Source organism: Leguminivora glycinivorella, chromosome 26 (genome assembly GCF_023078275.1).
Source record: "Leguminivora glycinivorella isolate SPB_JAAS2020 chromosome 26, LegGlyc_1.1, whole genome shotgun sequence".
NCBI lineage: Eukaryota > Metazoa > Arthropoda > Insecta > Lepidoptera > Tortricidae > Leguminivora > Leguminivora glycinivorella.
In genome coordinates, this window is record NC_062996.1 from 33,302 (window position 1) to 105,390 (window position 72,089).

Genomic DNA, 72,089 nt, shown 5'->3' on the forward strand with positions numbered 1-72,089 from the left:
AATACGTTTAGCCTCCGACTTTGAAAATTGACTGGTATCCCCAATTTATGACAGTGATGACGTCACTGAATAATGTTGACATTGTCAGCAAGTGCGAGAGGGACACCAGCCCAAACAATTACCTCTCATGTGGACACACTTTTTGACCTAACCAAACAATCTACGTCTGTTGCCGGCCTTAGAATTATTAAACTAGATTGTGGAATCACATTTTCTGCCATACTAAATTGAACCTTGTCACTGAGATAGAAAGGTGATCGTATCAGACTAGCGAAAACGGTCCACATGAGAGGGCATTGTTTGGGCTGGTGTCCCTCTCGCACGTGTGGCCAGTGTTAGTGAGGTTACCATAGTAGTAGTATTTTTATCTGTATATTATCTGACTTTATAACTTCTTATATTATTTTAGTGTTATATTCAAACTAGAAATATGTTCAAATGGGTATTAGTAGATTTGGTAGTAACTTTGAAAATTGACTCGTATCCCCAATGTATGACAGTGATGACGTCACTGAAAAATGTTGACATTGTCAGTAAGTGCGAGAGGGACACCAGCCCAAACAATGACCTCTCATGTGGACACACTTTTTGACCTAATTACTCATTCTGGTTTAACTGTAATTCTGTGGCGTAAGTTGTTAACAAATATTAACTCACTGTCAGAACAGAACTGTGACGATAGTTAAACATGAAATTTCAGCAAAATATTGCTTTTGTGTTAGTTACATAAACTTTAAGCGATAACCTACATTCAGAATGTGAAAAATGTAAATTAGTAACAGAGATCGGACGGATTTGCGACATTCTTAGTGACTTACGTCATTTTAATGACTTTTAGTGTTTTTAATGAGATGACCATTGAGGTATATGTACTACGTAGTACATATACCTCAATGGAGATGACGCACAAAAATCCGATCTTTATTAGACAGATTTTATGCTTAATTGTCGCCACAAAACTGACAGCCAGTTAATGTTTAACAACGTACGCAAATTGGGGGGACCCAAATTCTGAAAATGCCCTAAAATAAGTTTAAATATTAAATAAAACATTTAATTATTTTTAAAATCGGGACTTAATCGCGTATAACTACATATTAAACTGACCTCCAACGTTTCAAGGACGGCGTTGTCCCCGTGGTCTCGGAGAAGACTGGCTTGAAATGACATCAACACCTGACAGCCGATGTGTAATAATCGTGAAAGTTTAAATCAGTGTTTTAAATAAAACATTGTTCTAATTATAGTGTTTAATTACAAATATTAACCTACGATGTTACATTCTTTACATTTATATGGTCTCATTCCACTATTATGTCAGTGTCTCACGGTAGTTTTATTATTAAATTTACTTATGAATTAAATAAAAACATTAATATTTTTATTTATATTCTTAAGCATTAAAAACTTTGAACTTTAGGTTAGCTTCTTAGCCATGTATCCCAGCAATTACTTCTTTCTTTTATTTACATACATACATACATATAATCACGCCTGTATCCCATAAAGGGTTAGGCAGAGCACATTAACTACTAAGTTTCAGTGCCACTCTTGGCAAAAAGAGGTTGAAAGAAATCTAAATTGTGATTCTTTGATTAACTTAAGTTCAAAGTGTTTATTTGTAAAACATAGGTACAGTATACAATGGTGGATAAAATTATAAATATGGTAACACTATGCTTTGCCATTTGGCGTACAAAAACATGTCCTTAAAATAATTCTTACAATAACTTAACTAAGTATAAAATAAATCATAAAATATCGAATGTTATTCTGCTTTCTAATTTTAATTGTATGTCCACCGTTTTTCGTACGAAAAGTGTAACCTCGTAAGGCCCACCATAGTTAGTTTTCCCATTTGGAATTTGAACCTTGTTCTATAGGTAAATTGGTACGAATTTCGTTTGTTTCAAAAATCAATGTATGTTCTCGAAAGATTCAAATTATAAGTAGATTGCAAGTATTGCAACAATATGTCAATTGGGCCTTACTGGGGTACAGGAATGCAACTTCTAAAATATGTTATTATTGTATTTGGGTGAATCAACTTTCCTTTGCCAGTAAAATGTTGTATACTTGAGATAAGATAAGCTAGTGAGGTACAGTTTATTGATATATGTTTCAGCTCATAGTTCCCACACGTTGGCGATTTCAGGTACAGTTTTCTTCGCTATATGTACAGTTTAGGTACAGTTATTTGGTACAAAATTTCTGAATATTCAGACATCTCTCACGCCATCCTGACGGACGCTTGATATGTGTTAAAATGTCAAATATTAATATTAGCGCCATCTAGCCGAGCGTACCCCAAAGGTGTATCGCCATCTAGCTCACCGTACCTTTTTCTGTATGGTTTTGGGGTACGTTTTTTTCTTAGACTATCTGTCTATACGGAGTTATATAAGTCTTTGCTGTCACGTACTTATTTGTTTGCGAGTTTGTGGCAGCAGCAGAAAAGTGAAACTATGACAAAGACAAAAAATAACTTTTTGCTCTCTATCACTCTTATTATAATTTGTATGTGAGCATCTCGTTCGGTAGTGGTATTATTATTTAGCTGTATAGTCTATAGTATCCTTTGTTTAAGGTTTTAGTCTATATGTGGAAGGGCGGCACCGTCGTCGAAACCGAGCCTTCGGGTGATGGCCTTGAAACGGTGGCGTGTGCATCGAACGCACATGCTTATGGTATAGACTATAGAGTTATCAGTCAAGATTTTCAAATGCAGCGCCGTCTATTAATAAGTTACGACAACTTTTTATGTGACTTTCCGTGCCGAAAGGTCCCTTTTAGAACATAAAGCATGTGGACCCTTTAAAGTGAAACGCCACATATTGATGGTGGGATTTCTAAATAGGTCATTCATCAACCAGTCACCCATACAACCATTTCAGTCGCAAAATCTTCAAATCAGTAACTAACTGTCAAATGTGACATAACGCGTGGTAACGGCGTGCAAACAATGCGACCGTATTGATACAATAACAAAATGTAGTCGTCGTGTGCACTCGTTACGGTAACAAAATGTGTACGAATTTGTGGCTGTCAATGTCACTGTCAGAATGACTTTTAACGACACTTTATTAGTCGACGTTTGCACACATAACGGTAACAACATGTGGACGAATTTGTGGCTGTCATTGTCACTGTCAGAACGGTTTCTGACAGTGACATTGACAGAATTTATACACACATGTGTAGGTCTGATTACCGAACTGCTCCTAAACCACTGTATCCGCAAATGACAATCAGGGCCGTGTTTTATAAAGTTACAAGTTACAGGTTACAAGTGTACAGGCTACAGGTACCTGTAATGCACTGTGCACGATTACAGGTGTTTTATAAATACACACAAAAGTTTACAATTGTAATGGACCACGGTAAATCTCGATTACAAGTGACATCTACAGGTGTGGCGGACATCACTATTTAAAAAAAAACATCTGTCATAAAAACTCGTTCTACTGTCGGGACTTTGAAGCTTTGTCTGTCTATTTAAAAAGTTTAATTTAATTTATTGCATCTTTATTGGAACTATGGCCAGAAATGAAGCCAAAATTGAGTAGTTGAGAGCGGTTTTCAGTAGTAAAGAAGTACTTTTCGGGCCGTTTATTATTTATAGCCTTAACAACGCCATGGACAGCTTAATTTGCACACACTTGACTTGGTATTGGCAGCCAGTTCCGAGCCAGTGCAAGGCAACGCAGAGCTGCAACTTCGAGCTAATTGCGTGATTGGTGTAGGTCGGGGACTCCAAGGAATCTCCAATCTCCATTTGCGTGGAGTTCATTCTAAATCGTTCGTTGAACTCGTACGGCGTCCGAAAGTCCAAATTTGTTCGAGACCGAAACAACCTAGGTCGACGCTGTCGCGGTATCTCGTCATCTGAAGAATCGGATGAAGAATCTCTCAAGAGACGGATCATTTTATTAACACTGTTGAATGAAATAACCGAGAAAACTGAACTACTTAGATGCCGTTACAGGACTCAAGACCCCTGTAAGTTTTTGTTACAAGTGTACCAACCTACACTTGTAATTTACAATATTTTTATAAAACGCCTGTTCGATTATGAGTTTAAAACTATTAAACTCCCATATTTTTGTCTTTGGTTAAGCTACAGGCACTTGTTCCTGTAACCTGTAAAATTGTAACACAGTACTTTTATAAAACGCAAATTGTAAAAAACGGGGCAAGTGTTGCCAGAAAACGCCTGTAAACTTGTTACTTGTAAGTTTATAAAACAGGGCCCTGAAATACGAAGGTTTCTCAAACTGTCTTGTGAAGTTGTGGACTGGTTGCTTTGAATCATTTAAATATGAGCGAATTAAATAATAATAAACGACGACGACCATATAAAAGCACTCTTCGACATTTTATAGAAATGTGGGAAAGTTAAGAAAAGTGCAGAATGATAATACAAATAGATAAGCACTTTATAGTTACTTAATGTATTAAATATATAATTTTTAATTCTTATTGATAAAAATGAAGTGTAGTGTTGCTTTACACAATAAAAGTAGGAATCAAATGAAATAGATGCTTTGCAGATGCTGCTTTTTTTAACGCAGTAGTGCGAGCAAATCAAGCAATGATTCATTTCTTGTCTGGTCGAAACTCTTAGCTTAGATTTAGGTACTGAAAATCGTCGTACGATACACGTGCGAAAAGGACATTCACAACTCGTGTCGATTTAAAACAATCCCTTCGTTCGTGTATTAATTTATTGCTACTCGTATCGATTTTCCTCTTTTCCGCACTCGTATCTACAAGTATTTTGTTTGGGTTACAAAAAAAACACATTATTTACTCTACTACGTTTTATTTATGTCTCTTTAACATTACAAATTTGTAAACACTTATCTATACAAAAATCTTGACAAAAGAAGTACAGATCGCTGAAATGAATGTTGATAGTAATATTAATGAAGACTACTTCAACAAGTGTCAATTGTGAAATGCCGCACAATACTAGTTGCTCTATAGAAGACCATAATAATATGATCCCCGATCCTTTACAACCCAGCAGCTCGGTACGCACGTTACAATTTTTTTTTAATCTTCTTTAGTGAGGGCAACTGAGTACGACGGCATATTTAATTGTTTAATATCTGGGCGACCGAGCTTCGCTCGGTTCTATTTTAATATATCACGTCTTTAGATAAAAAAAAACTCTTATAAATACAAAAACAAAAAAAAGACAAAAAACAAAAACTTAATTTCTGGCCGGGATTCGAAACCCTGACACCTACGATCTATCTGCGTACATTAGACCGACCTCGTGCGACTGAGCTACGCGGAATCGATGCGCGCGCGGCGAAATTAAGGACCATATTTTACGTTTACAAATGCGAAAGAAAAACTCAAGAAAACTCGAAAATTCGCGTTTTCCGGGATCTAAGGCTACGCTAGATCGATTTTTCACCCCCGAAAACCCCCACAAAACAAATTTCAGCGAAATCGTTAGAGCGGTTTCCGAGATCGTCGGTATATATAAATAAATAAATAAATAAATAAATAAATAAATAAATAAATATACAAGAATTGCTCGTTTAATAGTATAAGATAAAGTTTGAGGATACCTGAAAAAAATGAATACAAGAAGCCATTCTGCTTTCGGTCACGCGTGTACGCTGCGACCATTTTGCGACCGTTTGGTGACCGTTTGGTGACCGTTTGGCGACTGTTTTTTACATGGAATATTACCGTCTTAATCCATATTTTAACAACTTTATTGGTTTTCTAGGCATTATTTTTATTATTTCAGTATAGTATATGCACCAGAGCACTAAAACTTCACCAATCAATATACATAACACGCAAACACCGAGTAGTCAATAATATTATTACTGGTTAAACTGAGGTAAATTGATGGCGCGTTGATAAATTTAGACTTATTTTATGAAATCACTCGAGCAATTTAATTGGCCATGGTAATTAGCCCACATTATATTACAAATGCAAACAATATTTATCTTTAACAAATTCTTACGCCATTACATTTTAATGTCAAATGATTTTATTTCTTTTTTACTTTGACGTCTCTGACAGTCGCCATTTGAAAAGAATGAAATGAACGAATGATTTTGGGAAAGTAGTCGCCAAACGGTAACAATGTGTGCACGCGTAGTGCACACTTCTGTCACTTCTGTGACCATTTGTGCCTGTTACCAATCGTCCCCATTTGGGTCGCCGCGACTAAACGTCGACCGTACTGCGACTAAGCATTGAGACCCGAAGACCTGTGTGTACACAAAATAGGAGGATTTGCGTAGGAACGGCGACCGATTATGGTTATATGGGCACATTAATAAATATTTCAACGCTAACTTATTTGCCAAAAAAGATGACAATAATAAAAAATAAGTACAATTTAAATATTGAACCATAGAATGCCGTTCGCTAGTTTGCAGGTGGGTTTCATCTAACAAAAAATTGGACATCAAAAAATACTTATAGCCTAGGAACCATCCGGTCTTGCTACTACTGGGAAAATAACTTAATTCTATAACAGTACTTTTTATGTCACCAAAAATTAAGTTTGGTAATTTGAAATAGTTTTTTTAGTTAAGCCACCAAAATTTGTGACAAAAAACGTATAATAGAATAAAAAAAATATTATTTTAATTCACTAAAAATCAGGCGAAAATGGAATCAGGACTTTTGTTTTAAATTCGACTACTTTAATTTATGACCTTTATAACACATTAAGAAACCACCTATTTTTGTGAATGATACTTCGTAGTAGCAAAAAGCGGACTAATTAAATCAGTTATGACACAAGCAATAAAAGGACAAGTGAAGTTATGGTTGTTTTGTATATACATTATGTGTTGAAACACTATGAAAACTGAAACCACCCCAAAAACAAGACGGATGTTCAATATTTTACTAGCTCGGAATAACATTCACGGCAAAAATTACATAAGCAAAAAAATTGGAACAGACTTTTCGTTAGGATCATAATAAAGAAGAATAAAAATTAATCCACCTTTAAATGCTCGCCAAGAAGCGCTAAAACCACATACGTACGTACTGAAATAAGTATTTTCATATTCTTCTTACCTACAAACTCTCTACCATTGACGATGTAATTTCCTGCATTATTTCAAAAGTGACTCATGTGTTCAACCGCATTTTCATTACATCATGGTATAATAATATATTTCGTCGCCACTACTATCTCTTAAATAGCTCAGGTTGTACTAGCGTAACGTAAAATGACGGACGATCCTGATGTCGTGGGTTCGATCCCCGGCAGTCGAAATGAACTTTTTTTGGTTTTTATTTTTATTTTATTTTTCTTTTACCGCCTTTTTTCCCCCTTTATTTAAAATATTTTTTTTTTGTTGTATATAACATTTTATTTAATGCTGTGAGTAATTTAGGTACAGTCAAGATATTTAATTCCCTAGCCATTTTAAAATGTTATTAGACACATGTAATGCAATAAGGTCGAAAACTGTATTTCAGTATTAGTATTGATTGAAGGTAACCTAAGGTTCAACATCGTTCCTCCCCGCAACCGCAATACTCTGTCTTAGCTAACCATCGCTAGACGTTATGCCCTTGTAATAAGGATTACAAATGTACAGTGACAGTTGTCCGGTATGACTCATAGATTTATATATTATTAAGCTAGATTGAGTTGTTAGGCCAAAAAGTGTGTCCACATGAGAGGGTAAAGTTGGGGCTGGTGTCCCTCTCGCACTTATTGCCACTGTCAAAATTATTTGAATGACGTCATCACTGTCATTATTTGGGGATACCAGTCAATATTCAAAGTTACTACCAAATCTACTAATACCGAATTAAAGGTTTTTTTTAATTGCGCAAATCTTTGGTTTAATGGCTTCATAATAATGACTTACCAATTCGCTACAAGCCTACAAGGTATTAATATCCTTGCCTCGATATAATACAAAAATCATTTAAGAAGTTTATTAACTTAGTTATCATACAGGTAAAAACACTACTACTATAGTAATCTCTTTAACACTGGTCACACGTGCGAGAGGGACACCAGCCCCAACTTTGACCCTCTCATGTGGATACACTTTTACTATCCTAATAAGAACGTTTTTCTGCACCGGTGATAAAGTTCAATTTATTATGGCAAAAAAAGTGTGAGCTCAGTCCCTATTGAAAGTCCATGGTATGACTCAATGAAAAATTGGCTCAATAGTAATCGGAAAACAAGCAAAAAGGGTAGAATATATTTCTATAAGTTATTTCGTTGGATTACATTACAAAATGAATGTATAATACATTATAATACTCGTTGTAATTGTATAGATTTAAATAAATAATTTTATTAGTTCAAATTAATGACCGTCAAGGAACAAAAACTAATTGAGTCGCTATTAGACCGTTTTCACATTATCCGATCCGATAACGGATGTCGGAAGGATATCAATAGATGAATCCAAGATTCCGCCTGTAATGTATGGGATATCGGTCCGACATCCGATATCGGATCGGATAATGCGAAAACGCACTTAGGTCTACATTTTACACTTTTGAAAACCAAGATTAATTAGAGTCAGTTGTATGGTCGGTATGTAGTGTAAATAAAAAGTCGAAAAGTAGTAGGTTCTTTCTATACTTTTTGCTATGTATTTTATATTTCAATAGGCAGGCTTCTGTACCCATATTACAGTACTTTCAATATGTGCTATCCTATAATTAAATTCGGACACTCGCGTAGACACTTCTAATATTATTTGAATGGCATCTCCTTTTGAAAATAAATTTTAAAGAATATCCCACTATCAGATCAGAGCCACTGGTATTTAATTTAAAACAAATGCCTATAATAAATAAATCCGAATAACCTTTAGGTTGTCTGCTGTCGAATTTAATTATTTTCATAGAAAATATTTTAATTTGTATCCTTCCAGCTCGAGATTCTTGGAAGCCCTGTAAATTTTTCTTTGTGACAACAAGATATGACATGTCAGGAAATTTACACATACATACATTACATACGTCGTATGTACGTAATGTCGTATTTCGTCTTTCTGGGGCCATTTCTATACAACAGGTTAAATGCAAAATTAGACTTATATCCACTTAGCTATGTTTGTTGTAAAAGTGCTCTACGACGAGGCCTGCAAAATATGACGTACGATGATACAGAAAAGTTACTTATGGTCGTAAAATAGTTACCTATTGAATATACAATGAATATATATGTAATGTAATAGTTCGGAACCTACGAAAATAAGTCTTGTGTTTATTTTCTTATAAGTTTTATTTTAGTGAATAATTAAAAATAAATCACTAATTTAGTCCTTCCTCTGCCTGAAACACAGGAACTATCCTAGCTCAGGCATTTGTATAAAACATCTCTTATATGTATAACAATTCTTAGCCTTTAAGAACAATCACTGTGTACAATTATGTTTTTATTAATAAATTATTTGTATTTGTATTATTTGTTATACATTTATTGTAATAAACGTAGTACAAGTGATCAAGATAAAGATGATACAGTAGGGTATTTTTAAAGTTTATGTATAATGAAGAAGTAAAATTGCGGCCTTTTTTAGGTATTTCTATTTATGGAATAAATTGGAATATACCTACATACTTATTATATATTGATAGCGGCTCCATTCGTTCAATATTCGTTCGCAATTCATTTTGACATTTAAGTCATTTGAGCATATTATGACAAAAGGTATTTTGATAAAGAGTTTTTAGTGTGTCGCAGTTCCATTTGCAATTTTGATACTTAGGTCTTTATACACTAAGTTGGTTATGGCATGAACGATTTTTTTCCTAAGCAGATAAGAAGTTAACGTTATTAGCATCAACAAGAATATTATAAATGCAATTTAGAGCCAGATTTTTAAAACATTTTTGTTATGAATTGTGCGTCCTTGTATTTAATGTCATTGCAGTAGCTTGTACTTATCAACTTATAATATAAATAAAACATAAAAAAAAAATTAAAAAAGCTGTAATATCTACGACCTACGTATGCGACGACTGAGATTTGAACCCGTGACCTGTGGCTTGTAAGTCTAACGATAATCGCCGGGGCTATACCTGGCCGTGACGTAGGGGTCGAAATTAGACTTTGCATAGCTTTCGCGTGTTTGTAACAAGCGTTGCTTCAACGATTCTGAAGAATGGAAGAATACATTTCACAAGATGACGGAGATCTGTCAAATGGTAGAAGAGAAAAACGTGAGATAGATGTATGTACTGACAAGTATATACTCTTTTCGACGACTGTCAAATCGCATGCCTAAAATAAATATGTAATTTTTTAAATTACTTTGGACTTTATTATCGGTGGGAAACGTCTGTTTTTAATCTACCTAAAATATTACTTATGTAGAAATAGGCATGTAATGAGGAGGAACACTCAAAGGATACGACAGATGGCGCCACCCTATTAGTCCGTGAGACGTGAGAGCGAGAAGCTGATAATTATGTTTTTTTCTCTCTCTCTCACATATGAATGACAGTGACATGCCTAGACTCTTGCATAGGCGCCGCCTGGCGGAGTAAAATGTCAGTGTACCTCCTCATTTACGTTAATGTGTAATAGAAGAACAGAATAAAAAGCATGCGACACGGTTCATCACCTACTCTCGGCCCAGCTCCACTGGCGTGGTGGTTTGCCATATGGATTCTTAAATGTAAGACACTAAGGTCCAAACCAAACCAAGCAAAAAATGTAAATATATTATTAAATTAAAGTATTAAATAAAGGTCAAACTTATTGGGTGGATTATCATGCTGTTAATATTGTTAAATAGGGACAGTAAAAGTCAACCTCGTACTATTATCTGTTCCTAATTTGCCCGGTCAAATATTTAGATTTTTTTATTTCCATATAAATATATTGGTGGTTTTTATATGCTAAATATCTGAAATATTATGTGCTATTCATTTCTGCTTAAAAATATCTGTTGTTATATTTGCTCTAGAGCACGTTAGAAAAAATTCAAAAATTCTATATCATTAAAAAAAGTCTTATTTCCCGTCATATATTTAGGTGGCTTCGGGTTGTAAACCTTAAAACTGATTTTTTTTTACATGTGTCCACCATTAAATTACTGTGAGGTATTTTGCTGAAAGAAAACGCTTATTTTTTGGGCGTAGTTTTTTTTAATATCTTCCATTCCAAACTATTGGTGGATTCGAAAATATAGGTTTTTTAAATTGCGATTAAACGCTGTATATGAAAAAAAACTACTGTTGTAGAATTATTTTCAAAAATATCGCACCGTTCTTAGGCTATTATGTTACATTTTACGACAAGTCATTACCCAGTTTGCGGGGATAACAGTGACATCTAGCGAACAACTTGCACTACGGCATATAATTGTTTTTCACGCCCTCTATCGTTACGTTTCCTAAACATATCCTAAGTACATCGGATTTACTATTTCCTTTGACTGAAAACACCGTGGCGCTTATTATTACAGAAAAGAAAAAAGGTAAAGTTCAATATGTCAGTGATTGTTTGATATGCAGCAAAGGTTCGAATTTGATGATGTCACTATATCGCTGACAGCGTTTTCGGTGGTCAAAATATATAAAAATTACACAATTTTAATCGAAAATACGTAGTCATCATACACTTTTAATACCCAAAATCTATAAATATTGTTTTTTATGTCAAATACTACAGAAGACAATCATTTATTGTGCCAAATTCGATATTAGCCTAGTAAGTAATTAATGTTCGATTCAACCATTTTTATTTTTTACTAAATCTAATATGTGAGTGTGTATAGTAAAACGTCCCACTTTGTCGGTTACCATTAAGGCGAGATTTACTTGTATCTTTATATGAATAAACTGGCAAAGCGGCTTTAGAGCCATCGACAAAGTGGAACGTTTTCAGTGCACACTTACATGTATTCATAGTTTGTCTAAAAGTCTTACTGTACGTCTGTTAGTCCAAACTTCCAAAGATACTGGAATAAGATGTGATTACCTATAAGGGCCACTTGCACCAACGAAAAGGGAGGGTTAACCCTCGGGTTAACCCACCATTTTATATGGAATTTGACAGATGACAGCCCACTAACCCTGAGTTAAGTGGTTGGTGCTAGTTGGCCTGATTGGGCCAACATCTATCTTTAAATTAATGAATGTTAATGTGTTTTTTATGTTTAAAAACATGTTTAAATGATGTTGCATATTAAGTACCTTTATTTTTGTTTTTTTTTTCTATTGCTGTACTACTATTTTGCCTATTTTATTTAATTTCTGTTGTTGACCCTAAATAAATAAATAAATAAATGATTTTTTTGCATATGTATGGTCACTGTGGATTTTTTCTTGGGAAAGTAAATGACAATTACAACTGATACCTTTGTTACAGTCTTTACATTTGTGTGGTTGTATTTCACTGTGAATTCTTTCGTGGCTAACTAAATATTTTTTACGAGTGAATTCTTTGTTACATTCTTTACATTTGTATGGTTTTATTCCACTGTGAATTATTTCGTGGCTAAATAAATATTTTTTACAAGTGAATTCTTTGTTACATTCTTTAAATTTGTACGGTTTTATTCCACTATGGATTCTTTCATGGACAACTAAAGAACTTTTATAAGTGAATTGTTTGTTACTATACTTTACATTTGTACGGTTTTATTCCACTATGGATTCTGTCATGGGCAACTAAAGACTTTTTATAAGTGAATTCTTTGTTACATACTTTACATTTATATGGTTTTATTCCACTATGGATTCTGTCATGGGCAACTAAAGAACTTTTATAAGTGAATTCTTTGTTACATACTTTACATTTATATGGTTTTATTCCACTATGGATTCTTTCATGGACAACTAAATAATTTTTATAAGTGAATTCTTTGTTACATTCTTTACATTTGTACGGTTTTATTCCACTATGGATTCTGTCATGGGCAACTAAAGACCTTTTATAACTGAATTGTTTGTTACATACTTTACATTTGTATGGTTTTGTTCCACTATGGATTCTTTCATGGACAACTAAATTAGATTTTTGTTTGAATTCTTTGTCACATTCTTTACATTTGTACGGTTTTATTAGACTATGGATTCTTTCATGGACAGCTAAAGACCTTTTATAAGTGAATTGTTTGTTACATACTTTACATTTGTATGGTTTTATTCCACTGTGGATTATGTCATGGGCAACTAAAGACTTTTTATAAGTGAATTGTTTGTTACATACTTTACATTTGTATTGTTTTGTTCCACTATGGATTCTTTCATGGGCAACAAATATAGATTTTTCTCTAAATTCTTTGTTACATTCTTTACATTTGTATGGTTTTATTCCACTATGGACTCTTTCATGAACAACTAATTTATATTTTTCTCTAAATTCTTTGTTACATTCTTTACATTTGTACGGTTTTATTCCACTATGGATTCTTTCATGGACAACTAATTTAGATTTTTCACTAAATTCTTTGTTACATTCTTTACATTTGTATGGTTTTATTCCACTATGGATTCTTTCATGGACACCTAATTTATATTTTTCACTAAATTCTTTGTTACATTCTTTACATTTGTACGGTTTTATTCCACTATGGATTCTTTCATGGACAACTAATTTAGCTTTTGCTATAAATTCTTTGTTACATACTTTACATTTGTATGGTTTTATTCCACTATGGATTATTTCATGGCGAACTAAATATTTTTTATAAGTGAATTGTTTGTTACATACTTTACATTTGTACGGTTTTATTCCACTATGGATTCTTTCATGGACAACTAAAGAACTTTTACAAGTAAATTCTTTGTTACATACTTTACATTGGCATGATTTCATCACACTATTTTCACGGCGACCTACCGATACTTTTCGAGTGAATTTTCTGTTACATTTCTTTCTTTTATGTGAATCCAGATCTTTTTCAGTTGAAAATCGCTTATTGCATTCTTCACAAACGCAGGGTTTGTCTGTAGAGTGCAACCTTAGATGCTTCTTCACTGACAAGACACTAGGAAATGTTTCTTTACAAGCTCCGCAGGTGTGCCTTCCCTCCGGGTGAGTATGTGTTCTGATATGGCGGATTAGAGTAAGTTTTGACGTGCATAGGTGAGCGCACATGTCGCAACAGTACACTTCGGTATTCGTTACTGGTGTGATATTTTCCTGTTTGTGTGTGTTCAAACTAGAGTCGTGTGTGGGGCGAGTATCGTGTGTGTAGGCTTGTTCGTCGCTCTCGCGGTGTGACGTCACGGGGCACGGCTTGCTCGCGAGCGGCGAGTCGCTGAGGCGCTCCACCTTCACGGAACACCCCAACGAGAGCTGCTGAACAGCTCGCGAGGTCAGAGGCGCTGTGTCAACTTCGTACTCGCCAGCTGAAGACAAGGAAACACATGTCCATTTCCAAACAGATTTTGCCATATCAAATGAAATCCAAGCATATGATCGGTAATTCAGTACTTCTTTCCCTTCGCCACGGAACAAACGTGCTCCGGATCATTAGGGCAAAAGCAGAATGCGACGAATGCAATAACTTGTCAAAAAACGATCAATATTGAAATAGTTATTTTTTCAGTACAGATGGTCGTTTTTTTACGCACTAGTGCGAGAAGTGGTTCATTATATGTCAGGTCGAAACTTCCATCTGTACTGAAAAACGTCGTTCGATACACGTGCGAAAAGGAAATTCGTAACTCGTGTCGATTTAAAACACTCCCTTCGGTCGTGTCGCACTTGTATCGAAATGTACTATTCTGCGTATTCTACCTCTATGCAAGGGTGCAAAGTTGTATTTTAACGCCGAGTGTGGAATTGAAAAACGAGCAAGCGAAAGGACTCTATAGTTGAACCACGAGCGAAGCGAGTGGGTCGAGAATAGAATCCTAAGCTTGCGAGTTTTCCAACACACGAGAAGTAAAATACACTTGCACCCGTGTGTGACACAAAACTTTTACCCTCATTATAGCGAGGAAAGTACAAGGCAAAAAACGCGTTTAATCACTGCTTACAGTAGTTCCATAGGTGGTAAAACATCTTCATCACTAGATTAACCCACTTTTATCAGTTTTAAAGTAGAAAATTTTCCTCTATTCAAGGTCAAATTACTTTATCCACTAGTGGATAAAGTCTTTCCTTATCCACTAGTGGATAAAGTCGGTATTAAAGGACAAAGCACGTGTTTCCGAGCTAATAGTGAGGGGAAATAGTTATTTGTTATGCAAGGGTGCAGAGTTGTATTTTAACGCCGAGTGAAATCGAAAAACGAGAAAGCGAAAGTATTCTATAGTTGAAGGTACGAGAATAGAATCCTGAACTTGCGAGTTTTTCAACACACGAGAAGTAAAATACATTTGCACCCGTGTGTGAGGAAAGTACAAGGCAAAAAACGTTTATCACTGCTTACAGTAGTTCCACAGATGATAAATCATCATCATTACTATAAAAAAAAATCATCATCATCATCATTATAGTCACCTGCTTTTTATTTTAAAGCAGAAAATTTGACTTTATTTAAGGTCAAATTACTTTATCCACTATTGGATAAAATGCGTTTTTACCCGCTGTAAGGTCAGTGTGGTGAAGACCGTCTACCCGGAAAGACCGTCTATTGACAATAACTTTTGTGTTAATGTATCTACGCCTCTCACACCTCCGAAGGTATACCAGTTTTTCATCCTTAAGCCATTGGTCTTGAATACATATCCCTAGGACGAACACTAGTTAACAATAAACTTGATTCGTGTTTCGAACTCGAGCATCGAGTTCAACATGGTTCCGCAAAAAATTAAAATAAAATAGAAGCAGTCGGAATATTTGTATATCATGTATGTAACGTAGTCATTTAATAACCGTTCTTTCTGGCTAGTACTATTAATCCACTCAAAACGGGTTCAATTTCTTGTTTTATGTTCTGAAATATGTAACTTAGAAATTGTGCCTACTCAGAAAGTCCGGCATAAAAGAGAAAGGCAAGACCGGCATACGATAAACAAGGAGTTGCCAACCTTTTTTAGGCTTTATTGGAAATAAGTCGAGTGTAAACAATATCAATATATAAGTACGTTTTTGGCTTATGATAGTTGTACCGTTTTTGATTTTAACTTCGAAATACAGTTTTGGTAATGATTCGTATGGTGTTACTAATATCATTCGAAAGTATTAAATAAAAATGACATAGTTGTGAAGAATTATAAGTGGTGAACAGAACTAAGCCTACTTACACTGCATTACTCATCATCATATTTAAGTTGGTAGTGTTTGTATAGATTGTGCAACATGCGGCGACAAATATTTCAAAAGAGAGTTATGTATTTTAGAAATAAAAGTAAGCATTTTGAATCCAATTATTTATTTAAACAGAAAACATAATATTTGCGCACCCTTGACAAAACATATTTGATAAAGGTTGTTCGTCAGACGGCAGAAACTGAACCCTGGAGGCACAGAGGGTCATATCGAAACTATGACTAGTGGCACAAACTGTGCACTTCTCAAGCAAAATCATTTCTTCTTCCTCGTCGATATATACGCTGGCGTTAGGAAGTGCATCAAAAAAGATTCTATCAATACATTCTTCGGAAGATGTATAGACATGACTTGTATATTGTTTGCTATTTTTAATAACTGAAACAAATATTTATGTATTAAGTATACAAATATTTATGTAAATATTTATGTATTAATGACATCTGAATCTCTACTATGAGTTTTTGAAGTCGTAATCGAGCAAAATGGGGCAAAGGGTGTTTATTGAATCCTGAACGAAGTAAAGGAATCTCTAATCTCGCTATGCTCGGGATCCAAAATTAGAATCCTGAGCGTAGTGAGGGATTCAAGTATTAACGCTCAAGGTGGAAATAATTTTGCTACCATGTGACATATACAATTTTTCACGTCACCTATGAGGAAATTACCATAATATTAATAATGAATACAGGGCGTAAACCTAATAAGGGCGATAAATGAAACCAGGCATATAATTCAATATTGTTATCATTAATTAAGAGGTGTTTTTGAGTTACTTTTAATTTTCACCCCATAATGAATTTTTGAAAAATTTCCCAGCAGCAATGTACTGTAAACGTGGTTGCGATGACAATCAATGACAACTGTCAACGAGCGGTTAACGTTTCATTAATATTACAATACTCTTTGGGTTAACGCGAGTGTGTTTGCATTACGTTGCGGGCCGAATTATTTTGTATGGATAAAAAAAAATTCAATTTTAAGTAAAAGTTATCTAATTCCATTTTTTATGTCCTATACTCACCACCGTTAAGAGGTTCGCCCGTATTAGGTTTACAACCTGTATACCTACTGCAAATCAGTAGTACGAACTTAATCTACAAAAATTTATAAACGATCATGAAATATAATGCCAAAACTCTTTTCATTGAATTAATATGTTATACTGGCAACATAAAATCCTTGAACAGAAAAGAACCACTCAGCTCCTCCAAGACTCGAGTTTGTAATATTCATACTCCCCGTGTTACACACAATGTTTTTCATCACACTTGCAACATAAAAATATGTAAAAAGATAAAAAAAAATTAATACGGTACTAGAAATTTCATAACTCCCTTGGGAGAACGATTTTTCTATAACTCACGCTCCGCCTGCGTGTAAAATCACATTTAGTGTGCGAATGTGATGTAAAAAATTTCGCATTCATTCATACTGTAGTGACTATAGCAAAACCAAGCATTGCTAAGAAATGTTACCAAACTAATTCACGTATCTTAATATCCTATTACGTTTTCTTAATTAACATAGTTTCAAAAACAGATAAGTAGTTGGATTTATATGAGCCTGTAATATCGTGACTAAATTGTATTCGCAGGTGTTCGTTGGAAAAACAGTATTATGCAATATCTGGACCTGAAAAGAAAAGGTTATGAACCCCATCTACGGGACATATGCCGGTCTTGCCTTATAAATAGAAAAATGCTTATATGTTCAAAATTTCAACGTTATTTTAATAGTTATCTAGCACATTCTGCCCCGTTATTACGTAAAATAACAATGATCATGATTTAGGAACCTAGTCTCATATTAAATTACGCGACAACAAGCACTAGACGGTCTTTCCGTCGTGCTCATCGCGGGAGGACGGTCAACCCGCCGAGCCTTAAAAAAAGTGATTTTTATCACTTAAAAGTACCTTACTTCACCAAAATACTGTAAAAGCTTTGTAAAATATAATATTTGCTATCCCATAGGACCATGCGCATTACGCCAGACTGCATTAATTATAGAGTTTTATCCACTCAAACTTTATTTCAAATAAACTATGCCGGTCTTGCCCGCACTGACCTTAATTAATTTTAAAGGATAAAACACGTGTTTCCGAGCTAGTGAGGGAAAAAAAATAGTATACCGGACGCCATTATGACTTGTAAAAATGTATAATTATTTACCAATAAAGATCTGAAATCATTTCTCGGGTAATTGACCTTTTGGCCGCCAGAGACTTCGGAAAATCGTAACCATGACGCCAGCGACGGCATTTGACGTCATGCACTTTTATGTTAGCATAATTTCTTTACCCATCCTTAATTTACCCCCGTGGCGTCAGTGGCACGGTTTTCCGTTGACGTCATTTGCCGTCTTTGGCGTTCTAAAGGTTAAACGGACTACCTAAGCCTTTCGTTGAAATTAATGGTCAGTCTGCAAGTAACTACTTGCGATTCTCGACAACAAGGGTGCCTTTCCAACAGAGATGTGGTGCACTACGTTGCTAATCTTGCCTTGGATGCGTCTGATGTCCGTTGTCCACCAATCAGCTTAGTCGGACCCGTTCCCACTGGCGCTATGCTTTGTGGAGAAATTAACATGATTGGTGGATACGAGTATCAAACACATCCGGGATCACGAGAGCGCTCATTGCTAAAGCATCCATACTAATATTATAAATGGGATGGGGGTCTGTTTGTTTCTCCGCCTTTCACGACAAAACGGAGCGACGAATTGACGTGTTTTTGTAAGTGGAGATAGTTGAAGGGATAGAGTGACATAGGCTACTTTTTGTCTGTTTATAACGCTATTTTAAACCATATTTTCATTAGTGTTAGTTTGAATTTATTTATATTTGTACAAAAGGTACCATTGAGCATTTCTTTTTTTTGCCACTTTTATGAAGTGTGATAATATTGAAAAAAAAAATAATAATGCTATTCCTACTCAGAATTCCTTTTCAATCCTAGTAGTTAAAAAAATTGTCCCATTCGATTTTTTCTTATTTTGTTACCATTTTCCGTACATGTTTTATGGAGTAACAAAAGAGAAAAGTAACAAAAATGTATGAAAATTCTGGGACACTTTTTGTCTCCCAGTGAGATTGAGTAGTAAGTACTCGTGATCCTGAGTATAATTGACCTAAAATTCCCTAAAACAATCAAAATTTGTTTATTGAAAAAAAAAAAAAAAGGAATTCTCCCTTGACTTTCATAAGATCATTATGTTAATGCCTAAATTGAATTTCATTTCATGTCATCCACGTAGCGCATCTATGGTGGAAAGGCACCCTAATGTTACCTATTCTTCAAGTGACAATAATGAAACTTTTGATGTAATTCCAAGTGTGTACTTACGTGACAAAAATCCGTCTCGCGGCTCCTCTTTACAAGGCGGTCCCTGGCTCTCGTCGTCTGGAGCTGAACACGGAATAATGGGATTTAGAATTATTAAACTAGATTGTGTAGTTAGGTCAAAAAGTGTGTCCACATGAGAGGTCATTGTTTGGGCTGGTGTCCCTCTCGCACTTACTGACAACGTCAACATTATTCAGTGACGTCATCACTGTCATACATTGGGGATACCAGTCAATTTTCAAAGTTACTACCAAATCTACTAATACTCATTTGAACCTATTTTTTAATTATACAAATCTTTGATTTATTGGCATCAAAATAATTACATTATAATTATTTGCCGATTCTTTAAAATATATCGAAACCCTAGTTTGAATATAACACTAGAATAATATAAGAAGTTATAAAGTCAGGTAATATACAGATAAAAATACTACTACTATGGTAACCTCATTAACTCTGGCCACACGTGCGAGAGGGACACCAGCCCAATCTGTATGCATATACATTCAATCAAAAAAAAATAATTCAAAATCGGTCCAGTAACGACGGAGATATCGAGGAACAAACATTAAAAAAAAAAATACAGACGAATTAAGAACCCCTTCCTTTGAGATTTGGAAGGCGGTTAAAAAATGACGAGCACCACCAGTGGTGAAGGCCGGATTCGAACCGGCGTCTTTTAGCAATCCGGGCCAAACGCCATGAACCCCTAGGCCACTTCGCCACAGCGGAAGCCGTCGAAATTTCTCTTCTATATGTCATCTTTGTAAGACTAGGCGTCTTTGACCAACTCTAAGGGCAAGCAGTAGGTGCTTGCACCTCCTATACGAAACCTTTACAGGTTTACGATATAGCTAGAGAGACTGGTGCTGCCATCTATACGCAACTATGAGAACAAATCAAATTATTTTAACAAATATTTTGATTTGTGTTTTTTTATGTAGTCACACTACTATATATAAATTAAAAATCGAAATAAGATGTCATATATTAAAGAAAAAATGACGAGCACCACCAGTGGTGAAGGCCGGATTCGAACCGGCGTCTTTTAAACATAAAAAAAAACACTATGGGAACAAATCAACATTATTTTAACAAATATTTTAATTTGTTCCCATAGTTGCATATTACAAATCTACTTACGTGACAGATATTCGTCTCGCGGCTCCTCTTTACAAGGCGGGGCGGGGCTCTTCTCGCCCGGAGCTGAACACGGAATAATAGTTATAGTATGAATTTCCTGAGATGAACGTTTCGCTTTTGCCGTAATCTGTTAAATAAAGGCCTTTGTTTCTATTATTCACGTCGGCTAGCTCCCGTTTCCACAGCACGTGCTAAAGTCTCAGTGTAGTTAAAAAGCAACTATCATGATAGCAATAAGGTTCAAATTTATTAAACAGTTTGCAGTATGCAGGTAACTTTTTTTGAAGATGATTAAACGTGTTATCTCCGAAACGGCTTTTTATGGATTTGAACCTTGTTACTATCATGATAGTTGCTTTTTAACTACACTGAGACTATAGCACGTGCCGTTTAGACGGGAGCTAGCTGCCGTGAATAATAGACACAAAGGCCTTTGTTTAACAGATTACGGCTAAAGCGAAAAGTTCATCTCAGAGAATTCATACTATATACTCTGTCAAACAAGTCTGTCAGTAAATAAGAAGAAAGAAAACTATAGGTAATTAGGTATCCTTTTCTATAGCACCCTAAAGAAAAGGATGCATATAGTTTACTGATAGTTCTGATAGTTTACAGACAGTGATCATGATGCATGCAACTGCGTCGAAATATCGGGAGCTCGACAAAAATCAAAAAGGTAATCACGGTCTATATCCCGGTCAATATAAGTCTAATGAAAATAACCGTGAATCATCCAAAACTCTTATCTAGGATTTAATTAATTCTAACTATTATTATTCTGAATTCCAGATACTCACGCAAAGAAGGCTCGGGAACATCGCTGCTCATGTCATCTTCAAGGTGTTCATCCAAGGCTTTCTCCTCTAAAACATAACATACACGATACATGATACAGTTTTTTTTCGTTAAATTCGACACGTAGCTAGGTTCATTATCAGGAACCACCCTGAATATCACTTTTAGTTAAATTCGCAAATTTCATCGTTTTCATAATAAATTTCATATATTAGTGTGAGAGACCCTTAAGAATAACATTCAAGTTAGTCCGGCAACAGACAGTCTTAAATTTCATAATCTTATGAAATCAGATCGAGTGCACGGATTCCCATACAATTTCGCAACTGTCCACACACAGTCTTATTTTTTAAGATTATGAATTTTTTTTCAGATTGATCTGACAGATTGCGAATAATTTGAATTTGAAGAATGTGTGTGGCAAGGCTGTCAATCTTATTTTATAAGATTATGAAAATTAAGACTGTCTGTTGCCGGCCTTAGTGTCAAGTGACTGACGGCACATGTCAAAACAAATTACATTAGAAATTGGTAAAGGCTGTCACACACGTGTTCAGTAATTATCTTTCTTTTTTTAACAACTCGATAACCGTAAGAGCACAGTATAAAAAAGAGTACTATCGTACAGTATGGCCACTCCCGCTCTCCGCTGAAAGTACCCCCCCCACGCCCCCTCTCGGTTACCTCACAGTTACCGCCTGTCAAAAACGCGAACAGTCGACCTGTCATATTTCACTCATCCAAGCATAGTACGCGTTCACCTACACGAGCTTAGACTGTGTGCTAGGAACGCGCCCCTTTCATATATTTGATCGCCAGTGTCCGAGGTGTGGTAAGGAAAGTTCAAACTTTGCTTAGTGACTTTTGAGCTCATAATGAACAACTTTTATTGTAGGACCTGTAGAGTATGTTTAGTTTTGTCTTTGACTTTATTTATTTATTTATTTATTTATTTGAAAACATATTTCAATGACATTACAGATAAATCCAATGCGTCATGAAATTAAATAATAAAAAAAAAACATTACAAAGAATAAAAGTATTATAACTAAACAATTGATTTGGGCGATGACGAAACAGCGTGGCTCCGTTGCGTCGTTTGCCCCGGTGTAGGATTCGGCAAGTTGCCCCGGAACCGCCGAAAAAGCACACCTTTCGGCCAGAAGTCTGCGCTCGCGATGGTGTCCTGCAGCGGCCGCGGCACGCGCACCACGAACGAACTGAAGTGCACGTAATGACGCGACTGTAGCTGGTGTACCCTCAGCGTGTAGCCAGTCTTCCGGCGCACGTACTCCACCACATCGTTAGCCACGGCGGAGTAATGAAGACGGGACACGTAGAGCGCCTTACTCGGTGTTGCAACCCGTAGACCAGAATTAACCGGCTCTGCGGTGCCACACAGAGTCTTACGAGGTGCCCTGCGCGCCTTCTTCTTCCGTTCCACCAGTGTGAATCCCTCCTTATCGACTTTAGCGCGGGAGGAATTCTCTTCCACTGGTTCTTCACACCCCTTATTAGGTGCATTGACCCGGCTGGCTGCGACAAGCTGACCGGCTGCGACGCCAGCATAATCACGCTGACGTGGTTTCGAGGTCACGGGGGGCAGTCGCGCGCGCAGGGGGGGCGCGCGCGGAGTGGCGGCACGTGCTGGACTTTTCAGCGTGTCAGCATCGCGCATACTGACCGACTTAACACTAGTGTCAGTCCGAATATCATTATTAATAATATTTGAAACCGCCGACCGAATTGGAGCATTACGCAAAGTAGAGACTTCATTACGTAATTCGGTTATTGTGATTAGGCTGGCTTCAAACTTAACTTTAACTTCGGCTAGACTTGATTTAAGGGCCACGATTTCCTTAACCAAGCAGCGAATATCAACAAGATCCGGATCACATGACGGCAGGATGGTATCCGTCGCTACAAACTCCGGAATCCGGTCGTCATACTCCTTCAGGATCTTCTTAATGTCTTGAAGGGTCTTCTCCCCGGTTTCATCACCTCTCCGGTGAGGTACATATGTGCCGACGATCCCCAGGGACTGGCACAGCACTTGCTTCGCTTGGCCGATGTCCTCGATGGTAAAACTCGACGCACGAGAACTCATCTGCATAGCAGCAGCCGCATCCATCTTTCTCTTTATGGTTTCGTGTCTATGATTTAACAGTTGAATAAATCATTCTTAGACCAAGCTAGTCATGGTTGTTGTTTATTTTAAATACAATATTACATAGCGCAGTCGGTAGGATACGAACCTACGCTCCCACAGGGAATCTGATTTCCAATTTCTGTTAGAATATAGAAATACCCCAATCATTAGTCTAAAAAGTTCACCTTCTCAGTTGTTGTTCAATAGACTCTGTAAAACTAAACTTCCTATAAATAATGTGCTCTTAAAACCAAAACTGCATAATGACATTCAAGATAGTTTACTGAATAATAGTAATCAAAACAAATTGTACTATGATCAACACACAAGACATAGAAATGACATTTTCAAAGAGGGGCAAAATATAGTGTATAAAGAAAACGAGAATAGCACTATTTGGAAACCAGGTACAGTCTACAAAATCACCAACAACCCACGATCTATAATAATAAAAGATTATTATGGAAATTTAAAGACTAGAAACTCGTGGTTCATCAAATTGGATAAAGGTAGAAAACCTGATCAACCGCATGCACAGTCGGCGTGGTCTCAGATTGCTGTTCAGCAGCCGCCAGCCGCTGACCTACTTCCAGCTCTAGCTCCTGAGACTGAGATGCCGTCAACGAGTGCTATAGAAGACCCTGCTCCTCTACCACTCAGAAGATCTAACAGAGATGTTAGACCTCCTAGACGTCTTAACGATTATGTCTGCAGTTCTTTTTAGTTTGTACTTTATTATTTTACTTGAAAAGGGTTGAAAAGGGAGATGTAGAGTATGTTTAGTTTTGTCTTTGACTTTATGGTTTCGTGTCTATGATTTAACAGTTGAATAAATCATTCTTAGACCAAGCTAGTCATGGTTGTTGTTTATTTTAAATACTAATATTACAGGACCAATGCTGAAATCGCAAATAGTATTTTATACAATGTTGATATAATACAAGCTTCGTGGCCTAAACACGGTACTCGACTGAAAAGCTTAATTATATCACTATTCATACAATGCTTTTTCTATGAGTCATTTTCATCATCAATGGACGAAAAATATCATCATTCAAGTTAAAATTAATGTTAATAGCCTCGTTCACCGTTGTATCAACATTGAATTACCTAGCAACCAATTGTTTATCATAACCGTCTCTGATTGGTCGATAACGCGATGGATTAAAATAAAAATGTGTTTCAGATGCAGAAAAAATTGCCAGAGGTATCACAAATTAGTATAGAACTTGTATGAAGTTCTATTTTTGATTTTTTTTCAGTTAACTAAAGTAAAGTGTAATTAAATATTATAGTTGACTAAGTGTCAAAAACTTATCCAACACTGAAAAGTCGGCACATATAGTTTAGTCTGTGGTGTCCTAGTTGACAGATTAAAGTCGACGAGTAGAAAATAGTACATTACGATACAAAGTGCGTAAAAAAGGAACTTGAAACGAGTCGCGATAAATTAAAACACGACCGAAGGGAGTGTTTTAAATCGACACGAGTTGCGAATTACCTTTTCGCACGTGTATTGTACGACGTTTATCAGTACAGATGAGCTTCAGAAGTTTCGACCTGTTTCATAATGAACCACTTCTCGCACTAGTGCGTAAAAAAACCATCTGTACTGAAATAGTACATTACGATACAAGTGCGTAAAAAAGGAAGTTCGAAACGAGTGGCGATAAATTAAAACACGACCGAAGGGAGTGTTTTAAATCGACACGAGTTACGAATTTCCTTTTCGCACGTGTATCGTACGACGTTTTTCAGTACAGATGAGCCTCCGAAGTTTCGACCTGGCATATAATGAACCACTTCTTGCACTAGTGCGTAAAAAAAAGACCATCTGTACTGAAAAAAATGTTTTGTGTTTCATAAATTTCGACTGTCATGATCAGGATGCCGCTAATTACCATGAAAGAGCCAATTTTTTGTTCGCGACTTCAGCAATGACCTCAAGAGTCACTATGCAAAGTGTGAATTGTCCTTTTTATTTCATCCTGTAGTTTACATGACATAAAATAGCCTTTATTTCCAAGACTTAAAACTTAAACAATCTATTTAAAAAAAACGAACATTCTCCTCACGTGTGAAAGTCAACACTACGGCACAGAATATATAATAGTACAAGTACAGAAGGCCCACTGCTTTGATGTTCACGAAATGCCGCCTTTTTAAATGCCTACAAAATGTTTACAAAGAAACCAGCCGCACGTTGGGCTGCGTCAGATGATTTGGTTGCCTATGGATTCAAACGAATTAATTACTCAGAATGTTTTTTATACTATATTATACAGTATTTTGGTTTAAGTTCCAACATCACAAGCCTTATTGAACTTTTCCGTGGGACTTAATCAATAGTAGATCTGTGTAAGAATGTCCTATGGTACTTATTTTATTTATGATGTCTATTCAACTTAGCATTGTTAGCCATTCCACACACGGACATCGCATATGAACCTTGAAAAAAAAAACTCGCGACGTAAAATAACAATAGAAAGTGCGAACGTGCGTTCCGTGAGAACGCGCGCCACCCTGATTAGGCCGCGAACTCGCGGCCGCCGGCATGTACTTGTAGCACGCCGATAGAATCGCGGAGTGAGCCGCCCCTGACTACGGTCACATCACACCAAGCCAATACTGACATTGGCAAATTGGCAGGGAGAAAAGGCCAAAGCAGAAAAAAAACAATCTATATAGATAATTAGTCAATAGTGTCAATACATATACAAGGTTAAGACAAGGCCCCTCTGTTCGGGTATAGGCCTCTTCGACCCTGTAGTCCATACTAATATTATAAATGGGAAAGTGTGAGTGTCTGTTTGTTGGTCCCTCTTTCACGACAAAGCGGAGCGACGAATTGACGTGATTTTTTAAGTGGAGATAGTTGAAGGGATGGAAAGTGACATAGACTACTTTTTGTCTTTTTCTAACGCGGGCGAAGCCGCGGGCAAAAGCAATGTATACAAGTTATATCTCAGAATAAATAGTGAGCGATAATTAAACAGATTGATTTAGCCCAAAACTAAGCAGAGCTTGTACAAAAACAACTCGGAACAAATATCTGTGTTCATCACACAAATAAATGCCCTTACCGGGGTACAAACCCAGGACTATTGGCTTAGCAGACAAGGTAACTATCCACAAGGATAGACCTGTTGTCAAAAACAATTTATCAAAGCTTTTTTTTTTATTTAAATATTGGGGACACCTTACACAGATCTACCAGGGGCGGCTCACTCCGCGATTCTATCGCCGCGCTACAAGTACATGTCAGCGGCCGCGAGTTCGCGGCCCACTCATTGGCGACGACCTTCGCGCGGCGCAATAAAATTCAATGTTGGCTGCTCGCGTGCGGTCCGTTTGTTAATGTAGGTAAGAATTTAGAATGGCGGCATTTTGTGAACATCAAAGGAGTGAGCCTTCTGTACTTGTACTATTATATATTCTGTGGATCTACTTAGCCCCAAACTAAGCAAAGCTTGTACTATGGGTGCTAAGCGACGATATACATAATTAAATAGATAAATACATACCTGTGAACATAGAGAACATCCATGACCCAGGGACAAATATCTGTGCTCACACAAACGAAAATGCCCTTACCGGGATTCAAACCCCGGACCGCAGCTTAGCAGTCACTACCGACTGAGCCAGAAATATCTGTGCTCACACAAACAAATGCCCTTACCAGGATTCGGACCCAGGACCGTGGCTTAGCAGTCACTACCGACTGAGCCAGACCGGTCGTCTTTAAGTTTACCTTTGGCTCTCAGTGCTGCCTGGAGCCTCTGACGCAGCTCGGCCTGGCAGCGCTGCACCTGCACCTTGAAGGAGCTCGCCTCCCGCAGGCGCCTCTCACACTCCCCGCAGATGCCACTCTGCTCCTCATTGCTTGATGCCAGCTGCAAGATGTTGTATAGGGTCATTAGTTAGCCTCCACATACACTAGTTCTCACTCACACATGGAATAGCACACATATTATTAACTAACTAACTAATATTGCTCTGTGATCCAAAGAGAATCTTGGCCACCTATCTCGATCCTGCGTGGCTTCCTGCCAATCATCGGCTTGTAGCTGACACAGATCCACCATCACACTGTCTTCCCAGCGGTATCTGGGCGAACCAAGGCATACAAAGTACAATTTTGAAATTGGGTATGCACAATACACTTTTTTTTTTTTAAATATTATAGGATATTCTTACACAGATTGACTGAGCCCCACGGTAAGCTCAAGATGGCTTGTGTTGTGGGTACTCAGACAAAGATATATATACTTATATACATAGAAAACATCCATGACTCAAGAACAAATATCTGTGCTCATCACGCACAGATATTTGTTCTTGAGTCATGGATGTTTTCTATGTATATAAGTATATATATCTTTGTCTGAGTACCCACAACACAAGCCATCTTGAGCTTACCGTGGGGCTCAGTCAATCTGTGTAAGAATATCCTATAATATTTAAAAAAAAAAAAGTGTATTGTGCATACCCAATTTCAAAATTGTACTTTGTATGCCTTGGTTCGCCCAGATACCGCTGGGAAGACAGTGTGATGGTGGATCTGTGTCAGCTACAAGCCGATGATTGGCAGGAAGCCACGCAGGATCGAGATAGGTGGCCAAGATTCTCTTTGGATCACAGAGCAATATTAGTTAGTTAGTTAATAATATGTGTGCTATTCCATGTGTGAGTGAGAACTAGTGTATGTGGAGGCCACAGACCAACCCCTATAGACATCTATTACAAGACGACTCGCGGTGGCCAGCCTTCCTAGTATTTGCACTGATATAAGCGCGGGCGCTCGCCGTGCCCGATCAGTATCGACCAAGTAACAGACCCGAAAGCAGCGCGTGTTTTTCGCACAAAAAAATTGGAAAAGGGTATTTTGATGCCTTAAAGATATCCACCTGTAGTGTGAAATGGTGTGGAAAGGTAACAAGAAGCTCAAATTTAAAAACAGACGGCATTACATTCCACAAATAAGTCATATTTATAATTTATTCAGAGCCGGCATAGGTCAACTTACATTGGCCACTTACGCGTCAGTAGAGGGACAGTCATACTTCTGTCCCTTTTCATCTGGCGCGACTGCCCGCCGTCCTTGAAACGGCCAATCACAGCGCGCCTAACACATTCCCCGCCCGCTCCTCGCACCCCAAACACTGGTGACTCGTATCGCGAACCAAATATACAAGACTGCCACTCTATAGGAGGTTCTCTGTGGCTCATCACACAAATAAATGCCCTTACCGGGATTCGAACTCGGGACCGCAGCATAGCAGGCAAGGTCACTACGCGCTAGGCCAGAGCGGTAGTCAATGACATTAAATTTCTATATTAACATGCAAACATTAAATTTGTAGTTTATTCTACAAACAAACACAAATGACAATAAGGATTGCAAGAAGTACAGTAAACAAGTTTCATATTCAAAATATTGCCAATAAAATAAAAAATAATTAAATATTGGGGACACCTTACACAGATCAACGTAGCCCCAAACTAAGCGAAGCTATGGGTGCTAAGCGATGATATACATACTTAAATATATATGTGTCGCAGCATGACGGCTGCGGATGTTGGAATGTCAAGATATAGTCTATGGAAATAGTCTAAGCTTGAGTGTGTTTGACTGCGATACTGTGTCTGTTATTTATATGACCCGAACAGCTTAAATGGATTAGTTCCTGGCTGGTTAAGATGACATTAAGGAAAGCCGTGGTGAGTTGGCATCCTGAGAGGAACCGTCAGTTAGATTTGAATTGGAAAGTATCGCAGGGATTCGGGTTCGCCATCTTGGTTTTGTTGGTAGCAAGTCCGGGAAATTTAAATTAATTAATTGTTTTATTTTGTTTCAGACCTGTTTTGTTGTATAATTTATTTAGTTTTTCATTAATTCTATCTAGTTATCATAATATATTTATTAGATCCTGTATATAGGGTAAGTTTTTATAGTTTTCAAAAATGAGTAACGACCCGCCGGACCCTGGCGGGGGCATTTTTGATGTTGATGCCATGGATACTTCGCCGGTATCTTTAAGCGGTGGAGTAAATAATGCAGGCGTTTATAATGGTGGTGTAACGCGTTCTTTGAAACGTGGGGCTGACATAACTTTAAATGTCGAAAATTCTAATATCAAAAAGGCCCCTATGAATCAACCGTCTGATTCTATCCAGTCCACATACACGCACCCAGATTTTGAAACTGTAAGAAGTAAATTCTCGGATACTGATATTGCTCCATTTGTTTTGCATATCCAAAAAAATGTTAATGACCCTGCCTCAGGCGTTGTTTTAAAAGCGATTAACTTCGGACATTTTTTATTTAAAAATAATATTTCCGGGGTAGTGAAGGATGGAGTCAAGCGAATTGGCCGTAATCGATTCTCGGTTGAATTCGATTCTGCTCAGCATGCAAACGATTGCTTGTTGCATCCGGCGTTAGCGAGAGCAAATTATTCGGCTATTATACCGTCATTCTATCTTACGAGGATGGGTATTATTCGGAATTTGGCAACAGATTGGACAATGGAGGAGGTAGTGAATAACATTCAAGTGCCTACTGGTTTTGGGCGAGTAATTAAGGCTCGCCGATTGAGTAGGAAGGTCATTGGTGAAAATAATGTCCCTCAGTGGATTCCTACTCAGTCTGCGGTGGTAACATTTTCTGGCCGTTCATTGCCGCCACATGTATACTGTTTTTATAATAGCCTTCCAGTTGAGTGCTATTTGTATCCTACAATCCAATGCAATAATTGCTGTCGTTTTGGACATGTTCAGGTCCAGTGCCGTTCAAAATCTCGTTGTTTTAAATGCGCAGGAGACCATGAAGGAGCAACGTGTAATAAATCTACCTTTACTTGCCTATTTTGTTCAGGGGACCACTGTGCTACAAATCAAATTTGCCCAGAGCATCATAGACAACGTAACATAAAATTAGCCATGTCTCAGGAAAATTTGCCCTATCTGGAAGCTGCTGCCCGTTACCCAAATGTACGAAAATCATTTGCTGATGTTTCTCTTTCTCCTTCCCCTGTTGTTCAGTCTGATGGTATTTCTGTATCTCAACATTCGACTTCTGTTCCTGGTGCGTCTTCCAATCAAAATATATCTCAATCTTACCGCAAAACTGTTTTTTTGCCGCGTAAACCTCCATCTGTGCCCAGCCCTGGTTTCGACAGGAGGGCCCATGACTACATTGTTAGGGAACCTGTATCTTCGCAACCTAATGGATGTGCATTAAACAATGAACATGTTAATAAAAACGATAATTTAATTAAATTCGTATTTTCTCTCGTTGATATTGTCGTTAACAATTCGAACTCTGTTGAACCGAACATCATGCGTCAAAAGTTATTTAATCTCATATCTCTATTTTTCTCAGATAATGGCTCTAACCACGATAGTTCAATGGAACTGTCGCAGCATCCGTAATAAAAAATCTGATATAGCTTATCTTGTTAATAAATTTAACCCATTTCTTTTTGCTGTTCAGGAGACATGGTTGAAGCCTGGTTCTATTTTTAGAGTTCCGGGCTTCGCATGTCTTCGTGATGACAGGAATGATGGGCATGGTGGTGCAGCTATCTTAGTTGCACGGTCCGTAAAATTTTCTCAACTTCTTATTCCCTCTCATAGTAACTACTTGAATGTGGTGGCTGTGAGGGTGAATAACATTTCATTTCTCTCAGTTTATATTCCTGATCCACACCCTGCTATGATTCCTGAACTTTTGCATATCTTATCATCAGTTCCTTCCCCTTTAGTAATACTTGGTGACTTTAATGTTCACCATACGTCTTGGGGTTCTCATCATTGTGACTCTGTTTCTCATCATTTTCTACATCTATTTGACTCTCTGAATTTATGTGTTCTTAATGATGGCTCCCCTACAAGACGTGTGTCTTTTTCACAGAATCCTAGTAGCGCTGTGGATATTTCTGTTTCTTCTTCTTCACTTTCATCTAGACTCTCGTGGCGTGTTCTTCCATATTCTTTTGGAAGTGACCATTTTCCTGTCCTGTTATCTTTCCCTGATCCTGTGCCTTCTATTTCTTTCTCTCCTAGATTTAAATACCAAACAGCAAAGGCTGACTGGCCTATGTACAGTTTATTGTTGGATAATGAAATTGCTCGAATTTATGATCATGGTAACGAGGACGCTGCTGCTAGATACAACAAATTTAAGAATGCGATTATCTTAGCAGCTAATGGCTCTATTCCACAAAAGAGACAGTGTCCTAGGAAAACTCCTTATCCTCCGTGGTGGGACTCGGAATGTTCTGAAGCTGTAGGAAAACGGAAAAGTGCAGAGCAATTACTAACATTAAATTTTTCTAGGGAGAACTACGATAATTACTTAAAGATTGCTGATGATTGTTCTAAATTTCTCTTAGTTAAAAAACAAAAAGGATGGCAATCGTTCTGTGAAAGTCTTTCTCCGTCTACTTCGTCTTCCTCAGTATGGAGAAAGTTGAACCGATTTCGCGGTGCTTTTGCATCCGAATCAAAAGTGCAATCAAACGATCCTTCGGAGTGGGTCGAACCATTTGCAGATAAGCTTGCTCCTCCCTCGGTTCCTATTCTGGAAGAAGTTTCACCTGTTCTCCCTTCTCTACAGTCCACTTCAAATAATCAATTTGATGAACCTTTTTCTTATGAAGAATTTTTGACGGCCATTAGTCATCTTAAGGACTCCTCTCCTGGTGTGGATGGAATTCCTTATTCCTTCATCTTGCATGCCAGTCCAGATTCAAAACAGTTCTTTTTGGAAATTCTTAATAAAATATTCTTATCAGGCATTCCTCCAGATGATTGGAAGACTCAGATTATAGTTCCTATACTTAAGCCAGGAAAGTTAAGCAACGATCCATCTGGGTATCGTCCTATTGCTCTTTCATCAACGTTGGCTAAAATTCTTGAGCATCTTATAAAAAACCGATTGGAATGGTTGGCGGAGAGCAGAGGATTGTTGCCTAAAAGTCAGTTTGGTTTCCGCAAAGGTCTCGGCACGTTGGATAGTCTTGCCATATTTTCAACTGACATTCGAATTGCATTTTCCGAATGCCATTCCGTGGTGGGGGTCTTTTTGGATGTAGCATCTGCCTATGATAATGTACTTCTCCCTCGTCTTAGGCAAAAGCTACATGATTTACACTTTCCAGAAAGGCTTGTAAATTTTACAATAAATTATCTTTTATGTAGATCCATTCTTGTTAGTTCAAAAAATATATGTCTTTCTCCTAGGTTAGTATGGAAGGGACTTCCCCAGGGTTCGGTCTTAAGTCCACTGTTGTACAGTATTTATACTTATGATTTAGAACTCTCAGTTAATTCGTTTTGTAATGTGTTACAGTATGCGGATGATATATGTTTGTATGCTTCAGCTCCCAATATCCTAGATGTGGTTCCTTTACTTAATTCAGCTTTAAGTTATCTACATATTTGGCTAGAAGATCATGGGTTATCCCTCTCTATTACTAAGAGTACAGTTGTTCCTTTTACCCGTAAGTTACGTATTCCAGATTTTACAATCGCTTGTAACGGAATTCCAATTCCTCAGTCAGATAAAGTTAAATTTCTAGGTTTAATTTTTGATACAAAGCTTACTGGAATCCATCATATTAATTATACAGTTAAAAAGTGTGAGAAGAGTATTAACATTATACGCTCCCTTTCTGGTGTCTGGTGGGGTTCACATCCTTACTGTCAAAAATTAGTTTATAATGCGCTAGTGCGTAGTAATCTTGATTACGGGTCTTTTCTCCTTGAACCTTGTAATAAAGTTGCATTAAACTCTTTGGACAAAATTCAATCCAAAAGCCTTCGTATTGTTATTGGTGCAATGCAATCTTCTCCTATTATAGCCCTTCAAGTTGAATGTGTTGATCCACCTCTTCATTTAAGAAGACAGTACCTCTCAGATAGATTCCTCTTTAAAATAATGCAATCGTCTGCTCATCCTCTCCTTTCAAAACTGCATGTTCTTTCTGAGTTAATTAAATCATCTAAGTTCTGGTCTCACAAAGATCCTCCTTGTTTAATAAAAAGTTATCTCAAATTTACTCACCTCCCTTGTCCCGTTTTTCAGTGTATTCGTAATCCAATCTTTGAAACCCCTTATAATGCAATCATATTTAAACCCATTATATTACTTGACATTGGAATTGATAAAAATACGACGGCTCCACTCTCACAGTTAAATAAAGCTATCGCTGAGTATTGGCCCAACTGGGTCACCATTTACACAGATGCTTCCCGATTGTCGGTTCATGGTTATGTAGGATCTGCTGTGTGGATTCCTAGGTTTAATGTTATCCTGAATTTTAAATTACCTACTTACTCGTCTATCTTCACAGGTGAAGCAGTAGCTATCTTGGAATCTCTTAAATATATAGAATCTCATAATTTAAATAAATGTGTCATATTCACTGACTCTAAAAGCACTTTGCAGGCTATTTTAGCCAATCAGTTTAGATCTAAAATGAAATTCCCGGTTATTTTAGAGATAAAACGCCTCTTGTTGTCGCTTTTTCATAAAGGTATCATGGTTGTATTAGTTTGGATACCTAGTCACGCTGGAATTCCAGGAAATGAAATGGTCGATCGGAGCGCTAAGGATGCAATAATCAATGGATGTCTTTCATCATTTAGGTCTTATACACATGATTTACTCTCGATAGCTAAAGATAGTCTTAATGATGCATGGCTTGTTGAGTGGTCTCGATCTAGCCAATCCATAAAATCACATTACCCCGAAATTCAAGAAAGAATCCCCGTAAAACCCTGGTTTTTTCGATATCGTAATGCTAATAAGAAAGTTACTTCTACTATTTGCAGGTTACGTTTGGGTCATGCGTGTTACCCGGTATTATTATGTAAACGTCGTATTAAGGATACGTCGGTGTGTGAATGTGGATTGGATGAGGGTAATCTAGATCACATATTTTTTGAATGTAACAAATTAACCTCTTCTTTGTACGATTTGCTCCCTCCATTTATACCTCGCCCGACGAATATCACATCTTTACTTCGATTAGTCTTTACACCGTTCATTTCCATTTTATGTCATTTTATCAGTCATAATAACATTAAATTATAATTATACATATATATATATATATATATCCTAATAACAAAACAGGAGATAATAGTTCTTCATAATTCCGTATTTCTTATTTATAACTTGCTGTTGGCATTCCTGTTAATACCCGAATAACTAAAAACGCCTCAACTGACTTTGGCAAAGGCCCTCGAGGCTGCCATTCCCAAAAAAAAAAAAAAAAAAAAAAAAAAAAAAAAAAAAAGTATCGCAGTCAACTGCACTGCATTCTTTAAGATATTTTGGTATATTTCTTTAATGAGGCTTCAGTCTGAGCCTCCAACATCAGAAGTGGTCGTTAAAAGGCGGAGGCAAAGCACCACGATCTGCGAGACCTCTCCCTTGGACCTGTTCCCACAGAATCATTTAAAAATAAGTTGTTTCATGCACGGACCATTGTGCATATCTTGGTAATGGTAAGGCTACATCTAGATGTACGGATCAGCTATTTTATGAACATACATCCGGTGAGTTCTAGCATGCTTGCATGTTTTATATAAAGAATATTAATTGACTGAGTTCCATTTTCCATCTTCTTGGTGGTTACCACGGTGGTGAAGGATACCAGAGGCTTCCTAAAAATGTGCATGTGATGACAAGCAGGTACATACGAAATTCGGCTGTTTATTGTCCCTAAGGTGAAACTCTTACGATAGGGATTTAATTTTCCATGAATTCCGATCATTTAGTACATTATAGACCTCTATTATAGTTAAAAAGATAACGAACCTTTTCCTTCATGTACATCATGACAAATCATGATTACAAACATAGTTGCCTGGCAACTGTTATGTTGGTAAACAACTGTCAAAACATAGATGTTATATTTTAAATAGAAAAGTTAACTAATTAAGATTTTAATTACAGTTCAGGTGAACCTACTTGAGCGTAGTGTCCTCCGGCAGCCCGGGCCTTCACGGGATTCACCTGGATGTATATCAGACAGACACGACCCACGAACACCAGCAAACGTATGAGCGCACGTAGCCCTGTCCGTCTTCTTGAGGTGTAATTAAGGGAAGGTTTCGTTCTACTTTTACGTGTATTTAGGGGTACACTGACGACAGCTTTGCAGGAAGTTGCGGCAAGAATCTTTGATTATATTAATAAATCACAAAATTCTCACCGATATATCGCCGTAAACTATGCATAGAACTATGCTTACAACAATGGTTGCCATTTCGTGAGCTTCGCTTCATGTGCAGCAACAAAATACTATTGCTGTTGATTTCTACATTAAGGCATAAGTAAATTTAGTTTTTCCCACGATAATAGCGCAACCCTCAACAGTAAAGTCTATACATGCCTCGCTTGGTTACTTGCTTGCTCATACTACTCGCGTGAATATGGTTTCGCGCTGACTTTAACACATCACGATTATCGACACCATTTTGAAGTATGTATGAATTTATTTACGTTCAAAATTAACCCTTTAACCATTTTGACGTTTGATTTACTCATTCGATTTTAAACTGTATTTTTCATAGTAGAGATGTGTTTATATTTTACATATGATGCCAAATATCTTGCCGCTGCTAATTAAAGAGTTCAGAAGCTTGAATCTGTCCCATTGGCCAGTACGTACCAGAAAAACGTTGTTGAAATGGAATTTTCAAAGTAATGTTATTATTAGAGAAGAATAAGCGATGTTTAAAATCATGCAGTATCTAAGAGTACGAGGTTGAAGTCAACGCCATGAAAATATTAACTACCTAGTTTGTTTTCCGACCAATATTATTTGCACTTTGATATTTTATGATTGTTGAGATGTGGTCAAAATTCTGCTGGTAGGTGCGCCGTACCACACATCCTTAGAAAACAAATTACTGCTTAGTATTCATGCGATATAAACACAATTCCAGGACAGTCTTGCTATGGCAAACAGAAGATCTGCTGCCGCTACTATTGCTTTAGCTGCATGCTGCACGCCGCTTAAACTGTTTAACTTCGTGTCCGGTTGGTGTTGGTGTGGAGACTTGATTGAAGGAACGCTCCTGTCCTGCTGACGATGCACCTGACAGATTTGGTGAGCCGTTTTCATGTTGGTGACTTTTTGATAGCAAAAATGTTTTAGTTAACACGCAGCCAATATTTTGGCAAGAATATTTATTGTGTGAAACTGTATTAAACGCGGTGAGCGACTACGAAGCTAGTATGAAAAATAATGAGAATAATGCGCTCTTTTAATTCGATCGGAATTAGTACATTGGCTGATTTTGGTACGACTATTGAAGAAAGAATTTATGAACCTTTGTTTTTCACATATTTGAATTCTTTACAACCTAAGCAGTAAACTGCTTTACTGCACCTGACTTTACGCTCTTTTGCTATAAATTGCAATAAAATTACATACTACAAAAAAAAAACATCTTAAATGTGCTGCGGGCTTAGCCGAAGTGTCAGTTGTGAGCGCTGCGCGGCAATCGAAACGCATCAGTCTGGCTCTGTCGCGCCGCTGCAGAGGAGCGATGGGGAGGGCTGACTGCGATGCGCTTGCGAAGCGTGAGCGATTGTGACGTTGGCTAGGTACCGTGCTGACAAAGAAACTGTATCTTCTTTCTCTTCATTTCTGCATTTGATGTTTTAAAGTTGTTTATGCGCTAACTGCGGCGGGCACGACAACTTTAAACGCCTTTGTTCATGGTGATCACTTGATCAGACAACGACAATAAAGATAAAAGAAAAGTAAAGAAAAAAACGTACCTCGGAACCATAACTACGAGTTAAGCCCTGATTCGACCCTGTTACGGGGTGTGTCGGACTGTGACAAACTTGGCTACACATTTTGCTTTGACAAAAATCCTCTCTATCCATTATCTTTGAACGATATTTGCGACATTGACGCCTCTAACACAAAAAAAAATTGTCTATCTTTTGGTAAGATTGATGAATATGACATACACTTAATTGAGATGACTGCTCGACATTGATAAACAAAAATTAAATAGAGCCGTTCACTCTTCATAACGTTTAAAAACAAAAAAATACGTAGTTTGTTTACGTGAATTGGCACTAAAGCGATTGAAGCTAATGTGTTGTATAATGTATAAAGCTAACATTATTAGTTTAACGGATTCAGATATCAGTTTATCCAGAAATTACTAATGTCTAGATTAGGTATTATAATACCCGATCGACTCCGTATTATAACGTTTCTTTCAAGCGATATACATAGTTTACATATGTTTGAATTTATTAGAACCGTCTTGATGCCAGTCCATAAAAAACAAAGAAGTGTGTTTAACTTAACATTGAAATGCGTAATTCTACGGTTATAGTATAATTACTTGACGTTTAAATGTACTTACCTCCTAAATTGCGTGATTGATATTTTCTTGGGCTTAAATCTTGGCAATACTTATAGAAGTTTGGACACTGAATGCAAGTGTCGAACGTTTAATCTCATTGCTGATTTTTTTTCTGCTTAAACGCTTCGTTCGCACGTCTTCACGCTCTTAATTTTCGCATACAAAAAAACGGTCACATGTGTGCAGCGCGGCGTACAACGGCTTAAAATGCAGCGGGTTAAGACTACCTTCATTCGATTTTTTTTTCTTCTCTCCCAAGGGGTAGGATGAATGGAAATCAAATCAACAAATCAAGAAAGTCAAATAACAACGTTGTCAATTACAATTATTAATTGTTTTCTGTTTATTTAAAATGCCCAGCGATGACAATGAGATATAAAATGACAACGTTAGTTTTTAAATAGCTATTCTAGCATAGGTATACACTTACTAAAACAAAGGAAATCGAAGAAATCCTGGCTCCTTTATTACTAGGTCCTGAACCGCGACGAGAATGCGATTAAGCACATTTGCCATATTTACTCGTAAGTTTTGTTTAATAAGGTGAAATTTATCACAGTAGAGTATGCGGATAAATGAAAATACTCAATTCAGTACACAATCAATAGTCTTCATTTCAGGAACAGCATAGAAGATAAAAGCCATGTATCTACTAAGTAAAAATGTTCACTATTCACATTTTTAATGGAAGGATGGAATAACACTTTCACTGCAGTAGGGGGTCTTTAGACTTCTTACGAAGTATACATACTTTAATTGCCGCAACGAAGGTGTTAAGAAATTTATATTAAAAGTTATATTTTCAAATTTTCATTTTAGGTTTCCAGTATTTCTCTCTATATCTCTCCTTGTTACTTAAATTAACTCAGAATCACTTCCGATCTTATGAGAAGAAAATAATGATCATATTAAATAGTTAATTAATGCAAGTATTGATGTGCTCACTGTACTTTTAAATCGCATTCCTATTCCGTTCAAATATTACGATGGATGATATCATAAAGTTCACGTCGTCAAGTGTAAAATACTGACCAGTATTACATAACAAAAAGCGTTCGTGAATGATGATTGGTTGCATATGATTGGTTGAATAACAGCATTGGTTGAACGTGATATGAAAATACGACTTGATGCGAAACGGATTTAATTTGAAATGGAACCCAGAGGATGTGTATTACCAGTCAATTAGATACCTTTATGTACATCATGTTGCGGGGTACAATGGTGGACCGTACCTATATAGTTTGCTGTAGGACAGCTGAGCCGTGCTATCGTGCATCGTTTCGAATAAATGCCTTTTGAGTGCCTAGTACCTAGTAACAACGGAAGACAAAAGTGATAGAACACATTAGAACCATTAATTGGCAATCGGTTTACCAACAATAACATCCCCTACATTAGTTTAAAATGACACAATACTACATCCAACTAATCTAGATGGTGACGATACTGAATATGAAGCATAGGCTGAATCAAGTTCGCAATGAGTACTTCAATAATGCTCCTGTACCTTCATTTCATACATACATTTTTCATTGGTCGTTTTGGCCAATGATGCAGATTGCGGGTTACGCAATGTGGCTGTGTGCCGTGTGTTTTTCATTGGTCATTTTGGCCAATGATGCAGATTGCGGGTTACGCAATGTGGCTGTGTGCCGTGTGTTTTTCATTGGTCGTTTTGGCCAATGATGCAGATTGCGGGTTACGAAATGTGGCTGTGTGCCGTGTGTTTTTCATTGGTCGTTTTGGCCAATGATGCAGATTGCGGGTTACGCAATGTGGCTGTGTGCCGTGTGTTTTTCATTGGTCGTTTTGGCCAATGATGCAGATTGCGGGTTACGCAATATGGCTGTGTGCCGTGTGTTTTTCATTGGTCGTTTTGGCCAATGATGCAGATTGCGGGTTACGCAATAAGGGCTGTGTGCCGTTTGATTTTCATTGGTCGTTTTGGCCAATGATGCAGATTGCGGGTTACGCAATAAGGGCTGTGTGCCGTTTGATTTTCATTGGTCGTTTTGGCCAATGATGCAGATTGCGGGTTACGCAATAAGGGCTGTGTGCCGTTTGATTTTCATTGGTGGTTTTAGCCAATGATGCAGATTGCGGGTTACGCAATTAGGGCATTGTTTCATTTTCATTACTCATTTAAAAATGGTTATTGCGAACTTGTTTTGGCTTTTGCATGTATGATTGTGGTCAGGATAACCGAGTGGATGTTTGCTCCTGTACCTAAAGTGTTTACTTGTGCGGTCCTGATCGTATTCTCCACACGCGGACGTGTGGAAGGTCAGAATGGCCGTGTCGCAGCATGACGGCTGCGGATGTTGGAATGTCAAGATATAGTCTATGGAAATAGTCTAAGCTTGAGTGTGTTTGACTGCGATACTGTGTCTGTTATTTATATGACCCGAACAGCTTAAATGGATTAGTTCCTGGCTGGTTAAGATGACATTAAGGAAAGCCGTGGTGAGTTGGCATCCTGAGAGGAACCGTCAGTTAGATTTGAATTGGAAAGTATCGCAGTCAACTGCACTGCATTCTTTAAGATATTTTGGTATATTTCTTTAATGAGGCTTCAGTCTGAGCCTCCAACATATGTAAATACATACTTATATACATAAAAACATCCAAGACCTGAGTCTTCTTGAGTTCCTGAGAACAGTGCTCATCACACAAATAAATGCCCTTACCGGGATTCGAACCCAGGACCACGGCTCAGCAGGCAGGGTCACTGCCGACTGAGCCAGACCGGTTGTAAATGCACAATAACTACGAAAATCAGAGCTCTAACCCTACTCATCCCCTTTCTTCAATGTATGTCTACATTCTTTGCACACAAGTCATATCATATATACAAATGTAAGAATTTGCTACAAAACTACTGTTAACTTAATATATAAATGAAAAGACACGGTTGAGGCTTCATTACGCCAACTGTGTAATTCATATCATTTATATTATAATATCGTGCATCTTTTACTTACTTTGATCACGAAGCATTCTTCAATCATGAACGAGTATATCTCCGTAATGCCGTGACGAGTGTACGGCGTCCTCAAATCTTTCGCCGAAGGCCGCTGCAGGCAGCAGTGGCACTGGTTTGTCGGTTCCATGATAATACGTACATTAAAACACACTGCGTCGACTTTATTCGCACGTTTAAAATATATAACTTTCAGATTCTACTTGTTTGTTTCACGAGATAAACAGATCAAAGATCTTTACAGGGGATAGCTCAATCACATTTTTTGCCATACGAAATTTAACCTTATTACTGAAACAGAAAGTCGATCGTATCAGACTAGCGAAAACGGTCCACATGAGAGGGCATTGTTTGGGCTGGTGTCCCTCTCGCACGTGTTGCCAGTGTTAATGAGGTTCCCATATTAGTAGTATTATTATCTGTATATTACCTGACTTTATAACTTCTTATTTTATTTTAATGTTATATTCAAACTAGGGTTTTGATATATTTCAAAAAATTTGAAAATAATTATAATGTAATTATTTTGATGCCAGTAAATCAAAGATTTGTATAATTAAAAAATACTTTCAATTGGGTGTTAGTAGATTTGGTAGTAACTTTGAAAATTGACTGGTATCCCCAATTTATGACAGTGATGACGTCACTGAATAATGTTGACATTGTCAGCAAGTGCGAGAGGGACACCAGCCCAAACAATTACCTCTCATGTGGACACACTTTTTGACCTAACTAAACAATCTAGTTTAATAATTCTAAATCTATGAAACAGATTCGCTCGATCATCACAATGACACAATCCTTCCTGCCAAAATAATGGAGCGAAAACGAAATTATTTTGGCAGTGACGTTGACGCCATAAAATTCAAAGATTTAGAATTATTAAACTAGATTGTGGAATCACATTTTTTGCCATACTAAATTGAACCTTATCACAGAGACAGAAAGGTGGTCGTATCAGACTAGCGAAACCGGTCCACATGAGAGGGCATTGTTTGGGCTGGTGTCCCTCTCACACGTGTTGCCAGTGTTAATGAGGTTACCATAGTAGTAGTATTTTTATCTTTATATTACCTGACTTTATTTAAAAATTCATAATCTTAAAAAAAACTTGTATGCAAATTGACAGTTCAAACCATAGATTTAGAATTATTAAACTAGATTGTGGAGTTAGGTCAAAAAGTGTGTCCACATGAGAGGTAATTGCAAAGATCTTTACAGGGGATAGCTCAATCACATTTTTTGCCATACGAAATTTAACCTTATTACTGAAACAGAAAGTCGATCGTATCAGACTAGCGAAAACGGTCCACATGAGAGGGCATTGTTTGGGCTGGTGTCCCTCTCGCACGTGTTGCCAGTGTTAATGAGGTTCCCATATTAGTAGTATTTTTATCTGTATATTACCTGACTTTATAACTTCTTATTTTATTTTAATGTTATCATCGATCTAAACTACCTAGATGCACCATCATGGCTTAGAATGTGTCCGCAGCAAATTGTGCTTGAAAATGTTCTAAGCACAATTGGGCGGTCAGTAGCGCTTCATCCGCCGTGTCGGCAACATGCCTAAGTGCTCCGTAAAAAAGTGCAAAAATAACACCTTATATACGTTAAAAAAGGATGACGTATCGTATTTCCGGTAAGTAATTGTTAATAATTTTATAATGTTATGCATTTGTGGCCAAAATGGCTTCCTAACTTACTAAAAACATTTATTTTCTAGAATAATTAAAGTAAATTCCTTGATTTGGTCTTACGCAGTTTGTCTCTTTCTCTCGCGCTATACTAGTAATGAGCGGACGGCGACAAAAGATGGATGAAGTGGAACATAGTTAAAAATGGAATGATGGAGTCGCTAATTTATATTTTTTGTAAAAGAAGCCTATTTCATATTATTAGTGTATGTATTTATTTATTATTATGGACCAATAAGTCTGAAATAAATGATTTCAATTCAATAATATTAATACATATCTTATAAATTACTTTAATTATAAAAAGAAACAACCCGGGAATAGCAAATTCGTTTTTAAGTAATAAAAAAGGTTTTTATTCCAGATTCCCAAAACAAGACGTTGAAAGGGAAAAATGGCGCAAGATTATAGCTGAGGAGCGGAGAGAAGATTTACCCACACAAAGCTTTGAAAGAAATTACGTAAAATAATAAATTAATGTCATCATTCAATTCTTCATTGTTTTAATAGCTACTTAATTCATATTCTCCAAGTGCACCATCCCTCACACACACCACATACAATCCCTCAACTGTTTACCTTCACATAATCGCTACACACACACTCACTACACGCACACACACACATATGTTATATATATTAGACGACCGGTCTGGCTCAGTCGGTAGTGACCCTTTTTTTTTTTTTTTGACGGAGTGGGAATGCTGTTACGCACGATGTGTGGGACTCGCCGTTTCTTTCCCCTCCCCTGTCGAGAGGGGGGAAACTTGGCCCTACCCACTAAACCCACTCCGGCGTTCCATCCTCTTTGCCGTTCGTGAGGGCGCGCTGGGATCGATGTTGTCATCATGTCATTCACCACGGCGCCCTCCGGCATTGCCCGGCCAAGGCACCCGCTTAAAGAGGGGGATCAGAGACGCTTGATCCCCCTCGCTGGCATTCAATCAGGGGGGTAAAACCCCTTACGGCTCGAGGCGAGCGTACGCTCTTCGCCTTCGACCCTGCCGCCTGCGTCGTAGCGGAAGAGCGTCTGCGGCTGCTTCTCGCTCCCTCTCTGCTTCTTCCTTCTGCGATATGATCACTTCGCAGAAGGAAACCACCGCATTCCAGTTTTTCTCGCTACCCAGCATAGCTTCTACTACGCTGCGTAGCGAGAGGTCCGCCATCCCCGTCGCCGCCCTGAAGGTGACTCTTTCAACAGCCCAGCGACCGCACTCTTCCAAAGTGTGCTGGGCCGTGTCGTCCGCTGCGCCGCATTCGTGGCAGTGAGGCCCCGGCTCTCTCCGTATTCTGTGCAGGTAATGTCCGAAACAGCCGTGTCCGGACACCACCTGCGTTATCCTGTATGTTAGGGCCCCCCTCCTGCGGCTGAGCCACTCGTCCATCACTGGTAGAATAGCACCTATGGTTCGGGTTCCATAGGCGCTATTCTCCAAGGCATCCCTCCATCTTTCTTTCAGGCGCTCCGCGGCAGCCCGCTCCCTTCTCTCGGCTTCCTCAGCGTCCGGGACCTCTCCTCGCTCCCTGGCTTCCACTTTAAGCCGGTACCTCTCCGCCAGCACCCCCGCATCCAGCTCCCAAGGTGGGGTGCCGGCAAAGTCGGTAGTGACCCTGCCTGCTAAGCCGCGGTCCTGGGTTCGAATCCCGGTAAGGGCATTTATTTGTGTGATGAGCACAGATATTTGTTCCTGAGTCATGGATGTATCCTATGTATATAAGTATGTATTTATCTATTTAAGTATGTATATCGTCGTTTAGTACCCATAGTACAAGCTTTGCTTAGTTTGGGGCTAAGTTGATCTGTGTAAGGTGTCCCCAATATCTATTTATTTATTTATAAACATACATACACACACACATATATATATATATATATATATATATATATATATATATATATATATATATATATATATATATATATATATATATTTTTTAAACAGTTTTTCGCAAAAATACCGCAAATTTCCTCATTCTCGCCTTTCATCTCATAGCGCGACTCCCATGATGCCTCTGTCCATCCTCGTTCCCAATTTAAAAATGGCGTTTAGATTGTTGCAGCGCGAACGAAATTAAACTTATGTTGGTTGCAATAAGACGTAGATTTGTTTAAAAATATGCACACCTGCGATCTGCGGTCATAAAATTTTATGGCTTTCGCGATGATCACATTCATTAATGTCATAACCGCCAATTGCTTGCATTTGAAATTGAACTCTAAGTACTAAGAAATAACGTTGTTTTTGTAAAAAAATTAAAGTAGTTTTTACTACATTGCGAAGTTTTCGTTTGTCAACTAGACGCACACATTTGCAACTAAGCGATCGGACACTTTTGAGTGTCGAATTTGTAGGCGATAGTGTATCTAGGGAAGTTTAAATCGATGAATGTTATATTCAATCTAGGGTTTCGATATATTTCAAAAAATTTGGAAATAATTATAATGTAATCATTTTGATGCCAGTAAATCAAAGATATGTATAATTAAAAAATATGTTCAAATGGGTATTAGTAGATTTGGTAATAACTTTGAAAATTGACTGGTATCCCCAATGTATGACAGTGATGACGTCACTGACTAATGTTGACATTGTCAGTAAGTGCGAGAGAGACACCAGCCCAAACAATTACCCATAGATTTAGAATTATTAAACTAGATTGTTTAGTTAGGTCAAAAAGTGTGTCCACATGAGAGGTAATTGTTTGGGCTGGTGTCCCTCTCGCACTTGCTGACAATGTCAACATTATTCAGTGACGTCATCACTGTCATAAATTGGGGATACCAGTCAATTTTCAAAGTTACTACCAAATCTACTAACACCCAATTGAAAGTATTTTTTAATTATACAAATCTTTGATTTACTGGCATCAAAATAATTACATTATAATTATTTTCAAATTTTTTGAAATATATCAAAACCCTAGTTTGAATATAACATTAAAATAAAATAAGAAGTTATAAAGTCAGGTAATATACAGATAATAATACTACTAATATGGGAACCTCATTAACACTGGCAACACGTGCGAGAGGGACACCAGCCCAAACAATGCCCTCTCATGTGGACCGTTTTCGCTAGTCTGATACGATCGACTTTCTGTTTCAGTAATAAGGTTAAATTTCGTATGGCAAAAAATGTGATTGAGCTATCCCCTGTAAAGATCTTTGATTACTACCAAATCTAGTAATACCCATTTGAACATATTTTTTAATTAAACAAATCTTTGATTTATTGGCATCAAAATAATTACATTATAATTATTTTCCAATTCTTTGAAACATATCGAAACCCTAGTTTGAATATCACTAAAATAATATAAGAAGTTATAAAGTCAGGTAATTATTATTATGTCGTATGGCTTTATTCCTGTTAAAATTTAAATTATTATACATGCATTAAAGTAAAATTACAATTTAACATCCAATTTTATTAGCCAATCCCTTGCTTCCGGTGTGATTGCCAGGAGGTCCTACATATTTCCGGGGAACCTCCTTTCAGGACATTCTTCAGTTATGTGAGAGATGGCTTGGATTGGCTCCCCACAGTCACAGGCCGGCGACGGCGAAATTCCCCACCTGTAAAGGTTTTCATTGGAGCGGCCTACTCCCGTTCGGATGCGGTTTATAGTGATTAGTGACCCAAATCTTGCGTTGGTCTCTGAACCCGGGCGGCAGGTTAGTGGGGTCTATATTCGGGTCACCGTCATGTGCCTGCCACTGCTTTCTCCACTCTGCAGATACATTAAACGGCTCTTGGCCTTGAAGCTGGTGGTCAGACCAAATAGGTTTGCGAGATGGCAGGCGCGCTTGAGGAAGGTGGTTCAGCGTCTCTCTAATTGGTAGGGCATACGTAGATGCTTTATGCCATTCCCGCGCAGCAGCCTGAGTTCTCCTGATGTCCGGAGGAGCAATGTGTGATAACACGGGAAGCCATCTGGAGGGCATAGGTAAGAGGCTGCCGGATATTGTTCGCATCACTCGATTCAGCTGAACATCCACCTTGCCGGTGTGCGCGCTTTTATACCACACAGGTGCGCAGTATTCCGCCGGAGAATATACAAGGGTCATAGATGAAGTTCGCAGCACGTCAGCCCGAGCACCCCATGAAGTTCCGGCCAGCTTACTTATAAGGTTTACCCTTGTTTTTACCTTTTGGGATAGGGTCTCCATGTGTGCCCTGTATGTGAGTGACCGATCCAACGTGACCCCCAGATATTTTGGGTTAGAATTGTGGCGAATTTTTTGGCCGCAGAAGGTAACATCCACCTGCCTATCCGCCAGGCAGTTAGTCAGATGAAAAGCGGCAACCTCTGATTTTGAAGGATTCGGGTAGAGTCTCCATTTAGAATAATACTGCTGTAGGGTGTTTAGATCCTGCGTGAGCACAGCTTCGCCAGCCTCGAAACTCTTAGTCTGAGTCGTGAGCGCAATATCATCGGCGTACAAGAATTTCCGACTCTGAGTGGGAGGCATGTCGCTGGTGTAAACGTTAAATAAGAGAGGAGCCAGGACAGAGCCTTGAGGGAGTCCGTTCTTCAGTAACTTGTATTTACTAGCTTTATCACCTAGTAACACAGTAATCTTTCGTGGCCCCATCATGTTCCCTAAAAGGCGAAGGATCTTTGCAGACGGAATTATCTTGCCCATCTTATGGATCAGTCCGCTGACCCAGACTGTGTCATATGCAGCACTTAAATCCACGAAAGCCGCTAACGTTTTCTGACCCCGTTGAAATCCCGCTTCAATGTGGCTGCTTAGCGCTAGAACCTGGTCGCAGCAGCTTCTACCGGCACGGAAGCCTGCCTGCTCAGCGGGAATATGCTTGTCCACTTCATCTTTAATTCTGTTGTACAGTATGCGCTCCAGTAACTTAAAGGTAACGCTAAGCAATGATATAGGCCTGAAATTGGCCGGATCATCGGGGGTCTTTCCGGGCTTAAGTATGGCGATGACTTTGGACTTCATAAATACGGTGGGTAGCGTGGCTGTTTCAAATATGTTGTTGAAAAAGTCTGTTAACCATCGTACTGCACGCTTACCCAGATGGGTTAGGAAGTCAGGTAATATACAGATAAAAATACCTGCTACTACTATGGTAACCTCACTAACACTGGCCACACGTGCGAGAGGGACACCAGCCCAAACAATGCCCTCTCATGTGGACCGTTTTCGCTAGTCTGATACGATCACCTTTCTGTATCAGTGATAAGGTTCAATTTAGAATGGCAAAAAATGTGATTCCACCATGGACTTTCAATAGGGACTGAGCTCACACTTTTTTTGCCATACTAAATTGAACTTTATCACCGGTGCACAAAAGCGTTCTAATCAGACTAGTAAAAGTGTGTCCACATGAGAGGGTCAAAGTTGGGGCTGGTGTCCCATCTCGCACGTGTGACCAGTGTTAAAGAGATTACTATAGTAGTAGTATTTTTGCCTGTATGATAACTAAGTTTATAAACTTATTAAATTACTTTTGTATTATATCGAGGCAAGGATATTAATACCTTGTAACGAATTGGTAAGTCATTATTATGAAGCCATAAAACCAAAGATTTGCTCAATTAAAAAAACCTTTAATTCGGTATTAGTAGATTTAGTAGTAACTTTGAATATTGACTGGTATCCCCAAATAATGACAGTGATGCAAAGATCTTTACAGGGGACAGCTTAATCACATTTTTTGCCATACGAAATTAAACCTTATTACTGAAACAGAAAGTCGATCGTATCAGACTAGCGAAAACGGTCCACATGAGGGGCCCAAACGGGCTGGTGTCCCTCTCGCACGTGTTGCCAGTGTTAATGAGGTTCCCATATTAGTAGTATTTTTATCTGTATATTACCTGACTTTATATAGCCTGTCAACCAAATTTTGGCAGTAGCAATGTATATCAAACTAAAGTATGGTATCCCTATGAAACCAACAAAAACCAGCAATGTACGTCGAACAGCCACAGATATATTTTTTTCAAGGGGCTCTCTCCTTCCTTACGAATTAGATAATGTATTAAAAAGGGACGGATATGTGCTACTTATTTCTCTTTTTGGTAGGGTGGAGATTTCCACAGATAAGATACAAATGACACGCGAACTTCCACCGATTTTCAAAACTACGTGTTGCTAGCCCGCGATTTTTCAAATTTGCCGCCTTTTTCTAGTGACAAGATTTGGTTGACGGTCTATAACTTCTTATTTTATTTTTATGTTATATTCTAACTAGGGTTTCGATATATTTCAAAAAATTTGAAAATAATTATTTTGATGCCAGTAAATCAAAGATTTATATAATTAAAAAATACTTTCAATTGGGTGTTAGTAGATTTAGTAGTAACTTTTAAAATTGACTGGTATCCCCAATTTATGACAGTGATGACGTCACTGAATAATGTTGCCATTGTCAGCAAGTGCGAGAAAGACACCAGCCCAAATAATTACCTCTCATGTGGACACACTTTTTGACCTAACTAAACAATCTAGTTTAATAATTCTAAATCTATGCCTAAAATAAGTTTAAATATTAAATAAAACATTTAATTATTTTTAAAATCGGGACTTAATCTGACCTCCAACGTTTCAAGGACGGCGTTGTCCCCGTGGTCTCGGAGAAGACTGGCGTGAAATGACATCAACACCTGGCAGCCGATGTGTAATAATCGTGAAAGTTTCAATCAGTGTTTTAAATAAAACATTGTTCTGATTATAGTGTTTAATTACAAATATTAACCTACGATGTTACATTCTTTACATTTATATGGTCTCATTCCACTATTATGTGAGTGTCTCACGGTAGTTTTATTATTAAATTAAATAAAAACATTAATATTTTTATTTATATTCTTAAGCATTAAAAACTTTGAACTTTAGGTTAGCTCCTTAGCCATGTATCCCAGCAATTACTTCTTTCTTTTATTTACATACATACATACATATAATCACGCCTGTATCCCATAAAGGGTTAGGCAGAGCACATGAACTACTAAGTTTCAGTGCCACTCTTGGCAAAAAGAGGTTGAAAGAAATCTAAATTGTGATTGTTTGATTAACTCAAGTTCAAAGTGTTTATTTGTAAAACATAGGTACAGTATACATAATATGTCAATTGGGCTTTACTAGGGTACAGGAATGCAACGTATAAAATATGTTACTATTGTATTTGGGTAAATCAACTTTCCTTTGCCAGTAAAATTTTGTATATTTAAGATGAGATAAGCTAGTGAGGTACAGTTTATTGATATATGTTTCAGCTCATAGTTCCCACACGTTGGCGATTTCAGGTACAGTTTTCTTCGCTATATGTACAGTTTAGGTACAGTTATTTGGTACAAAATTTCTGAATATTCAGACATCTCTCACGCCATCCTGACGGACGCTTGATATGTGTTAAAATGTCAAATATTAATATTAGCGCCATCTAGCCGAGCGTACCCCAAAGGTGTATCGCCATCTAGCTCACCGTACCTTTTTCTGTATGGTTTTGGGGTACGTTTTTTTCTTAGACTATCTGTCTATACGGAGTTATATAAGTCTTTGCTGTCACGTACTTATTTGTTTGCGAGTTTGTGGCAGCAGCAGAAAAGTGAAACTATGACAAAGACAAAAAATAACTTTTTGCTCTCTATCACTCTTATTATAATTTGTATGTGAGCATCTCGTTCGGTAGTGGTATTATTATTTAGCTGTATAGTCTATAGTATCCTTTGCTTAAGGTTTTAGTCTATATGTGGAAGGGCGGCACCGTCGTCGAAACCGAGCCTTCGGGTGATGGCCTTGAAACGGTGGCGTGTGCATCGAACGCACATGCTTATGGTATAGACTATAGAGTTATCAGTCAAGATTTTCAAATGCAGCGCCATCTATTAATAAGTTACGACAACTTTTTATGTGACTTTCCGTGCCGAAAGGTCCCTTTTAGAACATAAAGCATGTGGACCCTTTAAAGTGAAACGCCACATATTGATGGTGGGATTTCTAAATAGGTCATTCATCAACCAGTCACATTAATAAATATTTCAACGCTAACTTATTTGCCAAAAAAGATGACAATAATAAAAAATAAGTACAATTTAAATATTGAACCATAGAATGCCGTTCGCTAGTTTGCAGGTGGGATTCATCTAACAAAAAATTGGACATCAAAAAATACTTATGTTACATTTTACGACAAGTCATTACCCAGTTTGCGGGGATAACAGTGACATCTAGCGAACAACTTGCACTACGGCATATAATTGTTTTTCACGCCCTCTATCGTTACGTTTCCTAAACATATCCTAAGTACATCGGATTTACTATTTCCTTTGACTGAAAACACCGTGGCGCTTATTATTACAGAAAAGTAAAAAGGTAAAGTTCAATATGTCAGTGATTGTTTTGATATGCAGCAAAGGTTCGAATTCGATGATGTCACTATATCGCTGACAGCGTTTTCGGTGGCCAAAATATATAAAAATTACACACATTTTTAATCGAAAATACGTAGTCATCATACACTTTTAATACCCAAAATCTATAAATATTGTTTTTTATGTCAAATACTACAGAAGACAATCATTTATTGTGCCAAATTCGATATTAGCCTAGTAAGTAATTAATGTTCGATTCAACCATTTTTATTTTTTACTAAATCTAATATGTGAGTGTGTATAGTAAAACGTCCCACTTTGTCGGTTACCATTAAGGCGAGATTTACTTGTATCTTTATATGAATAAACTGGCAAAGCGGCTTTAGAGCAATCGACAAAGTGGGACGTTTTCAGTGCACACTCACATATATTCATAGTTTGTCTAAAAGTCTTACTGTACGTCTGTTAGTCCAAACATCCAAAGATACTGGAGTAAGATGTGATTACCTATAAGGGCCACTTGCACCGACGAAAAGGGGGAGTTAACCCGAGGGTTAACAATCCATTTTATATGGAATTTGACAGATGACAGCCCACTAACCCTGAGTTAAGTGGTTGGTGCTAGTGGGCCTGATTGGGCCAACATCTAACTTTAAATTAATGAATTTTAATGTGTTTTTTATGTTTAAAAACATGTTTAAATGATGTTGCATATTAAGCTTTTTTTTTTGGTTTTTTTTTTCTATTGCTGTACTACTATTTTGCCAATTTTATTTAATTTCTGTTGTTGACCCTAAATAAATAAATAAATAAATGATTTTTTTGCATATGTATGGTCACTGTGGATTTTTTCTTGGGAAAGTAAATGACAATTACAATTGATACCTTTGTTACATTCTTTACATTTGTGTGGTTGTATTTCACTGTGAATTCTTTCGTGGCTAACTAAATATTTTTTACGAGTGAATTCTTTGTTACATTCTTTACATTTGTACGGTTTTATTCCACTGTGGATTCTTTCGTGGCTAACTAAATATTTTTTACGAGTGAATTCTTTGTTACATTCTTTACATTTGTATGGTTTTATTCCACTGTGGATTATTTCGTGGCTAACTAAATATTTTTTACAAGTGAATTCTTTGTTACATTCTTTAAATTTGTACGGTTTTATTCCACTATGGATTCTTTCATGGACAACTAAAGAACTTTTATAAGTGAATTGTTTGTTACTATACTTTACATTTGTACGGTTTTATTCCACTATGGATTCTGTCATGGGCAACTAAAGACTTTTTATAAGTGAATTCTTTGTTACATACTTTACATTTATATGGTTTTATTCCACTATGGATTCTGTCATGGGCAACTAAAGAACTTTTATAAGTGAATTCTTTGTTACATACTTTACATTTATATGGTTTTATTCCACTATGGATTCTTTCATGGACAACTAAATAATTTTTATAAGTGAATTCTTTGTTACATTCTTTACATTTGTACGGTTTTATTCCACTATGGATTCTGTCATGGGCAACTAAAGACCTTTTATAACTGAATTGTTTGTTACATACTTTACATTTGTATGGTTTTGTTGCACTATGGATTCTTTCATGGACAACTAAATTAGATTTTTGTTTGAATTCTTTGTCACATTCTTTACATTTGTACGGTTTTATTAGACTATGGATTCTTTCATGGACAGCTAAAGACCTTTTATAAGTGAATTGTTTGTTACATACTTTACATTTGTATGGTTTTATTCCACTGTGGATTATGTCATGGGCAACTAAAGACTTTTTATAAGTGAATTGTTTGTTACATACTTTACATTTGTATGGTTTTGTTCCACTATGGATTCTTTCATGGGCAACAAATATAGATTTTTCTCTAAATTCTTTGTTACATTCTTTACATTTGTATGGTTTTATTCCACTATGGACTCTTTCATGAACAACTAATTTATATTTTTCTCTAAATTCTTTGTTACATTCTTTACATTTGTACGGTTTTATTCCACTATGGATTCTTTCATGGACAACTAATTTAGATTTTTCACTAAATTCTTTGTTACATTCTTTACATTTGTATGGTTTTATTCCACTATGGATTCTTTCATGGACACCTAATTTATATTTTTCACTAAATTCTTTGTTACATTCTTTACATTTGTACGGTTTTATTCCACTATGGATTCTTTCATGGACAACTAATTTAGCTTTTGCTATAAATTCTTTGTTACATACTTTACATTTGTATGGTTTTATTCCACTATGGATTATTTCATGGCGAACTAAATATTTTTTATAAGTGAATTGTTTGTTACATACTTTACATTTGTACGGTTTTGTTCCACTATGGATTCTTTCATGGACAACTAAAGAACTTTTACAAGTAAATTCTTTGTTACATACTTTACATTGGCATGATTTCATCACACTATTTTCACGGCGACCTACCGATACTTTTCGAGTGAATTTTCTGTTACATTTCTTTCTTTTATGTGAATCCAGATCTTTTTCAGTTGAAAATCGCTTATTGCATTCTTCACAGACGCAGGGTTTGTCTGTAGAGTGCAACCTTAGATGCTTCTTCACTGACAAGACACTAGGAAATGTTTCTTTACAAGCTCCGCAGGTGTGCCTTCCCTCCGGGTGAGTATGTGTTCTGATATGGCGGATTAGAGTAAGTTTTGACGTGCATAGGTGAGCGCACATGTCGCAACAGTAGACTTCGGTATTCCTTACTGGTGTGATATTTTTCTGTTTGTGTGTGTTCAAACTAGAGTCGTGTGTGGGGCGAGTATCGTGTGTGTAGGCTTGTTCGTCGCTCTCGCGGTGTGACGTCACGGGGCACGGCTTGCTCGCGAGCGGCGAGTCGCTGAGGCGCTCCACCTTCACGGAACACCCCAACGAGAGCTGCTGAACAGCTCGCGAGGTCAGAGGCGCTGTGTCAACTTCGTACTCGCCAGCTGAAGACAAGGAAACACATGTCCATTTCCAAACAGAATTTGCCATATCAAATGAAATCCAAGCATATGATCGGTAATTCAGTACTTCTTTCCCATCACCACGGAACAAACGTGCTCCGGATCATTAGGGCAAAAGCAGAATGCGACGAATGCAAGAACTTGACAAAAAACGATCAATATTGAAATAGTTATTTTTTCAGTACAGATGGTCGTTTTTTTACGCACTAGTGCGAGAAGTGGTTCATTATATGTCAGGTCGAAACTTCCATCTGTACTGAAAAACGTCGTTCGATACACGTGCGAAAAGGAAATTCGTAACTCGTGTCGATTTAAAACACTCCCTTCGGTGGTGTCGCACTTGTATCGAAATGACTATTCTACCTCTATGCAAGGGTGCAAAGTTGTATTTTAACGCCGAGTGTGGAATTGAAAAACGAGCAAGCGAAAGGACTCTATAGTTGAACCACGAGCGAAGCGAGTGGGTCGAGAATAGAATCCTAAGCTTGCGAGTTTTCCAACACACGAGAAGTAAAATACACTTGCACCCGTGTGTGACACAAAACTTTTACCCTCATTATAGCGAGGAAAGTACAAGGCAAAAAACGCGTTTAATCACTGCTTACAGTAGTTCCATAGGTGGTAAAACATCTTCATCAATAGATTAACCCACTTTTATCAGTTTTAAAGTAGAAAATTTTCCTCTATTCAAGGTCAAATTACTTTATCCACTAGTGGATAAAGTCTTTCCTTATCCATTAGTGGATAAAGTCGGTATTAAAGGACAAAGCACGTGTTTTCGAGCTAGTGAGGGGAAATAATTATTTGTTATGCAAGGGTGCAGAGTTGTATTTTAACGCCGAGTGAAATCGAAAAACGAGAAAGCGAAAGTATTCTATAGTTGAAGGTACGAGAATAGAATCCTGAACTTGCGAGTTTTTCAACACACGAGAAGTAAAATACATTTGCACCCGTGTGTGACATAAAGCTTTTCCCCTCACTATAGCGAGGAAAGTACAAGGCAAAAAACGTTTATCACTGCTTACAGTAGTTCCACAGATGATAAATCATCATCATTACTATAAAAAAAATCATCATCATTATAGTCACCTGCTTTTATCAATTTTAAAGCAGAAAATTTGACTTTATTTAAGTTCAAATTACTTTATCCACTATTGGATAAAATGCGTTTTTACCCGCTGTAATTAAAGGATAAAACACGTGCTTCCGAGCTAGTGAGGGGACAAAATATAGTGTATCGGGCGCCATAATGACTTGTAAAAATGTATAATTTTTTACCAATAAAGATCTGAAATCATTTCTCGGGTAATTAACCTTTTGGCCGCCAGAGACTTCGGAAAATCGTGACCACGACGCCAGCGACGGCATTTGACGTCACGCATTTTTTTAAATGAAAATATATCGAAAATCACCCTACTGTTATGTTAGCATAATTTCTTTACCCATCCTTAATTTACCCCCGTGGCGTCAGTGGCACGGTTTTCCGTTGACGTCATTTGCCGTCTTTGGCGTTCTATAGGTTAAACGGACTACCTAAGCCTTCCGTTGAAATTAATGGTCAGTCTGCAAGTAACTACTTGCGATTCTCGACAACAAGGGTGCCTTTCCACAAGAGATGTGGTGCACTACGTTGGTAATGTTGCCTTGGACGCGTCTGATGTCCATTGTCCACCAATCAGCTTAGTCGGACCCGTTCCCACTAGCGCTATGCTTTGTGGAGAAATTAACATGATTGGTGGATACGAGTATCAAACACATCCGGGATCATGAGAGCGCTCATTGCTAAAGCATCCATACTAATATTATAAATGGGATGGGGGTCTGTTTGTTTCTCCGCCTTTCACGACAAAACGGAGCGACGAATTGACGTGTTTTTGTAAGTGGAGATAGTTGAAGGGATAGAGTGACATAGGCTACTTTTTGTCTGTTTATAACGCTATTTTAAACCATATTTTCATTAGTGTTAGTTTGAATTTATTTATATTTGTACAAAAGGTACCATTGAGCATTTCTTTTTTTTGCCACTTTTATGAAGTGTGATAATATTGAAAAAAAAAAAATAATGCTATTCCTACTCAGAATTCCTTTTCAATCCTAGTAGTTAAAAAAATTGTCCCATTCGATTTTTTCTTATTTTGTTACCATTTTCCGTACATGTTTTATGGAGTAACAAAAGAGAAAAGTAACAAAAATGTATGAAAATTCTGGGACACTTTTTGTCTCCCAGTGAGATTGAGTAGTAAGTACTCGTGATCCTGAGTATAATTGACCTAAAATTCCCTAAAATAATCAAAAATTTTCTTCTCAGACTTTCATAAGATCATTATGTTAATGCCTAAATTGAATTTCATTTCATGTCATCCACGTAGCGCATCTATGGTGGAAAGGCACCCTTATGTTACCTATTCTTCAAGTGACAATAATGAAACTCTTAATGTAATTCCAAGTGTGTACTTACGTGACAAACATCCGTCTCGCGGCTCCTCTTTACAAGGCGGGCCTTGGCTCTCCTCATCTGGAGCTGAACACGGAATAATGGGATTTAGAATTATTAAACTAGATTGTGTAGTTAGGTCAAAAAGTGTGTCCACATGAGAGGTCATTGTTTGGGCTGGTGTCCCTCTCGCACTTACACAATGTCAACATTATTCAGTGACGTCATCACTGTCATACATTGGGGATACCAGTCAATTTTCAAAGTTACTACCAAATCTACTAATACTCATTTGAACCTATTTTTTAATTATACAAATCTTTGATTTATTGGCATCAAAATAATTACATTATAATTATTTGCCGATTCTTTAAAATATATCGAAACTCTAGTTTGAATATAACACTAGAATAATATAAGAAGTTATAAAGTCAGGTAATATACAGATAAAAATACTACTACTATGGTAACCTCATTAACTCTGGCCACACGTGCGAGAGGGACACCAGCCCAATCTGTATGTATATACATTCAATCAAAAAAAAAAATTCAAAATCGGTCCAGTAACGACGGAGATATCGAGGAACAAACATTAAAAAAAAAATACAGACGAATTGAGAACCCCTTCCTTTGAGATTTGGAAGGCGGTTAAAAAATGACGAGCACCACCAGTGGTGAAGGCCGGATTCGAACCGGCGTCTTTTAGCAATCCGGGCCAAACGCCATGAACCCCTAGGCCACTTCGCCACAGCGGAAGTCGTCGAAATTTCTCTTCTATATGTCATCTTTGTAAGACTAGGCGTCTTTGACCAACTCTAAGGGCAAGCAGTAGGTGCTTGCACCTCCTATACGAAACCTTTACAGGTTTACGATATAGCTAGAGAGACTGGTGCTGCCATCTATACGCAACTATGAGAACAAATCAAATTATTTTAACAAATATTTTGATTTGTGTTTTTTTTATGTAGTCACACTACTATATATAAATTAAAAATCGAAATAAGATGTCATATATTAAAGAAAAAATGACGAGCACCACCAGTGGTGAAGGCCGGATTCGAACCGGCGTCTTTTAAACATAAAAAAAAACACAAATCAAAATATTTGTTAAAATAATTTGATTTGTTCCCACAGTTGCGTATTACAAATCTACTTACGTGACAGATATTCGTCTCGCGGCTCCTCTTTACAAGGCGGGGCGGGGCTCTTCTCGCCCGGAGCTGAACACGGAATAATAGTTATAGTATGAATTTTCTGAGATGAACGTTTCGCTTTTGCCGTAATCTGTTAAATAAAGGCCTTTGTTTCTATTATTCATGTCGGCTAGCTCCCGTTTCCACAGCACGTGCTAAAGTCTCAGTGTCGTTAAAAAGCAACTATCATGATAGCAATAAGGTTCAAATTTATTAAACAGTTTGCAGTATGCAGGTAACTTTTTTTGAAGATGATTAAACGTGTTATCTCCGAAACGGCTTTTTATGGATTTGAACCTTGTTACTATCATGATAGTTGCTTTTTAACTACACTGAGACTATAGCACGTGCCGTTTAGACGGGAGCTAGCTGCCGTGAATAATAGACACAAAGGCCTTTGTTTAACAGATTACGGCTAAAGCGAAAAGTTCATCTCAGAGAATTCATACTATATACTCTGTCAAACAAGTCTGTCAGTAAATAAGAAGAAAGAAAACTATAGGTAATTAGGTATCCTTTTCTATAGCACCCTAAAGAAAAGGATGCATATAGTTTACTGATAGTTCTGATAGTTTACAGACAGTGATCATGATGCATGCAACTGCGTCGAAATATCGGGAGCTCGACAAAAATCAAAAAGGTAATCACGGTCTATATCCCGGTCAATATAAGTCTAATTTCAAAACTCTTATCTAGCATTTAATTAATTCTAACTATTATTATTCTGAATGCCAGATACTCACGCAAAGAAGGCTCGGGAACATCGCTGCTCATGTCATCTTCAAGGTGTTCATCCAAGGCTTTCTCCTCTAAAACATAACATACACGATACATGACACTGTTTGTTTTCCGTTAAATTCGACACGTAGCTAGGTTCATTATCAGAAACCACCCTGAATATCACTTTTAGTTAAATTCGCAGAAAACATTTTTCATCGTTTTCATAATAAATTTCAACATTCAAGTTAGGCCGGCAACAGACTGTCTTAAATTTCATAATCTTAAAAAATCATAATCTTATGAAATCAGATCGAGTGCACGGATTCCCATACAATTTCGCAACTGTCCACACACAGTCTTATTTTTTAAGATTACGATTTTTTTCAGATTGATCTGACAGATTGCGAATAATTTGAATTTTAAGAATGTGTGTGGCAAGGCAGTCAATCTTATTTTATAAGATTATGAAAATTAAGACTGTCTGTTGCCGGCCTTAGTGTCAAGTGACTGACGGCACATGTCAAAACAAATTACATTAGAAATTGGTAAAGGCTGTCACACACGTGTTCAGTAATTATCTTTATTTTTTTAATAACTCGATAAGTCGATAACCGTAAGAGCACAGTATAAAAAAAGAGTACTATCGTACAGTATGGCCACTCCCGCTCTCCGCTGAAAGTACCGCCCCCCCCCCCACGCCCCCTTTCGGTTACCTCACAGTTACCGTCTGTCAAAAACGCGAGCAGTCGACCTGTCATATTTCACTCATACAAGCATAGTACGCGTTCACCTACACGAGCTTAGACTGTGTGCTAGGAACGCGCCCCTTTTATATATCCGAGTTGTGGTAAGGAAAGTTCAAACTTTGCTTAGTGACTTTTGAACTCATAATGAACAACTTTTATTATAGGACCAATGCTGAAATCGCAAATAGTATTTTATACAATCGTGATATAATACAACGCTTTTCAGTCGAGTACCGTGTTTAGGCCACGAAGCTTGCTGAGTGAAAAGCTTAATTATATCACTATTGTATACAATATTTTTTCTATGAGTCATTTTCATCATCAATGGACGAAAAATATCATCATTAAAGTTAAAATTAATGTTAATAGCCTCGTTCACCGTTGTATCAACATTGAATTACCTAGCAACCAATTGTTTATCATAACCGTCTCTGATTGGTCGATAACGCGATGGATTAAAAAAAATGGGTTTCAGATGCAGAAAAAATTGCCAGAGGTATCGCAAATTAGTATGAAGTTCTATTTTTGAATTTTGTTAACTAAAGTGAAGTGTAATGAAATATTATAGTTGACTAAGTGTCAAAAACTTATCCAACACTGAAAAGTCGGCACATATAGTTTAGTTTAGTCTGTGGTGTCCTAGTTGACAGATTAAAGTCGACGAGTAGAAAAAAACGCGTAAAAAAGGAAGTTCGAAACGAGTGGCGATAAATTAAAACACGACCGAAGGGAGTGTTTTAAATCGACACGAGTTGCGAATTTCCTTTTCGCACGTGTATCGTACGACGTTTTTCAGTACAGATGAGCTTCCGAAGTTTCGACCTGTTACATAATGAACCACTTCTCGCACTAGTGCGTAAAAAAAACCATCTGTACTGAAAAAAATGTTTTGTGTTTCATAAATTTCGACTGTCATGATCAGGATGCCGCTCATGACTATGAAAAAGCCAATTTTTTGTTCGCGACTTCAGCAATGACCTCAAGAGTCACTACGCAATTGAATTGTCCTTTTTATTTCATCCTGTAGTTTACATGACATAAAATAGCCTTTATTTCCAAGACTTAAAACTTAAACAATCTATTAAAAAAAAACGAACATTCTCCTCACGTGTGAAAGTCAACACTACGGCACAGAATATATAATAGTACAAGTACAGAAGGGAAGGCCCACTGCTTAGATGTTCACGAAATGCCGCCTTTTTAAATGCCTACAAAATGTTTACAAAGAAACCAGCCGCACGTCGCGCAGCGTCGGATGATTTGGTTGCCTATGGATTCAAACGAATTAATTACTCAGATAAAATTTTATACTATTATATTTAAGTCTTGGGTACTTTCTAGATATATATACAGTATTTTGGTTTAAGTTCCAACATCACAAGCCTTATTAAACTTTTCCGTGGGACTTAATCAATAGTAGATCTGTGTAAGAATGTCCTATGGTACATATTTTATTCATGATGTTTATTCAATTTAGCATTGTTAGCCATTCCACACGCGGACATCGCATATGAACCTTAAACAAAAACTCGCGACGTAAAATAACAATAGAAAGTGCGAACGTGCGTTCCGTGAGAACGCGCGCCACCCCTGATTAGGCCGCGATCTCGCGGCCGCCGGCATCGGCATGTACTTATAGCACGGCGATAGAATCTCGGAGTGAGCCGCCCCTGACTACGGTCACACCAAGCCAATACTGACATTGGCAAATTGGCAGGGAGAAAAAGCCAAAGCAGAAAAAAAACAATTTATATAGATAATTAGTCAATACATATACAAGGTTAAGACAAGGCCCCTCTGTTCGGGTATAGGCCTCTTCAACCCTGTAGTCCATACTAATATTATAAATGGGAATGTGTGAGTGTCTGTTTGTTGGTCCCTCTTTCACGACAAAGCGGAGCGACGAATTGACGTGATTTTTTAAGATAGTTGAAGGGATGGAGAGTGACATAGGCTACTTTTTGTCTTTTTCTAACGCGGGCGAAGCCGCAGGCAAAAGCAATGTATACAAGTTACATCTCAGAATAAATAGTGAGCGACAATTAAACAGATTGATTTAGCCCCAAACTAAGCAGAGCTTGTACAAAAACAACTCGGAACAAATATCTGTGTTCATCACACAAATAAATACCCTTACCGGGGTACAAACCCAGGACTATTGGCTTAGCAGACAAGGTAACTATCCACAAGGATAGACCTGTTGTCAAAAACAATTTATCAAAGCTTTTTTTTTTATTTCAATATTGGGGACACATTACACAGATCAACTTAGCCCCAAACTAAGCAAAGCTTGTACTATGGGTGCTAAGCGACGATATACATAATTAAATAGATAAATACATACCTGTGTACATAGAGAACATCCATGACTCAGGGACAAATATCTGTGCTCACACAAACGAAAATGCCCTTACCGGGATTCAAACCCAGGACCGCGGCTTAGCAGTCACTACCGACTAAGCCAGAAATATCTGTGCTCACACAAACAATGCCTTTACCGGGATTCGGACCCAGGACCGTGGCTTAGCAGTCACTACCGACTGAGCCAGACCGGTCGTCTTTAAGTTTACCTTTGGCTCTCAGTGCTGCCTGGAGCCTCTGACGCAGCTCGGCCTGGCAGCGCTGCACCTGCATCTTGAAGGAGCTCGCCTCCCGCAGGCGCCTCTCACACTCCCCGCAGATGCCACTCTGCTCCTCATTGCTTGATGCCAGCTGCAAGATGTAGTATAGGGTCATAGTTAGCATCCATATACACTTTAAGCGCAACACACACAGACCGCGGGCGCGGGACCTAGCAGACGGGCTCGTTTTTCACACCCTTCACACAGAGCGCGGGCACGGCGGGCGCGGCGGGCCCGCAGCGGCCCCGGCGCGGGTTCTCACCGCCATCGATCGTTGGCAGTCTGCACCAAGATGTCAGAACATATGGACACAGACGAGGAATTATCATTTCTGCTAGTTTTGAGGAATAAAGTTCGCAAAAGAAAAATAAAACCGGGTTCACGAAATTAATAAGAAACAATTAATATTTGGAGAGTACCATAGACTGTGTAGAGAACTGGAAACATATGAACATAGATTTTTTAAATTATTTTCACATGTCAAAGGCAGCCTTTGAAGCGTTACATGAAACATTGAGTGCAAAAATATACAAACAGGATCCAACAACATACAATCACGCCTGTTTCCCATAAAGGGGTAGGCAGAGCAGATGAAACTGCAAAAGATACAGTGCCACTCTTGGCAAATAAGGGGTTGAAAGAAAACTAAACTGTGACATTTCAGTGATAGTCTGCCAGCCTCTCGCCTACGCCACAATTTACCCCATATCCCACAGTCGCCTTCTACGACACCCACGGGAAGAAAGGGGGTGGTGAAATTCTTAACCCGTCACCACACGGATACAAATACAAACAAACAAACAAAACAACAGGACACAAATTTTCACACGAAACAGGATTCAAATTTTGTAAATAAATACAAACGCCATGAAATGCACGCGCCCGCCCGACGCGCTGTGTGTGAGCTGATACGCAAACCAAGGAATAACGAAAAACCGGCCAAGTGCGAGTCGGGCTCGCGCACAAAGGGTTCCGTAGCAGCAAATATAATAAACCAATAACTTAACCAAAATTACAGTTAAATCAACCTATCTCAAAAACTATAAGAGATACTTTGATCAAACCAAAAATCGTTGAAAGAGTTAATTAGCATGCATCACCTCTATTTTTTTTAGAATTTTATACCCCGTAGTTATAAAAATAGAGGGGGGGGGGACATACTTTTTACGACTTTGAGAGCTGATATCTCAAAAACCGTTCACTTTAAGAAAAATGTTTTTTAGAAAACTTTATATCATTTTAAAAGACCTTTCCATTGATACCCCACACGGGTATGTACATCGAAAAAAAAATTTTCATCCCTCAGTTACATGTATGGGGGCCCCACCCCCAATTCTTTTTTTTACTATTTAGTGTCATAATTTTGTAGCGGTTCATACAACACATATTCCCATCAAATTTCATCACTGTAGTACTTATAGTTTCCGAGTAAATCGGCTGTGACAGACGGACAGACGGACAGACGGACAGACGGACAGACGGACATGACGAAACTATAAGGGTTCCGTTTTTGCCATTTTGGCTACGGAACCCTAAAAAAAGCTGCTATCATTCACTTACTTTGATCACGAAGCATTCTTCAATCATGAACGAGTATATCTCCGTAATGCCGTGACGAGTGTACGGCGTCCTCAAATCTTTCGCCGAAGGCCGCTGCAGGCAGCAGTGGCACTGATTTGTCGGTTCCATAATAATACGTACATTAAAACACACTGCGTCGACTTTATTCGCACGTTTAAAATATATAACTTTCAGATTCTACTTGTTTGTTTCACGAGATAAACAGATTCGCGCGATCATCACAATGACACAATCCTTCCTGCCAAAATAATGGAGCGAAAACGAAAAGTAACTAAGAGAGTCGTCAATGACGTTGACGCCATAAAAATAAAATACGACTTTTTTTTTGTAATTTTATGGCCTGGTATCCAGACCTTTAAGCGAAAAAATTGGTTGTCTGTAAAGTCAGTTTACGGACGGTAGTTTAACGTGATAACGTCAAACATTACAGTATTATAGACAGGGGCGGTCAGAGTATAGCAAACGGGGCCCGATTCTGGGACTTTTTTCACGTTTTTTTATTTATTTATTAAAAATACACAAAAGTTAACAGTATTTTACCAAAGCACTTATGTGGTAATATAATTATGTACATGTTAAATTGACATAAATAAAAGCAAACACACTTAAAAGTTAAACTATGGTTATTACATTAATCACCTAAGGAGTGTAGAGTCTATGAACCTTAAGAGTTTTCTGTAAAACACACCAACACTATCAGCAAATATGTCAATATCGTCTGTCTCCAACATGATGCGGTTAAGAGCAGCTCGGGCTCGAGCGGTGCGCCGGCCGCCGCGAACAGGCGCCGCCGCCGCCGCGCCGGCACCGCGCCCGGCATGCCAACCACCACATTCGCTCTTGGCACTTGCAGCCCCATTCTCTCAAGCACGGATGCGTCATCTACTCTATGGTGAAACAGTTGGCGGTAATGCATAATATGCAGCAGTTTCCGTCTGGTTTCTAGAGTTTGAAGACCAACCATTCCTGTTACGAATAGAGATGCATACATATATGGGTAATATCAGTACAGTCGTTTGTAAATGTGCCTACAGAACTTCCTCTGCACTCTTTCTAGCATAGTGTTTTGTTCTTATTAGAAAGAATGCATTAAAATAAGCATCTTTTATAAATTAAAGTTTTTTTTAAAACCTACTAATTTAGGAGTTAGAGTGGTGCAAAGTTGCAAAATTCTCCCGTAGCATTACTAAGGCGCCAGAGACAGAAAGCGATATCGACGGAGCCCCGCTTATTACAGAAACTGCACAGAATAGGAGCCTTCGGCCGTTTGAAGATACCTAACGAACCTAACCTATAGCCTATACCTATATAAAAGTCGTCATTTTGTATCCTAGACCGTTTGCGAGACACGCGTTAATGTTATTAAAGTGCTAGTGCCATTTACTAATCTTAGAACCCTAATATCTCAGTAAATATTAATGGAGAAGAAAAAGTTTATATAACAAAACATCCTTATTTAAACGTGTTCTATATGATTTATCAATATTAACATAGGTTATATTGGTAAAAAAAATCATCGTAAATTTATTAAGTCTCTGGCGCCTTAGTAAATACTATGGGAAAATTCGCAACTTCGTACTGCTCTAACTCCTAAATAAGTAGGTTTTTCAAACAACTTCATTCTATAAAAGATGCTTATTTTAATGCAATCTTTCATGTTTTTAAATTACAAACACTTAAAAATAATAAACACGGGCGCGCCATCTGTCGCAGCTGTGGTGCTTTACTCAGGCCACACGCTACAACCATACCGAGCGCATCGATCAGCCGCTTAGTTCCAACGCGCGCCAATAGATGGCGCTTAAGCTATATTGGGAAACGGGACAATGACGTCATCTTTTTCGTGCATGCTGCCCGTAGTAACGAGTTATTAGACGTTATCACGTCAAAAATAAGACTGGGGGATACCCAAAGACCTTTACAGGGGACAGCCAAAGACCTTTACAGGGGACAGCTCAATCACATTTTTTGCCATACGAAATTAAACCTTATTACTGAAACAGAAAGTCGATCGTATCAGACTAGCGAAAACGGTCCACATGAGAGGACATTGTTTGGGCTGGTGTCCCTCTCGCACGTGTTGCCAGTGTTAATGAGGTTCCCATATTAGTAGTATTTTTATCTGTATATTACCTGACTTTATAACTTCTTATTTTAATGTTATATTCAAACTAGGGTTTCGATATATTTCAAAAAATTTGAAAATAATTATAATGTAATTATTTTGATTTTTGATGCCAGTAAATCAAAGATTTGTATAATTAAAAAATACTTTCAATTGGGTGTTAGTAGATTTAGTAGTAACTTTGAAAATTGACTGGTATCCCCAATTTATGACAATGATGACGTCACTGAATAATGTTGACATTGTCAGCAAGTGCGAGAGGGACACCAGCCCAAACAATTACCTCTCATGTGGACACACTTTTTGACCTAACCAAACAATCTAGTTTAATAATTCTAAATCTATGGAAAATTAAGACTCGTCTGTTGCCGGCCTTAGAATTATTAAACTAGATTGTGGAATCACATTTTCTGCCATACTAAATTGAACCTTGTCACTGAGACAGAAAGGTGATCGTATCAGACTAGCGAAAACGGTCCACATGAGAGGGCATTGTTTGGGCTGGTGTCCCTCTCGCACGTGTGGCCAGTGTTAGTGAGGTTACCATAGTAGTAGTATTTTTATCTGTATATTATCTGACTTTATAACTTCTTATATTATTTTAGTGTTATATTCAAACTAGAAATATGTTCAAATGGGTATTAGTAGATTTGGTAGTAACTTTGAAAATTGACTCGTATCCCCAATGTATGACACAAGCCCCCCTAATAAAAATTCGTGTAAAATGCATATACTCATCCTTGACTTCCTTATGACTTAGATAATGTATTGAAAAAGGATGGATATATGCTAGTTATTTCTCTTTTTGGTAGGTGGTCCCTGGTTTTGTGTTAGCTAGGGATGTTACTTTGTCGATTCAATTATCGATAAAATATGCACTTACTTACGTTCTCACCTTAAAAATAATATAAACGTTATATATATAAAAGTAACGAAAACATACAATATTGATATAAACATTTCATTTGGATTATTATGTGGCTTTTTGGCTATGAAAGTCATATATTCATACATTCTTGCCTTCTTGGCTAACCGTACCTACTGATTGCAAATAAATGGTTTGTTTATGTACTTACCTACATAAACGGTCACTTCTCTACTCTTACCAAGTCCTAATATTACATTATCATACCTATATCTCTGATCATAGGTCTGTATGCCTCCCTTCTTCTGTAACGTGAATAAAAACGACGGCATGTTGTCTATGACTATATTTCTATGACAGTGTAATATCGGCCTAAATAGTTTGTAAAAAAATAGAAGATGGGAGATACGAGTATAAAACAAATAAATACATTCTTCTCTTCTCCTTACGCAAAGACCTAAGTAATTTAATTCGTGTAGCATCCCTCTATTAATTTCTAGTCCACCACTCAAGAATCTACTTATACTTACCTCAATAATATTTTCTCTATCAAATAGAAAATAAAACAAAACGGCAGTGTAGGTACCAAAATTTATTATTTCAATAGTTTCACCTATTTTTAGTTTATTTTTAATAATGTTTGAGAATTTCTGGAAAACTAAAAAATACTATAAGTTTTATTCACTAGAAATGTTACATTACCATTTACCCAGTCTGTGATACCTGATTATCATTAATCATTTTTATGTCCTTTTCAATGCAAGAATGTCAATAGAGTTAATGTCGGGACGTCGATAAAAATGACACATCACTAGTACAAAAACATAACCTAAAAACAGTTTGGAGAAACTTCAGAACAGAATTTAACATGGTAGTAGTTATTATATAAACTATGAAAAGATCGTATTTTATGCTTTGTTTAGATCCTACAAATAATAGTATCAATAACTGACCGAAATTCACTAATGAAACACAGCAGGTTCTTGGGAGTTTTCTTTTCTCCATGTACGTGAATTACAGTCCTTAATCACACAAGCCATAATCACACAAGGAACTTGAACACTCACACATAAGAATTTAGCAGAATCATCAACTATCTATCTATCTATCTATCAGGAATAAACACAATTAAATTAAAAATCGGCCAGACGACCGCCGAGATATTTGATCTAATATAATACGATTATGTACAATTGTCAAAGGTAGACACCTGGGGAGACATCTGGGGGCCTGCTTCATTTCAGCTTCTTGGCCTTCTTTTTGGTGGAGTCTTGGGAGTAAAAGAACCGCGAGCATCGCACCTTGAACTTCGTGTTTCCGGTCTTCTTCTTCGGAAATCTAAGAAATATATAAAGTTGAATTTGTAAAATAGCTAAATAACAAGAGAATCATAACAAAGAACAATAATCATTGATGGCGTTTTTAAGGTATGAATATTGATAGGTTATTATTGCAAGGTCGATAAAACACATCACATCACTATGCTAAAAAACATAACCTTTCCGAGTTTGAGAAAACTTCCAAAAAATATGCAAAAATCTATACAGAATTGAATAAGGTTTGAATTGTATAAACTACTAATATGTACATTTATATTTCTGCCAGGTCGTATCAATAAATATTATCAAAAACTCAAGAAACTTACCGATGAAATGATATAACCTCTTGCGTGTTTTCTTTTCTTCCTGAATGTGATTTGCAACACTTGATCACACAAGCCATAGTCAGAAATGAAACTTGGAACTATCACAAATATACACTGAGCTATTTTTTCCACGATCTATCAGAAATCGTCACAAAATAAATAAATATCGTCAAGACGACCATTGAAGTCGCGCTAAAAACTCGAACCAATATAATACGACTATGTACAGTTGTCAAAGATGGTGACCGAGTGTGAAATGACAAACGTATATTTAATTTTGCCGTATAATAAATGGACCCCAGGTCCGTTTTGACATCAGCATTTAGGGACAACCTTCGAGAAAACGAAAGAAGTTGTGGAATATTGTCTCATTCGCTCCTATAAAAAAGGTAATAGTGTGGTGTGAGTAAGATACATGTCACCGAGCTCTTATTTTAGCATGGCTTCCATGCTTTAGTTATACTTCCGTGGTATGACAGTGATGACGTCACTGAAAAATGTTGACATTGTCAGTAAGTGCGAGAGGGACACCAGCCCAAACAATGACCTCTCATGTGGACACACTTTTTGACCTAATTACTCATTCTGGTTTAACTGTAATTCTGTGGCGTAAGTTGTTAACAAATATTAACTCACTGTCAGAACTGTGACGATAGTTAAACATGAAACTTCAGCAAAATATTGCTTTAGTTACATAAAGCAAGGAACACACTACGCGGACGTCCGTCGTGAATCGACCGCGGACGGGGATCTGGACAATGGAAATTACACATAACCGTGCAAACTATCGGTCGACGGACGCGGTCGTGGCCTTGAGCGCACGGACGTCCGATCGAAATCTGGCTCGCTGGATGTTTTGTTCCGTGCACACTGTTCGGTCGCGGTCGTTTTACGACGGACGTCCGCGTAGTATGTTCCTAGCTTAAACTTTAAGCGATAACCTACATTCAGAATGTGAAAAATGTAAATTAGTAACAGAGATCGAACGGATTTGCGACATTCTTAGTGACTTACGTCTTTTAATGACTTTTAGTGTTTTTAATGAGATGACCATTGAGGTATATGTACTACGTAGTACATATACATCAATGGAGATGACGCACAAAAATCCGATCTTTATTAGACAGATTTTATGCTTAATTGTCGCCACACAACTGACAGCCAGTTAATGTTTAACAACGTACGCAAATTGGGGGGACCCAAATTCTGAAAATGCCCTAAAATAAGTTGAAATATTAAATAAAACATTTAATTATTTTTAAAATCGGGACTTAATCGCGTATAACTACATATTAAACTGACCTCCAACGTTTCAAGGACGGCGTTGTCCCTGTGGTCTCGGAGAAGACTGGCTTGAAATGACATCAACACCTGACAGCCGATGTGTAATAATCGTGAAAGTTTAAATCAGTGTTTTAAATAAAACATTGTTCTAATTATAGTGTTTAATTACAAAATATCTGGGCGACCGAGCTTCGCTCGGTTCTATTTTAATATATCACGTCTTTGGATAAAAAAAAAACTCTTATAAATACAAAAACAAAAAAAAAGACAAAAAACAAAAACTTAATTTCTGGCCGGGATTCGAAACCCTGACACCTACGATCTATCTGCGTACATTTGACCGACCTCGTGCGACTGAGCTACGCGGAATCGATGCGCGCGCGGCGAAATTAAGGACCATATTTTACGTTTACAAATGCGAAAGAAAAACTCAAGAAAACTCGAAAATTCGCGTTTTCCGGGATCTAAGGCTACGCTAGATCGATTTTTCACCCCGAAAACCCCCACAAAACAAATTTCAGCGAAATCGTTAGAGCGGTTTCCGAGATCGTCGGTATATATAAATAAATAAATAAATAAATAAATAAATAAATAAATAAATATACAAGAATTGCTCGTTTAATAGTATAAGATATTAACCTACGATGTTACATTCTTTACATTTATATGGTCTCATTCCACTATTATGTCAGTGTCTCACGGTAGTTTTATTATTAAATTAACTTATGAATTAAATAAAAACATTAATATTTTTATTTATATTCTTAAGCATTAAAAACTTTGAACTTTAGGTTAGCTCCTTAGCCATGTATCCCAGCAATTACTTCTTTCTTTGATTTACATACATACATACATATAATCACGCCTGTATCCCATAAAGGGTTAGGCAGAGCACATTAACTACTAAGTTTCAGTGCCACTCTTGGCAAAAAGAGATTGAAAGAAATCTAAATTGTGATTCTTTGATTAACTTAAGTTCAAAGTGTTTATTTGTAAAACATAGGTACAGTATACAATGGTGGATAAAATTATAAATATGGTAACACTATGCTTTGCCATTTGGCGTACAAAAACATGTCCTTAAAATAATTCTTACAATAACTTAACTAAGTATAAAATAAATCATAAAATATCGAATGTTATTCTGCTTTCTAATTTTAATTGTATGTCCACCGTTTTTCGTACGAAAAGTGTAATTGGTAAATTGGTACGAATTTCGTTTGTTTCAAAAATCAATGTATGTTCTCGAAAGATTCAAATTATAAGTAGATTGCAAGTATTGTAACAATATGTCAATTGGGCCTTACTAGGGTACGGGAGTGCAACTTCTAAAATATGTTATTATTGTATTTGGGTGAATCAACATTCCTTTGCCAGTAAAACTTTGTATACTTGAGATAAGATAAGCTAGTGAGGTACAGTTTATTGATATATGTTTCAGCTCATAGTTCCCACACGTTGGGGTGATTTGAGGTACAGTTTTCTTCGCTATAGGTACAGTTATTTGGTGCAAAAATTCTGAATTTGATTTTCACGCCATCCAGACGGACGCTTGATATGTGTTAAAATGTCAAATATTAATATTAGCACCATCTAGCCGAGCGTACCCCAAAGGACCGTACCTTTTCCTGTCCTGCAGTTTGGCAGAAGATTTAATGTTGTTAAAAAAGGGTTTATTTTGAGAATAAACGATTTATTTTTTTATTTTTTTATTTTTTTTTTCTGTATGGTTTTGGGGTACGTTTTTTTCTTAGACTTTATCTGTCTATACGGAGTTATATAAGTCTTTGCTGTCACGTACTTATTTGTTTGCGAACTTGTGGCAGTGGCGGAAAAGTGAAACTATGACAAAGACAAAAAATAACTTTTTGCCCTCTGTCACTTTTATTATAATTTGTAAGTGAGCATCTCGTTCGGTAGTGGTATTATTATTTAGCTGTGTAGTCGTAATGTCGTAACAGTGACATCTAGCGAACAACTTGCACTACGGCATATAATTGTTTTTCACGCCCTCTATCGTTACGTTTCCTAAACATATCCTAAGTACATCGGATTTACTATTTCCTTTGACTGAAAACACCGTGGCGCTTATTATTACAGAAAAGTAAAAAGGTAAAGTTCAATATGTCAGTGATTGTTTTGATATGCAGCAAAGGTTCGAATTCGATGATGTCACTATATCGCTGACAGCGTTTTCGGTGGCCAAAATATATAAAAATTACACACAATTTTAATCGAAAATACGTAGTCATCATACACTTTTACTACCCAAAATCTATAAATATTGTTTTTTATGTCAAATACTACAGAAGACAATCATTTATTGTGCCAAATTCGATATTAGCCTAGTAAGCCTATTCTTGCAAAAAGCAAGAACTAATGTTTGATTCACCCATTTTTATTTTTTACTAAATCTAATATGTGAGTGTGTATAGTAAAACGTCCCACTTTGTCGGTTACCATTAAGGCGAGATTTACTTGTATCTTTATATGAATAAACTGGCAAAGCGGCTTTAGAGCAATCGACAAAGTGGGACGTTTTCAGTGCACACTCACATATATTCATAGTTTGTCTAAAAGTCTTACTGTACGTCTGTTAGTCCAAACTTCCAAAGATACTGGAGTAAGATGTGATTATCTATAAGGGCTACTTGCACCAACGAAAAGGGGGAGTTAACCCGAGGGTTAACAATCCATTTTATATGGAATTTGACAGATGACAGCCCACTAACCCTGAGTTAAGTGGTGGGTGCTAGTGGGCCTAATTGGGCAAACATCTATCTTTAAATTAATGAATATTTAAACATGTT

At 37.4% G+C, this 72,089-nt stretch overlaps 3 protein-coding genes across 4 annotated transcripts; all 3 read right to left on the reverse strand.

Moving 5' to 3' along the window:
- Window positions 1-11,123: 11,123 nt before the first annotated feature.
- On the reverse strand, window positions 11,124-41,255 carry LOC125240049 (zinc finger protein 883-like). 2 transcript variants are annotated; one of them, XM_048147881.1, is made up of 6 exons: window positions 41,038-41,255; window positions 27,396-27,537; window positions 21,498-21,563; window positions 20,701-20,763; window positions 19,555-19,617; window positions 11,124-14,337 (listed from the first exon to the last, which is right to left on the reverse strand). In XM_048147881.1, the coding sequence occupies exons 1-6, from the start codon at window positions 41,164-41,166 to the stop codon at window positions 12,599-12,601; spliced, it is 2,202 nt and encodes a 733-aa protein (XP_048003838.1). In that variant the 5' UTR covers window positions 41,167-41,255; the 3' UTR covers window positions 11,124-12,598. The 2 variants fall into 2 exon arrangements, with proteins under 2 accessions (XP_048003838.1, XP_048003839.1); XM_048147882.1 differs by lacking the exon at window positions 11,124-14,337 and adding an exon at window positions 16,239-16,585.
- A 2,440-nt stretch (window positions 41,256-43,695) lies between these two features.
- LOC125240057 lies at window positions 43,696-44,118 on the reverse strand. Its single transcript, XM_048147900.1, has one exon. The coding sequence runs from the start codon at window positions 44,116-44,118 to the stop codon at window positions 43,696-43,698; it is 423 nt and encodes a 140-aa protein (XP_048003857.1).
- An 8,048-nt stretch (window positions 44,119-52,166) lies between these two features.
- On the reverse strand, window positions 52,167-63,614 carry LOC125240048 (zinc finger protein 883-like). The gene is made up of 6 exons (XM_048147880.1): window positions 63,340-63,614; window positions 61,729-61,870; window positions 58,436-58,501; window positions 57,657-57,719; window positions 56,524-56,586; window positions 52,167-54,047 (listed from the first exon to the last, which is right to left on the reverse strand). Exons 1-6 carry the CDS (start codon window positions 63,466-63,468, stop codon window positions 52,309-52,311), a joined length of 2,202 nt encoding a protein of 733 aa, XP_048003837.1. The 5' UTR covers window positions 63,469-63,614; the 3' UTR covers window positions 52,167-52,308.
- Between the last annotated feature and the right edge of the window lie 8,475 nt (window positions 63,615-72,089).

Bases quoted from the DNA above. Each gene is read 5' to 3' on its own strand.
- LOC125240057 (XM_048147900.1), bottom strand. From the start codon at position 44,118: ATGGACGAGTGGCTCAGCCGCAGGAGGGGGGCCCTAACATACAGGATA.
- LOC125240048 (XM_048147880.1), bottom strand. From the start codon at position 63,468: ATGGAACCGACAAATCAGTGCCACTGCTGCCTGCAGCGGCCTTCGGCG. The intron at 58,502-61,728 runs GTAAACTTAAAG...GTTATGTTTTAG, and splicing joins GGCAGCACTGAGAGCCAAAG to AGGAGAAAGCCTTGGATGAA. The intron at 57,720-58,435 runs GTGAGTATCTGG...TTCCGTGTTCAG, and splicing joins TGTTCCCGAGCCTTCTTTGC to CTCCGGGCGAGAAGAGCCCC.
- LOC125240049 (XM_048147881.1), bottom strand. From the start codon at position 41,166: ATGGAACCGACAAACCAGTGCCACTGCTGCCTGCAGCGGCCTTCGGCG. The intron at 21,564-27,395 runs GTAAACTTAAAG...GTTATGTTTTAG, and splicing joins GGCAGCACTGAGAGCCAAAG to AGGAGAAAGCCTTGGATGAA. The intron at 20,764-21,497 runs GTGAGTATCTGG...TTCCGTGTTCAG, and splicing joins TGTTCCCGAGCCTTCTTTGC to CTCCGGGCGAGAAGAGCCCC.